Genomic DNA, 71,897 nt, shown 5'->3' on the forward strand with positions numbered 1-71,897 from the left:
TGTGGTATATACATCCAATGGAATACTATGCAGCCACACACACACACACACACACACACACACACAAATCTTGCTGTTTGCAACATGGATGGACTGTGAGAGTATTATGCTAAGTGAAAGAAATCTGAGAGAGAGACAAATACCATACAATCTCACTTATATGTGGAACCAAAAAAACAAAACAAAACAACAACAAGAACAACAACAAAACCAAGCTCATCGGTACAGAGAACAGATTGGTGGTTGGGGAGTCGGGGGCAAAATGAGTGAAAGAAGTCCGAAGGTGTAAACCTCCAGCAATAAAATAAGTTAAGTCCTGGAAATCTGACATACAGCATGCTGAGTGTACTTAATAATACTGTACTGCATATATGAAAGTTGCTGAGAGGAGAATCTTAAAAGTTCCCATCACAAGAAAAAAAAATCTATAACCATGTATAGTAACAGATGTTAATTAGACTTATCACAGTGACCATTTCACAATATATACAAATATCAGATCATTAGACTATACACCTGAAATTAATATAATGTTATATGTCAATTATGCTTCAATTAGAAATAAATAAGCATAAATAAATTTTTAAAAGAATGAGGGGTTCTTGATGTTCTGATGTAGAATGATCTCCAAGATATCACTGTCCCCAGACAATAAGAAGATGATGATTGGTATGAATGGATAGTTTGCTACTCTTTGTGCAAAAAGAGCCGCGGTCGAGGCAGGATTACCTGTATTGTGTGTATTTTTAAAAAGTGAAAGATCCCTATAAAACTAATAGTGCACATGGTTTCCCATGGTGAGGAGTCACCAGGAAGAGAAGGGACAAAGGCAGGAGAGAACTCTCCCACTGAATGCCATTTTTCTTTTTACTACAAATAAAAAACGTAAAAATAGAACATAAAATCCACCATCTTTACCATTTCTAAGTGTACAGTAGTGTTAAGTGTATTCATAATACTGCATGATGCTACTGAATATATTTTAGTGTTTGTTTGAATTTTGGAACCACATAATTGTATTGCTTATGTTTTAAAAATTAACTTTAAAATCATCATGCCCAGATAATAGGAATAAAGATAATCATTGTACTGGAAAAAGAAAAAAGAACATATGCTTTGAAATCAAAACGGACTGAATTCAAATCTTTGTTCTTGCCATTTGCTGGTCTTGGGCAAGTCAAGTAAATTCTTTAAGCCTTAGTCTCTCCCTCCTCTACAATGCACCAAAAAATGGTGAACATCCCCCTACAGTGATGTAATGAGCATTAAGTGAGAATCCTCAGAGAGCACCAAGAACAGTACAAAGCCCAAAGTAAGCTTTCAGTCCACAGTGGTATTTTTCATGGCATCCAGAAGAAGCTGGACAAAAGAGTGCTTTTTAAGCCTGTGCAAGTGCTTTGTTACCTTAGGAGGACCAGAATCACCCAGAAATATATGTTAGAAATATACCCCTTCCAAACCCCCTCCACCACACACCCACCAGACAGTTCTCTTTCAACACTACCGTCCCTTTAATTCAGATAGACCAAAACTAGAGAACAACTAAGGTGAAAAGCTTCTGTGCACCCAGACGGCACCCCTGGCCTCCAACTGAAAACTCAGGTGGACTTTGAGAATCTTGGCTCAAAGTTGCATGATGGAGGAGTGGGGTCCTGGGGAGTGGCATCCCCGTTAGACTGGCACTCAGATGCTGCATTCTGAACACAGAGGAGTTCCAGTCCCATCACTGAGACTGCTAAGAGAGAGAGCTTTGGGTGGGTGGGTGGGTGGGGGCCTGGGTGGCTCAGTGGGTTAAGCCTCTGCCTTCTGCTCAGGTCATGATCTCAGGGTCCTGGGATCAGCCCCTCATCTGGCTCTCTGCTCAGCAGGGAGCCTGCTTCCTCCTCTCTCTCTGTCTGCCTCTCTGCCTACTTGTGATCTCTACCTGTCAAATAAATAAATAAAATCTTCAAAAAAAAAAAAAGAAAGAAAGAAAGAGCGAGCCAGCTTTGGGAAGCAATTTCCCCACATGTGGGAGTGGAGCATGCCCTCTGTGCGCTGACACCTTGCATCACCTTCCTTTCCACTTAAAGTAAAAACAGAATGAAAGGTCCCAAACAAATTAATTCATCATCCATTTATTGAACCTCTGGTGCAGCTCCCTAGCTGCTCTCTCCACACCCAGAACTGCGGTGGGGAACAGACCCAGTCCCTTTTCGTTGCCTCGAGGTGCCTGTTTTAAGCCTTTATGTCCGTGAAAAGCATGGCCAAGCAGGGCTGTCACTGCTTGCCTGTTTCTTTTGGTTCCCTCTGAGGCCCTTGCATACACGGGACGCTTTTCTGCCAATCACACAGATCCATTTAACTGTATCCCCATTCGGCCTCGACCCTCTGTTCCCAAAAGAACTGCCTTCCCTGTTACCCCAGGGGATTGTCCGGAGCGTGCGTGCGCTCCCTGCGAAGGAAGGCTTGAAATCAAGCCTGCTCTGTCACTGTCGGAAGCTGCACTGGCGCCGCTGGGACAGCAGGTGGCGCCCCGGACGGCCTTCGGTGGCCTAGACCAGGAGCCAGTGAGAAGCAAGTTTTCTTAGGGCAGAGGTGTCTGGGTGGCGAGGGGCGCAGTAAATACTTGATAAGGGAGCGGGTGTGCGCGTGAAACGTGGAATCGCTTCCCGTGACACTGTCCCTTGGTCCAAGCTCCAACGCTAGCAGGAGGGGATAGGAATGAGAATGTGTCAGCTGGAAGGGCCACAACCTCATCATTGCAGAAATGGGGAACTCAGCCCACAGCAGGGGAGGCTCGCCCAGGCACCCACGGAAAAGGGGCGGAGCCAAGACTCCTGCCTTGCGGTCCTTTGGCCGGCCTAGAGCCCGCCCTTAGACCCTCAGACGGGGGTCTTCCGAAAGATTTGCCACTATTAGCACATGCCCTTGCATAAGGGACAAGGGACAGGGTCCCGAAGCACCAACTACCATAAGTATTTCCCACACTTGAGTTCTTTATGTCCCCTTGCGTGATTCTGGCCTTTTCCACACACCACCCCAGTTATTATTCCGTTAACACATTTTCTTGAATCAACTCACATTTTAAAGTTAAATATAATTATAAGGGAAATACTTCATTGCTACAGCTGGAAGTTCAGTATTTCTGCCAAAAACAGGACTGTAAAAAATAAATATATAACAATTACTACTTCTTCGAAGTCTGGCTGTTTACCAATGAAACTCATCTGCCGTTCCATCAGTGGTGTTTTCCACGCTTTAGGAAAAACTGGGCTTCTAGAACTACCTCTCCTGGGAGTTCTGAAGATGAAGCAAGAGGCGGTGAGGGGGAGCCAGAAAGCGAGCTGGCCACAATGTTGACTTTGTTGTGAACAAGGGGAACCCTGACATATTCCATGGCCTTCCTGCAGCACACACTAACTTCTGAAAACTGCAAGTTCTTTTTTAGTCTGGAGAGCTGGAGGGGAAGGGTGGAGACCTAGTTTCCTGTGAGCCTGCCCCACCCTGGAGCTATTAGGGAATGCATAAAATAGCATCTCAGGATGAGGCGGTCCTAAGAGGTCACCCAGCCAGTCCTCTGTAGCTGGACTGATCTCCTCTCCCTCCCCGTTGGGTGGCAGGGGTGCTCGGGCATCTACACTAGCACGGTGCCTGCTGCCAGCATAGCAGGAAAAGATGCGTGGGACCCAGGGATGGGGGTGGAGAACGATGAGGCCCTCCTCCAGACAAGGGTGAGCCTGGCTGTGAAAAAGGTTTGTCCACTCTGGATTGGGCTGTAGGGAAAGACAGTCATGGGTGTGGATAATCCACTTCTCCTCTCTGAACTTCGGTTTTCTCATCTATACAATCAAGAGGGTAGACTGGAGGGGGGGGGCTTAAGTTAGGGCCAGCCTCAAGTGCCTCTTCCAGAGTACAACTCGGGGGGTTGTCGGGAGGAGATGTCCCCTAGCCAACTCTTGTCTTCCAGAGCATTCAGGAGTTTTATAACAGGACGTCCAGACCTGTCTTGCACATTTCCAGAGTACAAACAAGAGGTCAAGTAGGAAAAAGACCTTCCTGCTGTCTGGGTCCTACAGTCCTAGAATGTAGAAAAGTCATTTGTGCCCTCCTAGAGATCTTTGGTCAGCAAGACCCAATTATTTGTCCCGGGCAGTCACTGAACAAACCTGGTACATGTTTGGGGCAGGAGAGTTCCAGGGGAACCAAGGCATGCATGCCCCGTTCTGGTTCTGTGGAGAAGTCGTCAATACTGCAGACCTGTTGTGTCAGTTCTGGCTCTGCCCCTTCCTCCCCTTTCTAGTGGTACAGACTTTAGACAAGTTACTTGACCTCCCTAAGTCTCAGTTTCTCCATTTTTAAAATGGGTATAACACCTACTTCATAGAGTTGTTGGTGGGGATGGACAAATGAGATCATTCGTGTGGAGTCAGCCAATCATTAATTTGTGGAACACGTACTGTTCTAAGTGCTGGGCGCACAGCCCAGTTCCTTGTATTGGTCAAGTGTGAAAAGGGGCATCTGGAAAAACAATGTATGTATAGACATATATACATATACTTAGATAGCATGTCTTCCATGCCAGAACAATTCCATCCAATCCCTCCCTCATTCATGGGGAATTTTCCCTTCCTCATTTCCTCTGCATCTTTTGCCTGCCCCTCAACACTTGATTTCTGTCCCTCGTGGTGGTGACAGCATCTTATCTTTCATTATGAAGACATTACTTTCCTTCTCTTGCTCTTCGGGAAAGATAAGCAAAGACCACCTTAGTCACTGTTACCTCTCACCCCCACTGGTGACTTTAGCATATTCTGCACATTACAGGCACTCATATGAACTTTGTCTGAAATTCCACAGCCCAGGTAGCTCAGACCAAAGGTTTCACAAAGCGGACCCCCTTGTTTGGCCACGTTATCCTAGAAGCTACTGTGTCCACCTGGACAGGATTGCAACACATGCCACTGAGCACCTGGAGCCTCAGGCCCAGAGTGGTGGCCTCCCCCACGTGCAGGAACCCAACAGCTCCTCCACTCTGGCTGCAACACAGTTGCACAAACAGGAAACTTGACGACAAGACTGCTGAAGCCCTCGCAGCTCTGTGATTTGCAGAATCTATCGATCAAGGAGCATGGATCACTTTCTAATGCCTTCCCATCACATGTAAAATAAAGTCCAAACTTTCCCAGGCCCACAAGGCCCCATGCTCTGGCCGCTGCCCATGTCTCAACCTCAACCTCTTCTCCTCCTCTCTGTGTTCACCCAGCTCCAGGCACATGGACCTCCTTGCTGCTCTGCAAACACACTAGCCACGCTCAGCCTATAAGCTCTTCTCCAGATATCCCCAGGGCTCCCGACTCCACTCAGATGCCTGCTCAAATGACAGCTCCTCAGAGAGGTTTTCCTTATCCAGCCCATCTAAAGGATCACAAATGCATCTTCTCCATTTCAGAATCCCCATCATTGCTGGTGCACCCTTTTTCTCTGTTCTTCATGTTTCCTGGGAAGGAGACCAGCCAGACCATCTCTCTTGGCCTAGGTCCCTACCGATCTCTCCCTCCTCTCTATGGGAAGATTGAATTGCCTGATTGATGAGTTTGGGAGAAGAAGCTGAGCATGCGCAGCTCAGCCCTCTTCTCTAGGGGAGCCAGCCTCGCTGCAGAGAGCACACCCTTGACTGCTCTCTGACTTGTAGAAAGGGGACTTCCCACGTGCTCAGAGGGTAGGGAAAGAAGAAAAGACCAGCAGTGCCTGTCACCAGACTCGTCTAGTTCATGAGTAGGGCAGTAACTAGTCACAACCTCCACTCAACACCATCGGTTATAAGTTTCAGTACCTGGCTTCTATGTTGCCTATCAGTTGGTTATGAATTTCAAGGTTTCTTTTATCTGGTGCTGCATAACACATCACCCAAAACTCAGTAGCTGAATTAACAATTTACCATTTCATATAAGTCTGTGGGTTGACTAGATGGTTCCTTTGTTTCACAAGTTGTCTCTCAGCTGGAACCCTGGACCAGCTGGAAGTCCAAAACGGCCTCACTCACATGACTGGTACTTGGTTATCGGTCACTAGCTGAGAGCTCATCTGGGGGCTGTCAGCTGGGAAAACGAGGACCTTGGCCCTTCTCCACATAGTTTTTTGGGCTTCCTCTTGGCATGGTAACTAGGTTCCAGTCAGGACTGTTCCACAAGCAAGTATTCCAAAAGGAAGGAAGTAGAAGCTAACAGTCTTCTTAAGAATTGGTCTTGGATATCCTGGAATATCATTTCTCTAGAAGCTATCGGTCAATTGCAATCACAGAGCAGCCCAGATTCCTGATATAAAGAGCAGTACGACCACACAGAGAGGAAAAGCATTGTTGAGGGCCATCTCTGGAGACCAGCTACCACAGATGCGGGAATGAATATTGAGCTCCTAAATTCCCACAGCCCCTTCCCGGCACTATACCATTCATTCATTCATTGTCCCTTCCCTTCTAGTGAGTTCATGAAAGCAGATACTTTGCTTGGTTCATTGTTCACTTGTTCTTTAACTAGTTGTTAAATGAATAAATGAATTAAACAACCAGTCATTCAATTGCCCATGAAAGCAGATACTTTGCTTTGTCCCTTGCTATGTGTTCGGGCAGTGCCTGGTACATAGTAGGTATTCTGTAACTATTTGTTGAATGAACAAATGAATTAAAGAACCAGTTATTCAATTGCCCTAGTCAGCTAAACGGGCCAGCATGTTTTCTCAGAAGTGAGGCTTAAGCTGGGCTTTAAAGACAGGCGGGCCTGGCAAGAACGTGCCCTATAGGTAAGCTGATGAGAAGCAGTGATGGGTAATGGGCAGCCATTGCCGGGTCACTAGCTTGGTGGCCACACACAAGACCAGGCCCCTCTTAATCCATGGTGTTCCATACTCAGTCTACCCAGGACAATATATCAGAGGGAACTCAGAGAGCTTTCATTAGATTTGGGGTGTGTGGGTATCCCCTAGAGAGAATGCAGAAGAGAGGAGGGGAGGAGACAGAATCCTGACTGGCTCAGTCCCAGGGACAAGGCTTTCTCTGAACTGCTGTGTAGACTAGCAATTCTTAATAGGGACAGGGCCATTACACACTGTCTGGAGACATTTTTGGTGTTGTCATAACTAGGCTGGAAGGATGCTACGGCATTATCTGGCCCCAAATGTCAATTGTGCCATTATTGATAAACCCTGCTGTAAAAGGTGACAGGAAAACACTGTAGATCCAGGGCATCTCAGGGCTGGGAGGTTGCAGGCAATCATGGAGTAACACCGGGCATAGAAACTGCGTTCCCACCTGAGATGACTGAGATTTATAAACGACTTCCCATGCTGTAGCAGGTCAGCAGTTTGAATTAAGGTCAGACGAGTTCCAATGATGTGGGTAATAACAACACAGAGGAATTATAAAGGGAAAGAAGCATAAGACCGAAGCGGCAGAAACACTAGGACTTTTCTTCAGCTAAGGAGAAACAAGCCCCCTGTACTTTCCTGTTGAGGTTTTGCCACCAAAACACCTCTCAGATTCCTCCTCTCTGTCTCCACTCTGGCTTCCCTGATCCAAACCACCACTATCCCTCTACTGGATCAACCCCAACTAAGTGCTATTCCCAGGTCCACTCTGGTCCTCCATGCTTCCTCTCCCAGCGCAGGCAGGGGATCTCAGAGCACACACTGAATGGAGCACTTGCTGCTTAAAACCCAGGAAGGCTTCCCAGTGTGCGTAAAACACAAAATCTGTGGCCCACCAGGTTGGTTCTGGAAGCTCCAACCTCATCCTACCTATGGGTGTCCCCCTGCCTCAGCACTCTCTAGCCATAAAGGGCTACATGCTGCCCTGCTTTCATTCCTGAAATACTTCAAGCTCATTCCAGCCTCCGGGACAGCCCCATGGAGCTGATGGTCTGATGACATCTGGAGATGGATGTGAATCAATCAGATCACACAAGCATATGTAAGATTGATCAGTGATATGAGCAAGAGGGCCACAGTGCCCCCAAGAGCCTGTGACAAGGCAATTTGATCAATCAGAAAAGCCAGTGAATGAATTGTGGGTGGTTTTGTTTTGTTTTGTTTTAGATTCTACTTATTTGACAGAGAGAGAGAGAGAGAGAGAGAGCGCGCGCGCGCAAGCACGTGCGTGTGCGCACGTGTGCAAGCACACCACAAGCAGGGGGAGCAACAGAGGGAAAGAGGGAAGCAGGCTTTCTGTGGAGCTGAGAGCCTGGGTTCATGACCTGAGCTGAAGGCAGACGTTTAACCAGCTGAGCCACCCAGGGACCCCCAGTGATTGAATTCTTAAAAGAAGTGGCTCTTGAGCTGAAATATGATGGAGAAGCAGGCATCAACTAAGTAAAAAGAAGACGGGGGGGGGGGGGGGAAGCCAGCCTGTGCAAATGCCCTCAGGCAGTGTAAGTACGGCTAGATGGAGAGAAGAGTACAGGAGGAATAAGCAGGAGACAGTTCTTGCAAAAGCTGAAACCTACAGTAAGAAGTTTGGATTTGGAGGCGCCTGGATGGCTCAGTGGGTTAAGCCTCTGCCTTCTGCTCAGGTCACAATCTCGGGGTCTTGGGATCCAGCCCTGCATCAGGCTCTCTACTCAGCAGGGAGCCTGCTTCCCCCTCTCTCTCTGCCTGCTTCTCTGCCTACCTGTGATCTCTCTCATTGTCAAATAAATAAATATAATCTTAAAAAAAAAAAAAGAAGTTTGGATTTTATTCTGAGCATAAGGGAAAGCCCTTGAGGGGTCTTAAGAGATTGACTGATGAAATCTGCAATTTGAGAAGACACTCTGGCTGCAGCATCGATATTTGTAAATAATTTCTCCCAAACGGATGGCAGTTGTAGCTCTTGAAATTTGGAGAGAGGGGAGGAAGAATGTGGGGGCTGGACGCCACAGTTGTCAAAGGGAGAAATGATAGTGGCTTGGACTAGTGACAAGGGAGATGAGAAAAACTGAACAGTTTGTAAATATATTAAAATGTGTGTGGCTAAGACACAATCATATTCCTGTTTCCTACTCTAAAGCTGTAGGTGTCATTATACAAAAAAAGAAAGAAAGAAAGAAAAGAACAGAACCCAGGAGGACTCACCACCCTAGAGACTGATGGCTGGAGGGCATGTTGAATGAGTTTATCAGATTGGTTGGTTGTGCCAAGAAATGTTACTTGTTCAAATCTGTCTATTTTTGACAGCATTCCAAGGCAAGCAGAGCCTAAGAGTTAGTGGTGCCCCAGCACAGAGGGCCTGGATTCAAATTCCTATTCCTATCACTTAACTTCCCAGATCTGTGAAACATTCCCAAACCTCTCCATGCCTCTATTTCCTCACCTTTAAAATAGAAATGATAATAATAGCAATCATTGTTGGCATTTTAGAAGACCAATACACACTTTCTGCCCCTCCTGCATTCAGAACTGAGAAATAAAAGCAGGGGTCAGACAGGTGGAGGTCAAAAGGTCTTTTTTTGTACGGAGTAAGCTGGCCTGGAGGATGTGCCTGAAGTGACCCAGTGAACAACTGCAGACAGCACACAATAACATATCTTCTCTGGGGGCAGGATGGTCCAACTTAGTCCTCTCAGAAAGCCACTGGTCTGTTGGATCCAGTAAGTCTTCCTCCTGCCCCGGGGAAGAGTGAGGGAGAAGTAGATGGAAGCTGGGATCTGCTTCTCCATACTTGGCTCTGCTAGGGGTAAAGTAGGAATCCACCCCCACCTCCATGATAATATGAGAAGGGGAAATAAGAGATTCTCTTAATACTGTTTCATGGGATATTAGAGAAAAAAAAGTAGGTAAAGGATTTGGAATATAGACTCCATAAAGGTCTCATCCTTGGCATCAACTGTCCTGGGATGGTGAGACTAGCCAAGATAGGCTAGACTGGTCAACTGAGGAAAATTGTGGTTCAGAAATTGCAGGAATCAAGGGAGTTTCTTAAAAAGGGGATTTCTCTTTCTCCCTCTCTCCTAGTTCCCTACACTCAGGAAACCTTGAGAGTTCCCTAAAAGGAAATGCTGACCAGATATGAGTTGACAAGTCTTTTAAATAGGAGGGAAAACCCCCCAACAGCTCTATGTCCGGTGATCCACCCATCCAGTGACTTATGAACACAATATACATTATACATGTAATGTATCAGCTATCTTTTATGGGTGTGTGTGTATGCACTACTTTTGTTGGCATAGGGCGGGTTTTTGTTGGGGGACGGGAAGGAGCTGTTGTGTGTTTTTCAAGGCAACCTCTCCTCACCCTTTACAATTAAGCAATTAAGAATCACTGGCCAGGAAGTCACTGGGAGCAAACAGGAAAGCCCGGGGGAAAACCTTGTCCAATCACTGAACAATAGCAATTCCTTTTAAGGTGAGTCCAGCAAGAAGACAGGAAATAACATGTGTTGACTCTAGCTCTGAGTGCAATCTATCAGCAAGGCCATGCTCACCACCTGCCTTGTCTCAGCCAGTCTCAGGTCACCTACCTGAGGAGGTGGAGGAAGATTGGAGGAAGACTTCTAGTTGTGTGGACACCAAGGGAAAAGCCCAGAGGAACAGGAAGTCGTTGGTCTGTGAGCCTAAGGTTCTCTTCCCTGTGTTGAGTCATCTCTCACTGGGGCACCAGGGAACCACACCTGCCTAAATTTCTGATACAAATGGGAAACCCCAGCAGCCAGGATCCCTGAGAGGTTTTACCTTGGGTAATCCCTCTTACCAAGACCGTTTACCTCTGGCATTTCCAACTGTAACATCTTTAGATCCCCTTCTTTCTCCTTAAGGGGAAATCTACATAGATGGAGGGGGCTCCCAGGCCCACAAGTTCAGCACGGTTGTATAATCCATACAAAGCTTTTCCATGAAAATAGAACCTTAAATGCATTGCTAATTCAGCAATAGTAATAGCTAAGACTTAGTGATCACTTACCGTGTACAGGAAGTGCAGTAATTTTCACAACAGTAGGCACTATTGTTGCCCTCATTTCACAAATCAGGAATTAAGACACAGAGAAGTTAAGTAATATTCCCATGATCCTCGTCTGTCTATCTACTATATCCATGACATTTAGCCCAGGGAAAAGAAACCAACATTTTATCTTCCACAATCTCTTGTTATGGACTCAGAGAATGTAAGATCTGGAAAAGTCTTTAAAGATAACTGAGTAAACTCATGATTTTATAGATGAGAAAACAAAGTTGGAGTGGGGTTAGGACATACTTATTCAAGTACCACAGAAAAACAGATGCATCCTTAGTCCCCCGCTTTTTGTACCTCTATTATGATACATTTCCCTTCTTCCCTCCCAAAAGAAATCACTCTTCTGAATTTTTTAATCATTCCTTTGCTCGTCAATTCTCCATATTTATTATTCCCATTTTTTTCTCTTCTTCTTACCATTTTTACCGAAAAAGCAATAGGAAAGAAAAGAAGAAAGAGAATGTAAAGGAAGAAGATGGGTGTGGAGAGAGAGAGAGGGTAAGAGAGAGGGAGGGAGGGAGAGAAGGTGGGAGGAGAGGAGAGGAGAGCAGAGCAGAGGAGGAAGGAAAGTAGGAGGAAGGTGGGAAGGGAGAGAGGAAGGGATGGAGAGAGACCATCTGCCTATCAATTACTGAGAAGCTAGAAAACTTCAATTGCTAGAGCCCTAATTTGGGCTTCAAGATGTAGGAAGGCAAGCCAAATCCCTTGTGATACTGGGTCAGTCCTGTCAGCTGATTCAGAGCTTCAATTTCCCCAACTTTCAAACCAGAGATTCACCATCCATCAAGACGCCCCAAAGCGTTCTGCCATCACCAAAGAAGGCCGCCCAGGGCCCTCTCCGCAGCCGTCGCCTTGCCCTCAACAAACATGGCTACGCGCGTGACGTCGAGTTCCGTCGCCTCCGCCCTCCCTCCTTCCCTCGGAGGCGGCGAGCATCAATGACGGCGGCAGGCTGGGCGCATGCGCGGCGGCGGGGCTCGGCCCGCGGCAGCGGCGGCGAAGGGGCGGAGGGGTTCTCTGCCCTCAGTTGCCAAGCTGCGGCGGCCGTGCCGGGATGGTGTAGCTAGGCCTGCGGGAAGGCGGCGGGGCGCGGGCGGGGGCGAGGCGGCCGCGAGGGCCGACGCCTCCTGACGGGCTCCGGTGTAGCGGCAGCACGCTGAGGGGGCGTCGCCGCCGCCGGCCCCCGGCACCGCCGCGGGAGGCCGCGCCCGCCATGGCGGCCCGGGCGGTGCTGGACGAATTCACGGCGCCCGCGGAGAAGGCGGCGCTGCTGGAGCGGAGCCGCGGCCGCATCGAGGGCCTGTTCGGCGTGAGCCTGGCGGTGCTTGGCGCGCTCGGGGCCGAAGAACCGCTGCCTGCGCGCATCTGGCTGCAGCTCCGCGGAGCGCAGGAGGCGGTGCACAGCGCCAAGGTGAGTCCCGCCGCCGCCCCCGCGCGCCAGCCTTCCGCGGCCCGGCCCCCGTGGCCTCGGCTCAGCCGGGCTCCTAGGGCGCCCCCCCCCCTTCCTCCCTGCTCTTCGTACTGGGACGCAGCGAAGCGCCGTGGTTAAGAGCGCAGTCTCCAGAGCCCACGGACCTGCGTTCTCAGCTTTTCGAGCCATCTGACCTTGGGCTAGCGGTTCAGTCCTGGGGCGCCTCAGTTTCCCCATTTGTAAAGTGGCGCTGACGAAAACACCTCCCTCGGAGGGCTATCGCGAGGATTGGAGTAGATGCTGTTGTAAAGCGCAGAGCTCAGTGACTGGCCTGGGGTGAGCGCGCTGCGAATGTTGCCTGTTATCTTTCCCCTCCCGACCCTCAGAATGGTGCGCAGGGCTTGATACCAGGGCCCACAGCCTCCTTAACCACCACATCAGCCACCTTTCTCTTCCCAGGTCTCCAGTACAGTGGTTCTGAACCTTTTTGGGATTTCAGTCCCTTTTGAGAATCTGACAAAACCGTTCTAGTGGTAAAATGCACAGAATATCAAGAAGAGATAGGGATGTTTAATAATAGTGTTAAAAAGAGCATTATTCATTGTATCGATATTATGTTCAATTAACATTTATTTAATGGTTATAGCACATCAGACGTTATGCTTAACACTTCATAAGGATTATCTAGTGCAGCTCTTAAAAAATCCAGTGAGGTGGATTATCTTCCTCTCTGTAAATTAACAGCTGGGGAAACTGAAACTCTGCAAGTGGTGACTCACCTTCTCTCAGAATCAGCATTTCAGGCTTATACCTACGCAACACCTTCAACTATTCCTCTTCCTTCCCGAGCCAAGAAACAGTAACAAAGCACATACCCCCCTTTCCCAGGTATGCAAGTTTCTCTAGGTTTTCCCGTCCATTACGTGGAGGCGCCAGGATTCAGACTTGGAGCCCTTGTTCTTGATACGTGGCTCCCAAATGATGAGCCCTCTGGCTGGGAAGAAAATGATCTTTTTTTGGCATCCGACTTCAGAAATTTCACAGTGTCCTTGGAGAATTGGATAAGCTGTAATTCCTGACTCCCTTTGATTAAAAAAAAAGCCTGGGTGCTGTTTGTTTAAATATCTTCAGAAGAGATAGGACTCTGTGATTCTTCTCCACAGCATAACTTAAAACATTGTAGATGTTCCATCAGTTTTACTTTCCTGTAGTTAATTTTTCTTAACTTTAAATTTTCTAAGTTTTTTTTTTTTAAATCTTTAATTTCTTAAGGTGGTCTCCATGCCCTAAGTGGGCTTGAACTCAAGATCCTGAGATCAAGAGCCACACGTTCTATGGATTGAGCCAGACAGGCACCCCCTAACTTTTAATTTTTAACTTCTTAGGCCCCTCGTTCTTTTCTCCCTGGCGACTGAATTTCTTCCTACTCTCCAGAGCTAAAAGGTTTGACGTAACTAAGTCCTCTCAATGCTTCTGAAAATCTCTTAGATGCAGTCATTCCTCTCCTTCTATTGCCTCTGCTGCAATTAAGACCTGCATTCTTGGTATGTGCCCCTCCCTTAGTTCGTTGCCCTCACTCCATTCCTCCCTCTTTTCCTCCCTCCCTAGTACAACTTGCATTTAACTGATCCTCCCACAGAAAATCATTTTCCTTCCCTGGGAACTACTAGGACATCCTGCTGGCTATCTCATTCATTCTGAACGCCTCCTCTGGAGATTAACGAAACATTTACTAATCCAGTCCCACCTTATTTTCCCAACTCTCAAGCTTAAACTTCTGCTGTCTTCTGCCTAGTCTCACTCCTTTTACTTCTGCTTCACCTGTTCCCAGTTCAGTTTTACTCAATATTCATTCCAAGTGTGGAAAGTGCTTCTTTGCTCTACAGAGAAACCTGGCATATTCTGCCAGACCCTCCCAAGGGCTGTTCTCTTGCCTGTCCTGCCCCTCATTTTAGCATAAGCTATCTGGAAAAGGTGTGTCTTACAGTATCTTGGAAGTAGGTGTCACTTGCCCATATATCTTTGTGATGTGTATTACTCATAATCCAATCCTCCCACTTGTAAGCAATTCTTTTCTTTTCCCTTGAGACTCATGGGTAGGCATTGAATGCCATAGTTGTTACTTGGTTTTGGAGTTTGTTTTACGATCTTTTGAGGAAGAGAAAACCATTAACTTAAAAATTAAGAACAGGAAGCAAACTTAAGCATGTACAATATTTTAAGTTAAGTTGTGGAGGAGGAGGAGGTTTTCGGGAAGGAAGATTTAGAGTAAATAAGTGTTTAAGCTAACTAGTAAGTAAGTCTGATTAAGATAAGATGCAGGTTACTGTTTTGGGTCCCTTCAGGTGGTTTACTTTGTTTTCCTGCTTTTAAATGTTAAGTCACTACATTTAGCTAATGCTAGGGAAGAGGAGAATGTGGAGATTTAGTTAGTTAGGGCTCCATTGGCTAGAGAGAATGGGGCCTAAAGGTAGAAAGTGATAATGCCCTAGGAGGTTAGAAAAAAAACAAAATGGCACACTCTAGAAGAGTGGCTACTTTTGTCAAAGGGGAAATGTATTGGGGGAAACCGTATTTGAGCTGGGCTTTGAAGAGCCAGTAAGATTGAAGAGTCAGAAAGTGTCAGACCCTCAAGGGACCCTAATGCCAGGTTAAGCCGTTGGGCCTTAGTAAGGAGTCAGGATTTTTGAGAGAAGGAGAGCTTGTCTTCTTTTTACTTGGAAAGCGGGAAGATCCAACTATGGAAGAGACATGTTTTAAGCTGGACATGGGTTGGTGACAAAGTTTTCACTGGAATTTGGCAACTGAGTGGATGTAGGGATTAAGGGGAGGGGTTTTAAACCTTAGTGTCAGGAAGATTGGTGGGTATGTTGTTTGACCTGTTGGTAGGCCCAGGTAGCCAACATTTAAAGAAAATGTATGTGCCAGGAAGTTCACTAATGGTTGCCTCTGGGCCTCAGGTAATCCACAGCCTAGTAGGGGAGACAAACTTGAAAACAAATAGTACAGTATGACACATGTTAACAATTTGAAGTATGTGCAAGGTGTTTACGTTCATACAGGAGAGAAAGGGTTGTTCTGCCTAATTGGGTGTTAAAGGATGAACAAGAGTTTTCCTGAGGGAAGAGCATGTGTAAAGTCACAGGGATGTGAAATAGTGCCAGTTTATCACTGATTTCTCAAGTCTAGAAGTAGATTGGTAGAAAGGGGCCAAGTCACAGACACTTGGGGCCTGCAGAAGAACATGGATTTTTACTAAGCAGGCAGGTAGTAGGGAGTCAGGGAAGGGTTGTGAGACCAAGAGTAATGCCATCAGATTTACATTTCTAAGAAATCTCTCCATGTCAGTTTTATATACCTATGCTTGTTTTTCTCAGGGTGGTCCATTGCTGGTTTGTGTTGATGTAAGGGCAAAAATTGGAGACAAGTGTTTAGTGGCTTTTATAGCAATGTGACATTACCACGAGGGCTGAAGAGGCAGTGTCTCAAAGAGCAGAATACCAGTAGAGATCATTCTACATGGGGACCAAGCAGAAGGGGGTTGAAGTCACGGGTGGCTGAAGTGGAATCAAAGGAGGATGAGGACTGAATTTCTGTGAGGAAGTGTAGGTACTGACTCAGTGCTGCCTCATTCATAGAGAGATCAAAGATGCAGTGCCTCGGAGGGATCCTTGGAGTCAGACAGTGATGGGGAGGGGTGAGGCTGAAAAGATCTCAGCCCTGGGAGCAAGAAAATAGAACTCTTCCTTTAGCTCTAGGAGGCACGAATTCCATGCTCCCTGGGCCCGTGTAGGGAGACTAAGCAGCTGGTTGATAGGGAGGACCTGGTGAATAAGGAAGGTGCTTATGCTCCGTGTGAGAAGGTGACTGCCAATGCTTAGTATTAGCCAATGACATAGTAGGGGCCCAGTGATACCTCATTTCATTATCTGAGAAAAGTCAGGGGTTTAGCTTTCATAATGTGAAATCTATTTTGTTTTTTAAGAGGCAACTCATTTATGCTTTAAAAACCATTCATGCTGTGAATAATACCTCAGTAAAATTTGCATTAATGTTTCCTTGTTAAAAGTGTATATCCTGTGGGGCGCCTGGGTGGTTCAGTGGGTTAAAACCTCTGCCTTCAGCTCAGGTCATGATCCTGGGGTCCTGGGATTGAGCCCCGCATCAGGCTCTCTGTTCAGCAGGGAGCCTGCTTTCCCTTCTCTCTCTGCCTGCCTCCTGCCTACTTGTGATCTCTGTCAAATAAATAAATAAAATCTTTAAAAAAAAAAGTGTATATTCTGAAAAAAAAAAAAAAAGCAACTATGCATGCTAAATCAAACATGTCAGAGGACCAGGTTCAGTTTTTAGGACCTCTTCTAGATAAAGGAGACAGGATGAGTCAAGATATGCTCCTCCCTCTCTCCCATTTGGTGAAGAGGGCAGTTGAACATCTTAATGGCCTATAGTATTGTCTCAGTAAAGTAGGAAACCAGTTCATGCCTGCAGAGGGAGGGTGAGAGCTGGAAGATGGTGGAGTATGTTAGGGTGGATGCAGTGGAACTTTTGGAAGTACATTGGAAAAGAACAAAAGGGGATTGGAACTGAAGTAAGGACCAGGGGAAATTAAATGGCCTGAATTTATAATATCACTTGATCCAGAAATTCTCCAGTAGGTGATGATTTCCCCCACTTTGGGTATTGGTAAAGCTAACACACAAAGGTCTAAAGGAATCCAAGATGTAATCGAACGAGGCAGAATGGGGCCCAGGAAATGCTTCTGAGTGGTCAGCATTATTTGGGTTAGAATAATCCAAAAATGTGTAAGACTTACCTTCTACTTTTAGTGACCTGACAGCGATAAAGGTTCAGACTGGAGAGGAGAAGGCAGAAAGGGGCATAATGAACTGTGAGAACAAGGGAAGGAGTAAGACCTTAGACCCTGTCCCCTCCTAGACTCTTGGAATCATAGATAGGGCAAGTTCAGTGAGTATTGGGGAATTGTAGAAGTTGAAGTGAGGGAGGAATTTCAGATTAGAATCTTGGATATGGAGGAATTCTGAGAACCAAGGAGTGGTGCCTCAGTAGTATGGGTATGAATGGAAGTGTGAGGCATCTGGAGATAGTACAGTGCTGAGTTCAGCAAGGTTCATAGCAGTGATTTGGGTGCTAACGTTAGTTTAGTTGGTTGATCCTGGAGCCTGTCCTGCAGGTTAACAAACAAGAGGAAGTAATGGGAAACAAATGGCTTGGCTGCTTGTACAAAACTGTCCATCAGCTTTTTGGGAGCTTAGATTTGTTAACCACAGTTGTCTGTCAGTTGGTGTTTCAGGCATTACCTCGTGACGTGACAGTGAGGAGCCACCATGAGCCATAGCCGGAACACCAGTCTGGAGGACTTAAAGAATAATTTGGAAGACTGGGAAGCCTTGGTGGCTCAGTTGGTTAAGCATCTGCCTTTGGCTCTGGTCGTGATCCTTAGGTCTTGGGATCGAATCCCGCATTGGGCTCCTTGTTCTGCTTCTCCCTCTGCCTGCTGCTCCCTCTGCTTGTGCGTGCTCGCTCTCTCACAAGTGAATAAATAAAATCTTTAAAAAGTGGGGGGGGGGGGGATTTGGAGGACTGATTAGTCTTAAACATTGAAATTACAGTATACTCAAGAAGCTATGCTAAGGTAAACCAAACATCTGGTCCATTTTAATTTGTGAAGAAGAGAGAAAGGGAGAAAGCGTCATACGAAGAGTTGGCAATCATCCTTAGGGTTTTTACTTAAATGTTTATAGAGTAAGAGAGGAGAAAGATAAGGATAAAAAAAAAAGGAATTCGAGTGGAAGTGGCTATTACTGCATTGACTTTAGAGAGTTAAAATGGACACTGTATTGTTTCATTTCCTTTTCTGTTAGGAGAGCTTGGTACCTGGTTTCATGAATGAATTCTTGAACAGTTGATTTGTTCATGGAGGAAATAATTTGTAGATGTAATACTGGGTAGTGACATGGAGTTTTTGTTTTGATTTTACCAGAAAGGAGGTTGGTGGCCTCTTTGCATTTCCTAGAATGATTTTTTTTAACTCACTATGGTTGTGAAAATCATCTTCTTAAGAAATGGTGGTTTGTTCAGTTTCTTTTTATGGTTAATATTTTGGGGATATACCAGAATGTTGAAATAAGGGATACTCAGACTGGTTATACTGGGGTCAAAGTGATTGCTCATGACCGTAGTTTCCTCTTCCTTATTTACCAGCTAGTATTGTAGGGTTTTAATTAAATCAAGGGCAACATTCTTGTTCTGTGTTGGCTTTTTACTAAATTAATATAACTGTATTAAGTTAGAAGTCTTGCATTTCAAAACCAAAGATGGGGGGGAGGGCAATACTTAGAGTAATTAATTAGAGAACTGTTTTTTTTTTTTTTAAATAAGTTATGTCCAATGGAAACAACATAGGAAACTTCTTTGTTTAAAGAAACTGAATTATTATTTGTTATTTTATGAGGTTCCTTCCAAATTGGAGGGTTTTGTTAAGTTTAGTACTGAGAGGATTAGTAGTTTGTTAGTTGATAAATAAAGAGCCACATAATAAATATTTTAGATTCTGTGGACTGTACCCAGTGTTTGTCTCATACTGTTTTTGTTTTTTGCTTTTTTACAACCTTTCTGAAGGTAAAAACGATTCTTATCCTGGGGGCTATACAGAAATTGTCCAGAGGCTGTATTTGCACTGTCCAGTATGTAGCCCGTACAACATGTGGCTATTTAAGTTAGCCAGAGTTCAATGAAATTAAATATTTACTTCTTCAGTTGCATTTCAGGTGCTCTGTGGCCACATGTAACTAGTGTCTACCAGTGTGGGCAGTGTAGTTATAGAACATTTGTGCTGTTTTGTCCAGAAGTTCTGTCAGACAGTGCCACCCTAGGTAGGAACTAATCCTTGGTCGGGCCTCCCTGACAATTCTCTGGTATGACATTGAAAGGACATGCAGCCATCCTTTTACCTTTTTCCTGAATTTCTGTAATTTTTGTTAATTGTGTCCCTTGTAATCATAAATAACTTCCAAGGAGGACTCTTGATCATAGAGACACATGAATACAGACTAGCTTCATTGTATTTGGAATATGGTTGGAGATAGTAGCAATTAGTAAACCTGGAGAATTATCCTCTGAGAAAATTTCATAAGGAACCTTCTGTTGCGTTTTTAATAGCCAGGTGGTTTTTGTTCTTAATTGCCTTTTATGGCTCTTTTATTCTAAAGTGAGAAAGCCGACCTCCAAAAAAATCAAGAAAGTCATGTCTCCATATTTCACCTATAGTATTTGTACATTTGCATGAATTCTTCTCTTCCCAAGGTTCCCAAAATATGCTAACATTTCTGGCCTGTCAGGAAGTGACTTTCTTTATATTATATGTAAGGCTGGGACCCTGTATGCCACAGAACAGGTACCACAGCAGTTTCCTAAGCATTGGTTCTATGCATGAACTACAGTCCTTGTTTTGTAATAGTGATGTTGCCATATATGATTCAGCGGGATTTGTAAATATGACATTCTAGTTATGGCCTGGGTTGCACATTGAATTTGTCTAATTTTATCCTAGTCAAACTGAGACAGATTGTCACTGATCCCTACGCAAATAACTACATTGCCGTGAAAAAGTAAAAGAAACCAGACTTTCCTTTTGATTTGACACAAATTAATGGTGTTACCCCACGTAAGAAATAGTTTTAGCATCCTTCTTGTTGGAAGGTAAAAGACAAATCTTTGTGACTGACTGCTGGGGACCTTTGGGAAACCCCAGAGATAATTTAGGAGTTAATGCTTTCAGAGTGGTATACTGCACAGCACTAATGTAGATGAATTCCAGAGATAAGTCGAGTGAAAGAAGATTTACATAACGTAATTCTATATATATGAAATACTAGATAGGGCAAAAAATTGTGTAATTATGGTGAAAAAATAGAATAATTAGAGCAGAACAGCTGGAAAAGGACATTAAACATAGACTGAGTATTACCAATACTAGGGAATCACTGTTCATTTTGTTGGGTGCTGTAATGACATTGTGGCTATATTAGAAAGCCTGTATATGTATGTGCTTACACTGCATTTGGTGTGTGACTCATTTGGAAATTAAGGATGTATCTGAAAAGGACCTTAGTTAACCATTTACTATTAGTCTAATCAAGATTTTAAAGGTAACTGAGGATATTGTAAATTATGCTTATGCTGCTAACTGAACGGCATATAACTTCTGATACTACAAAAGTTGTCAGTGTTCTAATTCAATTTAGTTGAACATATAAGCTTGTGTTTTTTGTAATTATAAATGTGAGTAATCATGAGTAATATAGCTTATCTGACCAGCAAGCCAGCAAAGTCTAGAAAGTTCAGATGTGTCTCTTCATAGGAAAAAAAATATATTAAAAAAAAATATGTGAGTGCATTGTGTTCTATACTGATGAAATCAGGAAAAGGATATCTGTTTTTAAATTAGCATTAGAACTATCAAATCAAACTGACCTAAGTTTTATTTTCATTGCGTGAATGGGATTCTTTTTTATTTATTTATTTATTTATTTATTTGTTAGAGAGAGCGAGCGAGCACAGGCAGAGAGTGGGAGGCAGAGGCAGACGGAGAAGCAGGCTCCCTGCAGAGCAAGGAGCCCGATGTGGGACTCGATCCCAGGACACTGGGATCATGACCTGAGCCGAAGGCAGCCGCTTAACCAACTGAGCCACCCAGGCGTCCCGTGAATGGGATTCTTAAATAAAAATTCGTTTGAAGTGTCAGTTTCTGTGAGTTTGTGGGATTTTTTTCTTTTGGTCCTTAAAAAGACTAACTAACATATTAGATGTTTAGTTCCTTTATTTTCTAGGAATTCTAGGTATATGAATTTAAGTAAAAGCTTGTTACTCTGTATAAACCAATTAGAACAGTGGTTCTTAAAAAACACTTCTTAAGAACAGTGGTTTCTTAAAAAAGAAAATTTTTAATCTAATTTATTAATACCCCTGGAGGTAGGAATATATTTCATACTCACACCGTGAGAAATAAAGGCTTTCCTCATTTTATAGATACAAGCATTCAGAGAGCTTTCAGTTCTGATTGCACAGTGTTAGACATACGTCAGAAGTAATCCAAAAACACGAAACTGGTACAGATTTCAAAAAGGCTGTTCTCTCAGTGGTGCTGAGACATGTTTTACACAAACAGAAAAACAGAAAAGACGAAAAACAGATTTTCTTGTAGTCTCTCATCCAACAGAAAATAGATCCATTATCCACTAACAGATCCCTTGGTCAGACACTGTAAAATCAGTTTCCTGTAGTCTAGGTTTGTGTATACCAAGGATGTAGTTGAGGCTGACCTGGTAGTATGTAACCAACGGTATAGGTGTAGAAAGGGACATGTGGCCAAGAACTCTAAAGCGAAAGCAAAATCAGAAGAATAAAAAACAAGGAAAGAGCACCAGTAAAAATCTCTTCCTGCTTGGGATTCACTCTGGGACCCAAAATGAGACATGGTTGGGCTTACACAACCATGCAGTCTTCTTTGTGGGCCATTCAGTTTAATAGCTCCAGGAGTCCACTTGGACATCTCCATGAGTCCTATAAACTGCCAAAGTGTAAATTTAAAAAAAAAAAAAAGCTTGAAACATGACTTTCAGGTAGATAACTTATGAATGAGGGAACCAGCAGGAATGTAAAACTGTTTCAGAAGGCATTTGAGGATCTGAGTATTGATCTACACTAAAAGAATAGTGGAGTAAAATTACTTGATGAGATACAGATTGCTTTATATCTCTCAGAGCAGTATAATCATAATATTTTTTTCAGTCAAATGGAGATACTGACATCTCTGCTGGACAAAAAAAATCTACATTTTAATATGTAGCATCCCGGTTTAGGCCCAAATGAGTAATGAATGGTGTGTCAGACAAAACTAAATTTCCCAGAGAATTAAATACTCTGTGGGTGGGCCAAAGACAGTGCTCCATTATGATTGAAAAGACAGTGCTCCATTATGATTGAAAGGCCATCCTTTTGCCTTATTTAGGAGTATCTAGAACTTTTCTTAACATTATACAAACTATTAAAATGGGACACCCCACCCCCCACCTCCTTTTGGTCATCTTGGCCATTTTCTCTTTGACAGCGTTACCCAGTCATTGGTACTAGGCTGGATGTCAACCTGTGTTCTTAAACTTCCTAATTTCTGTTTGAGCGCATATTTGTTCAATGTTTATTGTTCAGTTCAGGGTTTCTCAGTAGTGGCACTATTGACATTTTGGTTGAGAATATTTTGTTGTTCGGTTGTATTGTGCTTTCTAGGATGTTTAACAGCATCCCTGACCTCTACCCCCTAGATGCCAGGAGCACCCCATCAGTGTGACAGTCAGAAGTGTCTCCTGACATTGTCAGTGCCCCCAGGAAGAGCAAAATTATCCATGGTTGAGAACCACTGTGTTAAATAACCAAGGCCAGGCCCCACACTGTCTCGTTGAGTTGTGTAAATGCTGTAGTTCAAATAATGAGATAACTGGTGTGCGTAGAAAACATTAGCATCTCCCTTACCCAGTTCTTGGAAAATGTTTTTGGATGAATATAAGGAAGGAAAGGTTAAATTAGGCTGCAGAAATAAGAAAATAGACTAAAATCCAAACTACAGAGGACTTTGAATATGGGTCTGAGGATCTTGAACATTAATGCTCTGTAGTGAGGATCTTTAGAAAGTTTTTGAGTAGGGAAGTGAAACAGGTAGGTTTTCACATGTCACCGATGCTGTTAATCGGGGGTGAAGTCTGACAAGACCCAGAAAGAAAGGTTTAGAGTTGGTTGCAGTAATATTCACGTGAGACAGGATTTGTGAAAAATTGCAGGTGATGAGAAGGAAAGAAAGCTTTCAGTCCAGGCAACTGTGTTTCATTTTCAAGGGAACTTGGACCAAAGACAAGTGGAGAGAGCTCTGAGCTCTGATGCAGATCATTAAATTTGAGGCACTTGTGGGACAGTCTGGTAAAAGTGTCCAGTGGATGGATAGTTTGCAGCCTGATAGTATTAAGGGCTAGAGATGGAGATTTGGAGTTGACATCATAGAAATAAAAGTTATGGTAGGAACCTGAAGAGTCTCTGAGAGTATAATTGAGGGAGAGGATCAGAAAGGCACCTTGGGGAAGGCATACATTTAAGGTGCAGTAGGAAGTGGCAGCAGAGGATTTTGGGAAGTAGTCAGAAAGATAGGAAGTGGACAGCTAGCGGTATTTCCAAAGTATGGAGAGGAAATAACTTGTCAAGGAGAAGTTGGGCAACCACATTGTGCTACAGAGAGCCTGAGTGAGTAGGAGAGTACAGAAAATGGGCCTTTGCATTTGACAATAGTTGTCATTTCTGGCATTCAGGAAAGTGGTTTCAGTTTGAATGGGGGCAGAATCCAGATTTCAAAGGGTTGGCAGTGAAATGGAGTTTAGGCTACTTTTTTCAAAAAAATGTGGCAATAAAGACAGGGGTGGAGCAATCCTATACCAAGGCAGTAACGCTGAAGAAAGTGTTCTGTAGGATCAGGGAAACCCACACAGGTTTGTATGTGGGCAGGGGTGAGTAAAAAGAGAGTGATGAATCAAGACCTGGGAAAGGGGCTTGGCTTTGAAGCAGAAGGAAGGAGAAAACAAAGTCATGAAAGGTAGAATTTTTTAGATGAAAAAGGAGAGGCAGTTGAAGACGTTCACAGTGTTGGCTTTTGGACTGTGATAAAATAATTTATTTTACTAAGAGTGAGAAGAGTAACAAATGAAGTTCAGTATCTGAAGATATTATTTGGGTAAGAACGAAGAATAAATTGACCAGGGGAGCTGAGGGTTTTGGAAGCTGTAGAAATTTCAGAGATTTACAGAATGGGGATCAAGTCAAGGGTAAATACTGAGTATGGTCCCTGGTCCTGAGTCAAGAAGTAACTCAAGAGTGAGTACGAAGGAAGTTCTTCCCTGTGGAGCCGTTAAGGCACCCCTCTTGGGAGAGCACTTGGTAGACATTTTAGAATGAGATTGAAGAGAAAGATGGAACAGAAAGCAGATGTTGGAAATGCACTGGAAAAATGGCTAATGTGGTTATTTATTTTATAGCAGTATTATTAATATAGATAACCAGATAGAGACCTAAAATGGATCTGTTACAGATTTGTAGATTAATGATGTTAAAAATCTTTTTTTTCCTAAGTCTTATATGGTGCTTCGAACTTAGACCTATTCTGTGTGATGCGTGTCAATGTCTAAAAATCATATTACTCCTCCTTTCTTTTCTCTTAGAGATAATATACAGCACCGTTTATGTAAGAGTCTCCTAAGTATAAGAAATCTTTAGAATTCTAAAGTGTGCAGCCAGAGATGGGAAGTGTTTCAAAACATTTTAGGAATCTCTCTGTAATGTATTAAGAGCTTCCTTGACTGCATAGTTTCTTTTTCCTCGATGATTTGTGGTCCACTTGAGTGTCTTCTGTTAGCACAGTTATGCTCCTGGCAGCTGCCAAAATGTGTTAGAACTGTACTCACGCCACCTGATCTTGAGTTGCTATGGCTTTTAACCATTATGTCTTCCTTAAATTTGTTTTTGCACCTGTGCTGTCAGTTGGCATTTGCTGTTACGGGCTCTGAAAGTAGTACTCTATGTTGTTCCTTCTATACTTTGAACCAGCTGCTTCAAACCATATGTGACCTGCGAGACAAGCTGACAGAGCCCCTCACGTGTGCGCCCGTAGTCAGCGATGGTAGATGGTGATGGTAGATGGTGCAGAGAAACCTTTCCCCGGTCAAACCTGTGGACTCTTGAGTAGCCACTCTGATCTTTTCTGGTTATAGATATGTTCTGAATGGCACACATTGCCAGGAACTTCTGTTTGGATTTGTGAAATGTTAGAATAGAGAGAAGAGCTGGTTTGTAGAGGGTAGAATAATAGAAAGTCACTTTACTATATGAAAGGGAAGTTATTATTATATATATCAGATGCCCCCTCCCCTCCTTTTTTATACTAAAAAGCCTGAGTAAACAGCATATGAATATTGCAAGATGGGGGAGACAGTTTTTGACTAACACTCAAATGTTGAGATAACCAGTTACAGCCAAGTGCAAATAATGGATACTTGGGTCCACAGATGCTTATCCATGCAACTGATGGCTAGACATCTAGACTGCAGTAATACTGTATACTTGTATACTTTATTATTCACTTCTGAATTTGAACATAAAAATCAATTGTTGCTACTTAGTAATTCACAAGAGTAAATTATTAATGAAAAACTGGGAGTCTGAATCTCAAGGGATAATTACTCCTTTCTTTTGGGAGTACACACAGATTTATGCATGTGAAGCTGTAACAAGCTCTTAGTACAACGGTCCCTCAAAACTATGCATTTAATCTTGTAGTAATAGTTTTAGTTTCTTAGCGAATAATGTCAGATACTCTGCTTGTATTGGGCATTTCTCTGCCAGTCCTCCTGGTGCTTACACACTGAGAGCCACCGGAGCTCTCCTGAGGCCTTCTATGATCTTTTCAGAGGATCTAACTTTTACTTAATTTTTTTCTCTGAAAGATGGTAATCTAAATAGTAGCTGGATACCTCCCCAAGAATACTTCCTGCTATGAAATGATTGCATAAGCAATGAAAAGTAAATTGATTTGTTTGTAAATAACACATCATATTTATAATTTTAGAGTGTGTATTTTCTGTAAGTTCAAATGTATAAAAATGAATTTGATAAAAACATACAGACTTCTGTGATCATCATTAAACAAATTATATGGGAAATCTGTATACCTTCTCAATTTTGCTGTGAACCTGTAATTGCTTGAAAAAATAAAGTCTTTTTAAAAAAAATCAAAGTCAGGATTATCACTCATCTTTGCAGTTACCTGTCCTGTGTCAGCATCCAGTTTAATTTTACTTTTTTTTTTTTGGTTGCATAGCATTGAGAACATCCTAAATCAGTCAGTACAATTACAATTAATTAGTTATAGCTCTTCTTGAAGATTATACCACTCCAGAAAAGTAACATGTTTGTTTCAGAGATGTTTGTTTCAGAGATGAATCACTCACAATATTTCAAAACTGCTAACATTTCTTAAATGTCAGATGAGAATCAAGCAAAACAAAACACCAAAGCTATCACTAATGTAGCATCGCAGTATGTTATGTATCCATTTTAAACATTTTTTATTTAAATTAGGAAATAAGGAGAATACCAAAATAATATATGCACATGGTTAAAACAAAAAAGTAGTACTGAGGGTTTTTGTAAGAAACAGTAACAGTCCCTTACTTCATAAAGGCAACTACTTTTTACTGTTTTTAGCTGTTTGTTTTGATGGTTACCCAAAGAATTATAAATAATATACTGCTGCTGTTATAAATTTTTGGCATTATCTACTTTCTTTAATAGATGAGGTGGGGCACCTGGGTGGCTCAGTCAGTTAAGTATCCAGCTCTTGGTTTCAGCTCGGGTCATGATCTCATGGTCCTGGATCAGAGCTCCTCACTGGGCTCTCCACTCAGTGTAGAGTCTGCTTCAGATTCTCTCTCCTTCACCCTCAAACGTACTCTCTCAGTCTGACTCAAATGAATAAATAGAATCTTCCAAAAAAAAAAAAAATCAATGAAGCAAAAACTACCCTTCATTTTCCCATTTGCTACAGTCTGAATCTTTGTGTTCTGTCACAGTTCATACAGTGAGATCCCAGTGCCTGATAAGATAGTATTAGGAGGTGGGGCCTTTGGGAGGTGATTAAGCCATGAGGGGCTTCAATGAACTTAATACCCTTATAAAAGAGGCCCAGGAGAACTCCTTTGCTTCTTCTACCACATGGAAATACAACCAGAGGTCTGTACCCAGAAAGAAAGCCCTCACCCAAGCACACTGGCACTGTGATCTTAGGTTTCCAGCTGCCAGAACTGTCAGAAGTTTCTGTTGTTTCTACGCCACCCGGTCTGGTATTTTGTTACAGCAGTATGAATGGACTAAGACACCTATATAGTTATTTTGTTTTTAGCTAAAGTAGGAAGCAAGGTTTATATAGTTATATGACTTATGTAAATATTACTGCAAAGCCCAGTATTGTATTACATTATGTATTCCTTCTGATACAGCTTTTAATTTTTACTGTAATTTATCTGCCCTGTTTTCATTTACTTGTGAAATATGATTTAAACACATCCTTAATTTTGTACAGATACTCATTGAGCTTCCTTTTCCAGGAGAACAGTCCTTGAGCCTCCTTCCCTCCTCCACTCAGCTAGTTCCTCAGCTTGTTTGCTGCACAGCTATAGTCTTTGGACTTCTATTTGCCAATCTTGGATTGGATTTACTAATTACTTCATCTCCCTTATTTTTGGTGGCCTTCATCTTCAGATAGTTTCTCAGGAAACTGTGAGAGTGATTTTGTTGGCTTTTAGCATGTCTAGAAATGTCTTTAATATGAATGGTTTAGAATTATAGATTGAAAATCACTTTCCCTTAGAATTTTGAATGCATTGCTATCCTTTTTCCCCCCAGTTGTCCAGATCTACTGTTGAGAATTTCTAATATTCTGATTGGGATTCTTTTATATGTGCCCTGTTCCCATCCTGCCCCCAGGATTTTTTTCTTGTGGGCCTTTAAAAAGTAATCATGCTTGGATATTCTTTGGACCCTTTCAAGATAGTATCTGTGTTCTTTAGTTCCCAAACAGGATTTGATGTAATTTTTTCACTAATCATACATGGGGTCTTATGTATTTTAGTTCTGGGAAATTATTTGTTTTACTTCTTTATTAATTGACATTCTGTTTTTGTTTTTGATTTTGATTTTGTTTTGGAGTGTCACTTATTTGGGTTTTGGATATCCTAGATGGACCCTTAAAGTTTCTTTTCCCTCCTGTTTTTCAGTTTGTTTTTGTGGTACTTTTGGAGAGGTTTCTTCCACTGTGTCTTTGAAATTCTTCTGTTGACTTGTATTTTGGCCATCATATCCTTAATTTACTAGTACTCTTACTTGGATTATTTGTCTTTCTTTAGCATCTTGATTTCTGTTATATGAACTCATTACCAGATTATATGTTTTTGAAAGCACTAATTAAACTTTTGTTGAACTTTTCTTTCCTACCCTGCATTTATTACCTGGTTTCCCTCTAGTTTATGTTCTACTCTGTTGGTTTCTGTCTTTCATATTTGAGATTTTAATCTGGCAGGGGTCCTTTTTATATTTCATATGGAATCTGAAAAACTAGTTGGAAGCCTTGTGTCTGGGCAGGATCTGTTGTTATGTGGGCTTTACAAATTGGATCAATTGGAGAGAGAGCCCTTGTTTGAGAGGATACTTGTTTCAGAAGCTTTTTATCTGGAGAAGAAACCTCTTCTCTTCTCTCTGGCTAATAACTGCTGGCATTCCACTGAGTGGGTGTGATCAGCTTTTTCTCATCTGCACAGTAGTCTCAACAGTATTTGACTCATGAATTCAACCATGCACTTATGCTAAACAGGCAGCATTACTTAAATATTAACAGGTAGCCAGGAGATTCCCATTCTGAGTAAGATAGAACAACCAGACTCTACCCTGTCACTCCTACTGAATATAATTAGAAAACCTGGACAGAATCCATGGAGCAGCTAATACGAGGGCTCTGAAAATTAAATAGTAGGCAGACTGGGTTAGAAAACCAGAATTCAGAGCACCACCAAACCAGTGGTGAGTTTGCCACTTTTTCCTCTTTTTGGTCCCTCATCCTGAATTCAACGTTGCTCAAACTGAAAGTGGAAATGATCACCAGCACATAGAAAGAGCAGTAGGAGAAGCCCTCTGGTTTGGGCTCCAGGGGCAGAATAGGGAGCACCTAATAGAGGGCAAAGGCCATTTTCTTCATTCCAATGCATACCAGCTTCCAGCCAATCCTGTGATGGTGACAGGGGGAGGTTGCAGGAACCAAAGTTCTGAGGGAGGAGAACCTTCCTCTCCAGTTGGTGCAGTTGTGGTCCCAAGAGGATGGGGCCAGCCTCATTACTTTGTCTGTGTCTATCCTCTGGGATGACCCAGGCAGAGCTGCAGAAGTACAAGGCAAAGTGGGGTAACCAAAGCCCCAACTTTCTAACTGGAAGACTGAAGAAAAGAGCCTCAGGGAACCAGAAACCAGAAAGAAACCATAAAAATATGGCAGAGAGGGTAGAGCTCAGAAAAGTGACTCCGTAAAGTTTTGATGATCTCTTGGGTTTATCCCAAAGCTACACATGTGTGGATCTGCTTTTCATCAGCATAACAAAGACTTAAAAACTGAAGTAACAGAAAAACTACCACCTAGGTCCCAGATTGGCCTCTGGTAGCACATATGTGGGACAGATACAGATAACATTGCAGAGACTTTAAAAACTGAATTAGCACTAGAGTCACAGCTTACTGAAGACAGGTTGCAGCTTGCAGCCAGAATCTAACGAGGTCAATTACCTGTTAGAACAGAAGTATCAACATTCATCCTAGGATTTAAATAAGACTCAGAGTCTCATAATATTTAGAATGAATACAATACAAAATCACTTGGCATATGAAGAACAAGGAAAATATCAACTCTCATGAGAAAAGACAGCAGACACCAATGCCAAGATGACACAGATGTTAGAATCATCTAACAAAGACTTTTTTTTTTTTTTTTTTTTTGAGAGCATGCCCACGAGTGGGGGGTGGGCAGCATGAGAGACTCTCCAGCAGACTCCCTGCAAAGTGTAGAGCCCAACCTGTGGCTGGATCTCCTGACCCTGAGATCATGACCTGAGCCAGAATCGAGAGCAGAATCAACCCTCATCCGACTGAGCCACCCAGGCATCCTTGTCTTGTCTGTCTGTCCTATCTCCACACCCATTGTGGAGCCCAATGCCGAGCTCGAACTCATGACCCCAAGATCAAGAGACCTGAGCTGAGATCAGGACTCAGACACTTAACTGACTGAGCCATGCAGGTGCCCCATCTAGCAAAGACTTGAAAAACATCTGTTATAAAAATGCTCCAACAGACAATCACAAATACTCTTAAAAGTAATTAAAAAATAGAAGATTCAAAGAACCAAACGGAAAGGTTAGCAGTGAAAAATACAGTAACCTAAATTAACTCACTCGATAGGCTTGATTTTAAAGTGGACGTGACAGAAGAGTCACTGAGTTTGAAGACAGAAAATAGAAGGTGTCTAGGAGTGTCCGGCTCAAATGGTTAAGCATCTGCCTTTGGCTCAGGGCATGATCCCAGAGTCCTGGGATCAAGCCATCGTTGGGCTCTGTGCTCGGTGGGGAGCCTGCTTCTCCCTCTCCCTTTGCTGTTCCCTCTGCTTGTACAATCTTGCTTCCTGTATCAAATAAATAAATAAAATCTTAAAAAAAAAAGTAAAAGTTATCTAGTCTGAATGAGAGGAGACAGGAGTGTGGCGTTAAAAAAAAAGATGTGGAGGGGCACCTGGGTGGCTCAGTGGGTTAATCCTCTGCCTTCAACTCAGGTCATGATCCCAGGGTCCTGGGATTGAGCCCCACATCCGGCTCTCTGCTCAGCAGGGAGCCTGCTTCCCCACCCCCCTCCCTGCCTGCCTCTCTGCCTACTTGTGATCTGTCTGTCAAATAAATAAATAAAATCTTTATTTAAAAAAAAAAAAAAGATGTGGAGAAATAATGGCTAAAGATTTCCAGAACCTGGCAGAAGATGTAAACATAGTTTAAGCTGCTCAGTGAACACAAATGGAATAAGTTCCAATACTTCCACACCCAGACGTCATAACCACAGTGCTGAAAACTAAAGACAAATGAAAAATTATGAAAGCATTTAGAGAAAAACACATGTAGAATAACAGCAACTAGAATGAGTACAGGTTTCTCATCAGAAACTACAGAGGCCAGAGAAATGACACAGTATTTTTGAAGTGGTAAAAAATAAAACAAACAAAAAAATGTTACCCCAAAATTCCCTATCCAGTGAAGTTATCCTTCAAGAATGAAAGTGAAATAAAAATGATAAAAATTCTCATTTTAACAAAAACTAAAATGAAATCATTGCCAGTAGCCAGTTCCAAAAGAATTGGTAAGGGAAGTTCTTCAGACAGAAATGATAAATACATGGATAACTGTAATAGATTACTTTAGCTTCTTGAGTTCTTTAAAATGAGTTAATTGTTGAAAATAAAATTTATAATGTAGTCTGATGGGGTTTCAAATGTGTATACATGTAGTTTATGTGATAACTGTAACGTGCAAGGGAGGGCAGAGAAAATAGAGACCAAGGTAAAGGATGATAGTGATGTTCTAAAATTTATACCCAGGGGCTTTAAGTTAGGGAAGTGACTGAATGATGGCCCAGAGAAGTCAGTGCCACTGAAGGAAGATTTTGATTATATCTCCCGGGAGAAGGGTGCATACTTCGCTATGCTGGGCTGTAGGTGAAACATTGGGCTTTGGTCAGGAGGCAGAAGCAGGAGCAAGGGGGAGGGCAAGGCAGGATAGAATAAACCATTTGGAATTGGCTAGTTTGGGTAATTTCAGTGGCCTTGGGGCATAAAGGCTGGTTTTAGTTGTCTGATTCCTGGCCCAGGCTTGATACAAGGTAAGGGAAATACTGGCTTAGTGTGTGAGTTTGATAAAGAGATGGTTGTGGGGGCATAGCACTGGATCAGTCAATCTGGACACATGTTCACCCCTGCTAGAAATGAGAGGTAAGTCTCTCCTCAGGTCTGAAAGGCCCCCTAAGATGTCAGAGTATCATAAGATAGAGAAAAGCATGACTAGTGCCGATGATAAGGTTTATACATTCTTGAAATGATAAAATATTGACTTTGAAGTGGGTCAGGTATGTTATAATTGATAGCATGACTGCTTTAAAAACTATACAAAGAGATATAGTAAAAAATAGAATAAATTATAATACTAAAAAATATTTGTATAGTGCAAAAGAAGGCCATGTAGGGAAAAAAAGAATTAAAAGTCAGGAACAAGCAGAAAATAAATAAATGGTGGACTTAAATCCAAACATTTTTTTAAAAAGTAAATAGTATAAACACACCAATTAAAAGAGATTGTCAGAGTGGATTTAAAAAAACATAACCAGGGACACCTGGGTGGCTCAGTTGGTTGGACGACTGCCTTCGGCTCAGGTCATGATCCTGGAGTCCTGGGATCGAGTCCCGCATCAGGCTCCCAGCTCCATGGGGAGTCTGCTTCTCCCTCTGACCTTCTCCTTGCTCATGCTCTCTCTCATTGCCTCTCTCTCAAATAAATAAATAAAATCTTAAAAAAAAATAAAAAACACAACCAAACTATATGGTGTCTTCATGAAAGTTATTTCAAATATAATGATACAGATTAAGTTCAAATGAGGATAAAACATACTGTGCAGCCATTAATCAGAACAGAGCTGGAGTGGCAATATTACTGTCAGACAAAGCCTTCAGAGCAAAGAGGAATATTTCCATAATGGTAAGAGGGTCCATTCACCAAGAAGACGTAACAGTGCTTAAATGTGTATATTCCTAATAGTACAGCTACAAAATATATGAAGCAAAACCTGGGAGAACTGACAGGAGAAATGGATACAATTATAATTGGAAATTTCCGCATCCTCTCAACAAATGACAGAACCATCAGAAGATCAGCAAGAATGAGAACTCAACATCATTAGCCAGCCAGATCCAAATGGTTGTTTTTTGAACATTGCCCATCAATAGCAGAATGCACATTCTTTCCAAGTATCCACAGAACATCTGTCAAGATAGACCATATCCATAAAACAAATCTCAACAAATTTAAAAGAACAGAAGTTATTTAAAATGTGTTCTCTAATTACCAAGGAATCAAACTAGAAATCAATAACAAAGATAACCAGAAAAATCTTCAAATATTTGTAAACTAAGCAACACTCCTCTGAATACTGAATAATTTCTAGAGAAATTTAAAAAATACATAGAACTAAATAAATGAAAATACAGCATATCAAAATGTATGGGATGTAGCTTAAAGTATTAGTGCTGAAAGAGAAATTTATAACTACTTTAGAAAAGAAGAAAGTCTCAAATCAGTAATTGAAGCTCCCACTTACAGGAATGAGAAAAAAATAAAAAGAGCAAAATAAGTGCAAAGCAAGCAACAGGAGGGAGTAGCAGAAGTCAATGAATTTGAAAACTGAAACAATAGAGAAAAATCAGTGAAATAATAAGCTTGTTCTTTGAAAAAAAATCAATAAAATTGACCTCTTAGCAACCCTTAAGAAAGCAGACAGAAATTACTAATGTCAGGAATGAAACAGGGTATCAACTGTAGAGTAGACCCTGCAGACATCAAAAAGATAAGGAAACACTACAAACAACTCTGCACGCATAAAGTTGACAGCTTAGTAAAAATGGGCCAATTCCTCAAAAAGTACAAACTACCATAACTTACCCAAGATGAGATAGATCATTTGAATAGATTTAAAGCTATTAAGGAAGTTGAGTTAATAATTTGATAATTCTTATAAAGGAAATCTCCAGGCCCAGATTGTTTCACGGGAGAAGTCTACAAAATGTTTTGGAAAGAATTAATGTCAATTCTACACAATCTTTTCTAGAAAATACAAGAGGAGAGAATACCTTTTTCACTCACTCATTATTATCCTGATGCTAAAACCCGACAAAGATGGTACAAATGGAAACTACAGACTAAAGTTCTTCATGAATATAGTTGCAAAAAATGTAAAAATTCTTAACAAAATATTAGCAGGTAGCATTCATCGATATATTTATATATCAGGACCAAGTGGCAGTTATTCTAGGGATACAAGGCTGGTTCAGTATTCAAAAAATCAGTCAGTGCAACCTACCATATTAACAGGCTAAAGAAGTGAAGCCACTTGAGAACATTTGATACAGTAAATAAAGCATTTAACAAGTTTCAATACCTATTCATATTCCTGTTCCTGGATAAGTAGGAATACAGGATGACCTCCTCAACATGATTTTTTTTAACATATAAAAATCTAACATCATAGGGCTGCTTGGGTGGCTTAGTTGAATGTCTGCCTTCAGCTTGGGTTGTAATCTCAGGGTCCCCCCCGACTTGTGTGTGCTCACTCTTTCTTTCTCAAATAAGTAAAATCTTAAAAAAAGAAAAGAAAATCACAAGGAGTCTATAAGAAAAAAATCCTAGAACTAGAAATAGGTTTAGCAAGGTCACAGGATACATGATCAAAATCTATTTCTATTTATTAGGAATGAACACAGAAATCAAAATAGAGTGTCATGTTCTGTCACTCCAAAAATCAAGTATTTGGGTGTACAGGGTTTGTATGCTCAAAACCATAAAACACTGATGAAAGAAAGCAAAGATCTAGAGAAATAGACTTTATCCTTACAGCAGGAGACTCAGCAAGTATCTGTTATCCTCAGGTCAGTCTCCTAGTTTAACAAAACTAAATGATAGCTAAACAAGATTATTCTAAAATTATATGGAAAGGCAAAGGAACTAGAATAGCTAAGAACAATTTTATAATGAATAAAATAGCAATTACTATTACCATCCAGTTTCAAGACATTTTGCAATTACAGTAATCAATTGTGTTGATTGTGTTGCATTGGGGCACCTGGGTGGCTCAGAAGGTTGGGCCTCTGCCTTTGGCTCAAGTCATGGTACCGGGGTCTTGGGATCGAGGCCTGCGTCGGGCTTGCTGCTCGGCAGGGGGGGCCTGCTTCTCCCTCTCCCTCTGCTGCTCACCCTGCTCGTGTTCTCTCTCTCTGTCAAATGAATAAATAAAATGTTTTTTTAAAAAAAAAGATTCTGTTCTGTTGCATTGATGAAGGAGTAGATACCTAAGCCAGTGGAACAGAATAGGGAACCCAGAAATAGCCCCACAAAAGTATGACCAACTGATTTTTGACACCTGCAAAAGTAATTAGAGAAAGGATATTCTTTTCCAGAAATGGTGCTGGAGCAATTAGATATCCATAAGCAAAAATATGAACCTCACCCTTAATCTCATGTCTTATACAAAAGCCAACTCAAAATGGGTTGTAAATTTAAATGTAAGACTTTTGGAAGATTAACATAGGAGAACTGTCTGGGATCTGGGGCTTGGTGAAGAAAAAGCCAATGAACTAAACTTCCCTAAAATTAAAAACTGTCTCCTGTCACAAAAGACCCTGTTAAGAGGATGAAAAAGCAAACTAGAGAACAAAATATTTGTAAGCTGTGCATCTGGGAAAGGACTCCTACCTTTCTAGAATAACAACAACTCCCAAAACCCCACATAAAACCCAAATATTCCAGTTAGAAAATGGACCAAAAACTTGAGCGGACAGTTCGCAAAGGAGGGATATAGATGGCAAATAACACATGCAAAGATACTCAGTATCACTTGCCATTAGGGAAATACAAACTAAGACCATGAGGAGATACACTATACTTTTAATAGAACAGCTAAAATAAAAAATAGTAGCACTATCAACTGCTGGTGAGAATGAGGAAAAACTGGATCTCTTGATCTCATACATTGTTGTGAGAATGGAAAATGTTAACAGTTATTCTGGAGCTCAGTTTGGCAGTTCCTTGAAATCTAACCATGCACCTACCATATGGCGCAGCATTTATCCCAGAGAAATGAAGAGTTAAATTCACATGAAAACCTGTTCATGAAAATTGTTCATAGTAGCTTCATTTGTAATGGCTCCAAACAGGAACAACCAAAATGCCACTTAGTAGATAGTGGTTAAAAACCTGTAGTTCATCTGTATCATGGAATAGTACTCAGCAATAAAAAGGAATGAGCTTGATACATGTAATAGCTTGGGTGGGTTTCAAGAGCATCATGTTGAGTGAAAAAGGCCAATCTGGAGGGGCCTGGGTGACTCAGTCAGTTAAGCGTCTGCCTTTGGCTAAGGTCATGATCCTAAGGTCTTGGGATTGAGCCCCGCATCAAGCTACCTGCTCAATGAGGAACCTGCTTCTCCTTTTCCCACTGCTGCTCTGCTCTCCCAGCTTGTGCTTTCTCTCACTCTCTATCAAATAAGATCTTAAGAAAAAGGCCAATCTCAAAAGGCAGAAACTGTATAATTCTATTTATGTAACATTCTTGAAGTCACAATATGATAGAGACAAAAACAGATGAGCAGTTGTTGGGGGTAGGGATGGTGCGGGTAGAAGTAGGGGTAAATAGGACTAACAGGTGGCATGAAGGTAATCTTTGTGGTGATGGAGTCATTATGCTGATTGAAGTGGTATTTGCTTGAATGTGATAAAATGGCACAGAACTGTGTACACACTATCAGTGTGAGTGCCCTGGTTTTGATACTGTGTTGTAATTAGGTAAGATACAAGTAGTGATTGGAAAGGACTGGGCGAAGAGTACACAGAACCTTTATGTCCTGTCTTTGCAGCCTCCTGGAAACCCATGATTATTTCAAAATAAAAATGTTTTTAAAGAGAAATAACTTCAAAACACAACCTAAATGCAGCATAGTTTCAAACAATTGGTAGCAAGATGTCCATTTGGACGTGTTCAGGGAGGCTGACATCAGTATTTAGCACTCTGCTCACACATTCAGGAAAAAAAGGATGTTCAGTTACTATACTTTGTGTTTAACGCAGTTACCGTGTTGCAAAATTAGCAGACCGCTCTAATAAACAACCAGCACACCTCTGTCCTGCACCAGTCATCTCCCATCTTTACCAAGCCCACCTACATGCCAGGTTTATCCAGAGGACCTAAGGAAGCAAAGATCTTGTGATTGAACATGATACAGCTTAGATCAGATGTTTCCTCTCCGACATTTTCCTCCTGTTTCTACTCACAGGGATATGTACCCATTGGTATATGAATTCTCCCTGAAGCCGTGTGACCCCTGTGACAACAAGCAGGCAGCAGGGGCAGGGCTGCAGAACCTCACCGGAGCCCTTCAGTAGCAACATTTGGGGGAGCGCTGTTCTGATTTTCGTGTCAAGTATGGGTCATGTGTTTCCAGGTTCATTTCTTATAAATGTCCTTCCAGAAAATTTGCACTAATAATTTAGGAGTGTTATTATTTAGGAAGCACTTACTAGATACAAGACACTGTCGTCAGAATTTTACTACCTCGTCGAATTTCCTCAAAACACCTGGGATCGCACCATCTTCTCACTCCTATACGTGGGGACATGAGGTTAGAGGGGCTGTGGAACTGCACCAAGGCCTCCAGACCCCCAGAGCTGGGGTTTGAGCCCAGGAAACAGACTCCAGCGCCCACATTGCTCAGTGTATACCACCATGCCTGAGTGTGTGCATGCATGCGTGTTCATTGTTCACATCATTCACACTTTGGCCTCTGGGAGCAACCTAATTGGCTGGAAACCTGTTCCCTTTCTTACCTCACTGAGGCCTTGTTTAATACCAGATTTACTAGAAACTCTGGTTTTCTATCTGAGAGGGGGCAGTACTGTCCAGCACTCTTTGGTTCTTTCTATTTAGATCTACATTTAAACAGTCTGCCCTTTCTATTAAAAAAAAAAAAAGACATAAAATTATATAGACTATGCATTGTTCTAGCCAGCTGGGGAATTTATTTTATTTTTTAAAGCTTTCAGAATCTCTGTTTTATCTGGAAACTAAGGGCAATAGTAGCAAAGCAAAAGTCAAGGTTTATTCTGGAGTAAACTCTTTGACTTGATTATCTTATCTCTTAATTATGTCATTGTATCAATAAATACCTGGTGACAAGCAAAATGTTTGTTCTTTATAGATGTAAATAAATCCAGTCTTGTCCTTACCCACTGTGCAGTTGGGCACACCCCAAAGATCACATTGCAGGATACATTATTGAAAATGTTAACACAGGCTTTTTAGGCAAAATTTTCAAGTCCAACAGAAATGATTAAGCAACTTAAATCTGTTATCTTGAATCTTTTATTTAGAATGTGGGATTTTTTTCCCCCAAGTTATTAGCATGCTTTTGATTTGTGTACAGCTTGACACTTGTCATTATGTGTAACATAATAGGTGCTATAAAGAGCTTTTGTAAATTGATCTAATTTCTTAACTCCTCTTTACAGGAATATATTAAAGGAATCTGTGAACCTGAACTAGAAGAAAGAGAATGTTACCCCAAGGCCATGCACTGCATTTTTGTTGGGGCCCAGAGCCTGTTTCTGAAAAGCTTGATTCAGGACACCTGTGCCGATCTCTGCATTCTGGACATTGGTCTTCTTGGCATCAGAGGAAGTGCCGAAGCTGTAGTCATGGCTAGGAGTCACATTCAGCAGTTTGTAAAGCTCTTTGAGAATAATGAGAACCTACCTAACAGTCAGAAAGAATCCGAGGTGAAAAGGGAATTTAAACAATTTGTTGAAGCTCGGGCTGACAACTATACAATGGACTTGTTGATTTTGCCCACTTCCTTGAAAAAAGAGCTTTTGACACTCACACAAGGTGAGGAGAATTTCTTTGAAACGGGAGATAATGATGTTATTGAAATTGGAGATTCTAAACAAACAGAGTTTCCACAGAATGCTGCCACAGGGCTGAATATTTCCAGAGATGAAATTGTTTTACAGGAAGATGCAAGAAATAAAGCTGGCACTCCTGTTTCTGAGCTTACAAAACAAATGGACACGATCTTTTCTAGTTCACAAGATGTACTTTTTGTTCCAATAAATGGTCTAAGCCCAGATGAAGAGACATTATCCAAAGACAGAATTTGTCACAAAAGGAGATTTTCTGATTCTGAAGAGAGGCATACCAAGAAACAGTTTTCTTTGGAAAATGTTCAAGAGGGGGAGCTTCTAGATGATGATAAGACATTAGCTGGAAGTGTAATCATTGACTTATCCGATTCTTCTGCTGATCCTGAAAATTTAAGTCCAGATGTAAAGGACACTACTGAGGAAATGGAATACAACATCCTCGTAAACTTTTTTAAAACCATGGGCTATTCCCAAGAAATTGTTGAAAAGGTCATTAGGGAGTATGGGCCAACTACTGAACCATTATTGCTCTTAGAAGAAATTGAAAAAGAAAATAAAAGATTCCAAGAAGACAGAGAATTTTCACCTGGTACTGTGTATCCAGAGACTAACAGAACCAAAAACAAAGGTGTTTGTAGCAGCGTAAATGAGCTTACAACGGATTCCACTCCAAAGAAAACACAAACTCACACACAGCAAAATATGGTGGAAAAATTTTCTCAGTTACCGTTCAAAGAGTCAAAACCATGTACCTCAAATTGCAAAATTAATACTTTCAGAACAGTGCCAATAGAACAGAAACAAGAACTCTGGAGTTCAAACCAGAATTACATTTGTAACATGGACCTTGAAACTGATGGCCTTTCACCCTCTGTTGTTCCTTCAAGTCCCAAAGAAATTGTCAGTTTTGTTTCAAGAGGAGCTTCAGGTCACCAACCCAGAATTCCAGTTTTTCCTGAAAATGGTTTGCAGCAGCAAGCAGAGCCCTTACTTCCAAGTAGTATGAAGTCTCCCTGTGAAAACCGTTCACGGTGTTGTAGCTCTCCCCAGTCTAAGCCAAATTGTCCACCCCTTTCTCCACCGATGCCACTGCCCCAGCTGTTACCTTCAGTTACTGATGCAAGGTTGGCAGGACCGTCTGATCATATTGATTCCTCCGTCACTGGCGTTCAAAGGTTCCGAGATACTCTGAAAGTACCCTACAAGCTGGAATTAAAAAATGAGCCAGGGAGAACGGATTTGAAGCACATTGTGATAGATGGGAGCAATGTCGCAATTACGTAAGTCCACTATTTGCAAGTTATATTATAGTTGTAAATAGGGCCCTAAGCAGTGTCTCAGAATTACATGCAGTTGAAGAAACTTATGCTATGCATCTGTCTAGCTGGTCGATTTTCTTACCCGGAAAAAAAAAAAAAAAAAAAAAGCAGCTGTTTGGAAAGTTGTGTTATTCCATCTTCTGGAGTTGTAAACTTTGCTTTTCATGAACCTAAATTTCTGAGGGTGAGAGATAATAGAAAATTTGTCTTCACTTCTGCATTGCCTAGTCAGTGATAACAGTATAGAGATTTTTACAGCATTAGCTGCTGTTTTTTTTTTTTTTTAAATCGTTAGGTTCTTAATACCATGAATTCCATTAGGTTCTGAATATGAGGATGGAGCTTAAAGACGAAAAGATTTTTCTGTCTCTTTATGCTACAGTATGTTAGGCTTCTAGGCAAGAGTGCAGTGATAATGGATGTGCTGTACTTCTGTTGTTCTTTGTTGATAGAGTGATAGCAGTTTCCTTTCTAAGGAAGTTCATCAGTTCGAGCTTCTTCATGGTCCTCTGCTGCTATGAAAAGCTTGTATATTTGCTTTAAGCAAAAAGAGTTAAATGATCATTTCTATTTAACCTGTCTTAGAACCCTCTGAAGAGTCTGTGTTTTATACATCTGGTACAAGGTTGGGTTTCTTCTCTAAGGGGAGGTTTAATACAATGACTTAAGAGGAGGGGGGATCAAGTGGGGGTCTCTGCCCTGCTGTGGACCAGCTGTTTGACCTCATGTAGGTTCCTGTCTCCTGGGTTTCACTTGCTGTAATCTGTTGCCTTTGCCCTGTCCTAAAGGGCACCTTTATCATGCCATTTCAAACTGGTAGGTAAAATCTCTCTCCAGTTTTCAAAATCAGTCACTCCGTTGATTTTGAAGAAGTCTGCAAGGTTTGGCATTTTAAGTGGCTGTCATTTAAGAAAAGGGGCATCTGGACGCCAGATGAAGACGATGAAACTCTTCTAAATTTTAGCGAATGTGTATGTGACCTCTCTCCTAGGAATTCTCTAAGTGCTATATATTTATTTTTTGGTTTTGTTAGTTTTTTACTGAGTTTTCAAACAAATACATAAAAAGGTAATAGAATGAATCTGTTTTTGGATTTGGGATTTCCACGTGCCCATCCCCCACCTTCAGTAGTTCTCAGCTCATGGCCAGTCTTGCTGAGCCTATACCCCCACCTACTGCCTTTCACCCAAGTTATTTTAAAGAAAAGCTCAGATATGTCATTTTATCATTAAATACTTCAATGTCTGTTTTTTAAAATAAGGATTCTTTTTATTTTTTGACTGAATTGTTGATGCTGTGTTTTGCTGTCAAAAGAAAGAAAAGAAAGAAAGAAAAGTCCCAGCATTCCCCATGTTAATGTTTGAAGATAGGCTGGAAAAATACGTAATATACTTGTCTTCATTTCTAAATAATACTGTTTGTTGTCATTTCACTTTGCTTTTTGGCAGTTCTTTTCGGGGAAACCCAGCAAATGGCCCACAGCCGCATAGCATTATCTAAGTAAAAATGTAAAGTGCAGTTTCAGTCACCCACAGTTCAAGCGCAGCACCAGTTCCTCATTGTTACGATTTCTTTAGCCAAGTGGTGATAATAAAATTTAGGTCATGATTGTGAGTAATAGTAATCCTTTTTCAATTTTTATAACTGGAAAGATTTCCTGAATTGGTGTTCAAGGACTAAGAAATGTAAATTAACATAGAACGAGCAGTGATGATGCCACTATTTAAAAACGTTTGAGAGTAGTAACTAATGTATTTCTCAGAGGGGTCACTATTGGAATTTAGAGTGGTACTGCTAGAGTGGTACTGCCTTTCATGACAGGATTTTTTGCATATCTAGTCCCTCCTACTTTGCCCATAGTGTGACACCCGAGAACACTCGCACATATTTCCTAACACCCATGGGTGCAGTGCCATTTCTTTTGAAAACCACTGAATTAGTGCACTAAGGGAAACCACGAGCAGACTTTCATTACTTTTCCTTTTAAAAGCTGATTATTTGGGGAGGATTCCAGTTTTCTTTGAATTCACAGATGTCTGTGTTTAAAAGCAACTACATATTTATAAGGATGTATTATCCAAAAAAGACAGACTTATACTTAATTTGATAAAGATTGATCTGAAAATATCAGTAACTAAAATTAACTCTTATCCTGGGGGGAACTGCTTAATAGGACAGGGTCTTATTTTGGAGTGATGAAATGTTTTAGAACAAGATCTAAGTGGTGATTGTACAATACTATGAATGTACTAAATGCCACTGAATTGTTACTTCAAAATGATTATATTATGTGAATTTCAACTCAACATTTTTTAAATTTGGGAAAAAATTGACCTTTATTTGAGATCACTTTGATAGTAAATGTGGATTCTAGATTGTACATTCTGTGGAAGAAGTAATTTGTATGTGTCCTGTTAACTGAAATACCCCCAGGGTCCATGGTGCTGGCACATGGTGGGCACTCAGTAACATTCTGTTGAATGAATGAACTAAAGACTTAAATATTAGGATTTTTAAAATGACTTTTCCCCACTCTTTTATAACTTCCTATTCCAGTGATCAATTTAGATTAAAGTTTAACAGAGACATTTTTCAGCAAATATTTGAAATCTTAAAACTGAAACATTTATTATGTTTTAGGTACTTTTCTCTTTTAAAATGTAATCTTCACACTGATTTTGTGAGATAAAAATGATCTATACTTTTATAACATAAAATGGCTTAAAAATCTTATCCAAGATTTCACAGATAGGAGATATGGGCCCATAGGCTCCCAGAGCCATCATACATCCTGCCTCCTCCCATTGAAAACGAGGTTGGAATTTTCAGGCCTTGGCAATATAGAGTACTTAAGTCTTGAGTTCCTTAAGCATTGCAGAGTAAACTTCACTTATTTGACCCAACTGGTGCGAAAGTAGTTAAAAAGGAAATTTGAACTCTTAAACAATAGGATTTGTTGGTTTGATCCTACTCTGGAGCAGCTCAGACCTACCCATCTCTGGGTGTCTGCCAGTCCTTTATTATATTAGCCTATCCAGCATGCTGTCTGCAATTCATATACACTGTGAGAAATTCCAAAATACCCACTTCATGCTGCTAATTATGCGTATCTCTACTTGGTTTTTCCCCTTGTCACCATGAATGAGTCAAATGATGAGTAAATGGAAATTGTTTGTGGTGCAAGGCTAGACATCACAGTGGTGGCTAGATAACACTCAGACTCGGTCACTTTGAAACTTCAGCATTAGGACACCTGACTTATCTGGGTAGATAATTTTCCGTGTAGATGAGGTTTGCCCCTTCACTTGCCAGTGCTATGTATTTTCAGCATTTTTTTCATGCTAGTCTTCTATACCAGGGTCCCATGGCTTTTTTTATTAGTGGAAACTATAGACGGAAATGACTCTTTTTCCCAGGGTAACTCCAAAAGAGTTTTTTCACCATTTCCCCTACATTGCATGGTCTGGTTCTATCACTACTGTGAGTTTTTATCAAGCATCTGTTGCCCATCTCCTCTCTGCTTGGGACATTCTTCCTTCCAGTTTAATGCCTGCTATAATATGGAAAACAACCAGATGATGTAACTTGTTTCCAACTACATGGAATAGGAGTTTAAATCTCCCTTGAGAGCCCACACACCTGGCCCCTCGGGCCTATTAATCTGTTCATTCTGCATTTGGAGCTGGAAGCCCCAGACCTTTGGCCCTCCCAGAAGTAGGGGAGAAGTTACGGTATGTAAACCCTTTGTCTCAGAGTCTAAATAGACAGTTGATCTGGGTCTACCTGTCAACAGGTTCCTCTTACTTGACTGCAGGGAGGTGAGGAGGCACATTTCTGCCTAGCCAGGATGTTGGGGAGTTGAAGTAGGAAGCAACAGGGACCTTCTGTATTACTTGGAGGACACGAATTTAGCTCCACTTGATTTTCTTGTATAGTTCCATTTTTTGGCTGAATCTATGTGTTTTCCACCATAATTTTGAACTGCTGTTTTTATTCCTAAAACAGCTCTCAAGATTTTTCAAGGTATCCACAGTGATTTAATCTTATCACTGAGGATAACATTGGAAATTAGTACAGAGCTAATGTTTCCGGAAATGCCATTACTTCCACTGTAAGTTTGAGTGTGTTATAGCGCAGCAGGATTCCGTCTACTTGCATTTCCCTTCATTTTCCCCCGGGACCCAGTGGGACAGAGCTGGATTCCACCCACTTTCTACTGTTGCACTCAAAAGAAGCTTTAGAGGGAGGGAAAAAGTTAGTACACATTTGTAGCTGATGAATAAGCCAAACTTTACAAGCCTTTTTAGTGCATTTCTCTCAAGGATTGTTCTTTTCAGGACTTAAATAACATACATATCCCTTGGTTTTTCTAAGAACCAGTAGGCTGTTTTTTTTTTTTTATTTTTTTTATTTTCATGTTCAGGCTGTGGTTGACATTAACTCTGGGTGTGTTCTTGCTGTTAAGCAATTAGAATGATTTTTAAAGTTTTTTTGTTTTTTTTTTTTTTAAGATGACGCCTACAAAATCTACCTTCAGCCTTTCTCCAGTAGCAGATGTCCTGTTGCTACATTCTTGTCGTGTTTTGAATGCTTTTAGATAAACAGATCACTGCTGAGTTACTTCATCAAGAAGGTTTACTTGCATGTGTTTTCTGGGGCAGAGTTGATGCCGGTGCAGTCTCTTATTTGTGGCTCACAGAGAAGAGAGAGTGGGCTTTAGCCTCTTGAAGGAGAAGTTTCTGAGCTGCTCTTCTGAGTGTCAGACGTTTATTGAATGTCCAGCCCATTTCTCCTTCGTGAGAATGTAGATTTAGGTGGGGACAGTCCCAGTGTAGGGTGGTAGGAGGGGCACTGGCTTAGGAGTAAGGAAGCCCGAGTAATCCCAGCACAACCACCCTGTGGCAGTGCAGCCTGGGAAAGTTGCTCAGCCTCTCAGGGCTTTCATTCTTTTTATCTAATAGGAACCTAACTTCGTTCCTTCTCCTAAATTCTGTCATTCCGGTAGACCATACAGGATAGCAAGACAGGAAAGAGGAGAGATGATTGAGGACCTGTTTCTAGAAATGGCTTCATAGAAGAAGGTCTGGAATTGTGTGCCTAGGGCATTGGAGGAAGGTATAAGAGAAGGTCTACAAAGATAGCAGCAAAAAGAAAGCTGTTGAGGAACAGGGTGATGGCAAGCCCACCTGGCCAGAAACGGGTGTGATAATGCGTGGTGATAGCTAGATCCCTCCTGACTAGAGAGGTATGGAAGGGACCTTGAAGCCATGCCCTGAGTTTGTTGAAAGGAATGCTGCCACTGATGACCCTGAGCAGGATCGAAGGCCTGATAGCTGTATTTCAGGGTCTCACTGGAGTTGGAGGAGGAATGGGAACTTGAGACACGTTGTGCCTGAGGTGGCAGGACTTCTAAGTGATAGAATTCTCCACCAGGTAATTTTGATATGGAGACACTAGATATAAAGAGAAGACAGGACTGAAGATGCAGGATTTCCTGTCACTAGAACCTAAGTGATTATTGAAATAGTGAAGATAGATTATGCTCATTTCATAAACTGTAGCTTCACAGTTTGGGGGTTTGAGGTTTTTTTTTTTTTTTTTTTTTTCTCTTTCTAATATTCGTGGTTAGAAAATGGATCACCACCAACAAAATGTCAAACTTTGAAAACCCTTTTTTTTTTTTTAAATCTCCATTTTTACTTAACTATGGGAAAATACAGTTTAAATATTTTTTCTCGTTTCTTTTGCAATTTGTTACCACATTTTTGGGTGGGGTCAGTTTTTAATCCACTATACCAGGGGTTGCAAACTGTGAGCCAAATCTGGCTACCACCTGTTTTTGTAAATAAAGAACACAGCCACACTCATTCATTTCCAGTTGGCAGACTTGAGTGGAGCAGCAGAGACCATATGGCCTGCAAGGCCTATCTGGTCCTTTACAGAAAATCGTATCCTGACTTACATTCTATACAGTTCATTGTTTGTTTGCATCTGCTCCCCACACTTTCTGTTTCCTTCAGTTAAAGCATCTGCCATGGCCTCCAGTTAGTTCCACTGGAATTGTGTCCTCAACTTATCTCTGGGAAGCTGTAAAACTGAGTAGGTTTCACAGTTCCCTAGAAAGGGTATGGAGCCCTGGAGCTGGAGGCATCTGCAGCCTTTGGAAGTTGTGAGGACCATGGGAAGAGTCATGTCTACTTCTGCTTCAGCAGCAGGTTTCTTTTTTTCTTTAAGATTTTATTTATTAGAGAGAGAGGGAGGGAGCATAAGCAGGGGGAGCAGCAGAGGGAGAGAGAGAAGCAATCCCAGAACCTTGGGATCATGACCTAAACTGAAGGCAGATGCCTAACCGACTGAGCCACTCCAGTGCCCCCAGCAACAAGTTCCTTAATAAAATGTGTAAAATGTTCTTAGAGGTCTAATGACCAGGCAGGACTTTTTGGAATGGGCTCTCTAAAAAAAAGCAAAAACAGAATAAAAAGTGCAGTAAACAAGTATTACAATGAAGCTCAAACTGCCTTCTCTCCCAATAGCATGTTCAATTAGATTGAACAAAGTACAAGAAAAATCATAAAGCTATTAAGAATCACATCTCATGCAAAGTCTTTTGTCTTGGCTTTGTAAAGTCATAAACTCTGCATTTTGGTGCCAAAGAATATAAAAGAGTATTACAGGGAATTTTGTTGCAATTGTTTTTGTTATATATGGAGTTCACCTTTTCACTTTTTCATAGTGAAACTTAACATACTTTAAGCTGAAATGAATTTTGTTTTCTTCTAGCCACGGTCTGAAAAAGTTCTTTTCTTGTCGTGGAATTGCAATTGCAGTTGAATATTTTTGGAAGCTTGGCAACAGAAACATCACTGTATTTGTCCCACAGTGGAGAACAAGGCGTGATCCTAATGTCACAGGTAAGGCAAACTGATCCTTCCAGATTTCTCCTTTTCTGGATGTTTAATGAGTTGGCTTATATTTGCAACACATGCTACTTAGAGCAGAGCCATGTGCCTTGGACAGCAGCTTTAAAAGCAAAATGGTAAATCTGTTGCACCCAGTAGAACAGCATAAGAAGTACTTGGGGGAAGGATGGAAAGTTAACATAGTTGTTTATATGGAAAGTTATGTTAGAGTTCTTTATACATACAAAAATTTTCCCAACTTTCTGAAAACTAGGTTAAATCTATCTTTCCATTAGTCTGGGCTTCTGCCTCATTTAACAGTCTTTTTTAAAATGGTCACTTGATAAATTTGGGAACCCGCATAGAGAGTGTTTTTTGAGCAGTCTGTTTAATAGCTTAACATAAATTACGTCTGTCAATCGTGTGGTACTGTTGACTGCAGGCCGCATACAGACCTTTGAACTTAGTGAATCATGCAGCAGCCCAGAGAAACCTAAGGTTGTTTCTTAGGTCACAGTAGGAGGAGTGTCCAGACTGTGTCAGACAGCTTAACACAGCAGCGGGCCTAGACACAAAAGGTAGATTGGGAAGAGAAAGGGTGAGTACAGAGCTCACCCAGCATTTGAACAGGAAGTGAAACTTAGTCACTGTTGAGGTGGAAATCGTAAGACCACACATTTCTCAAGTATCCCAACTTCTCTCATTTTGGAGAGCATATTTGTCTTAACTGAGGGTGCTTGAGGACTAAGGCAGAGCCACTAATTTTTGCAGTAGGACCTGTGAGAGCATGTTGTGAGCCCTCCCGTGAGCTCTCCATGCTGTGCGTCTCTAGGACAGTAAAACACTGGCCAGGGTTGGGGAGGGGGACAGTATTTTAGTCTAAGCCAGTAGTGAGTACTGTTGCAGGGGATACTCTCTCACCCCGAGCTAAGTTTAGCTGCTTTTTGCCCATTGACTGGTTTTCTACAGTTTGGCTTTGGCCCTCTTTTCTTCTGTATCATGAAAGTCAGTAAAGGTTCATGCAGATAACTGAGAGCAGTTGGATACAATGCCAGCCAGAGGGATATTTTGACAGACTCTTGGAATGGGGTCCACACAGGCCTTCTTTGGGATGGGGCAGAGCCTCGTGTCCCTGCCACACCCTCTGCTTCCAACCCTCTCTTTGGAACTTGTGTCGCCAGTCTCTCTGTCCTACTGATTATGATATGAGTGTGAAAAATTCCTGGATGGTAGGATACATTAAATACAGGTTTATGGCCTACTCTTAATTTCAGGAGCAAATGAGTTGAACTTTTTTATATTTAAAAAATAGCTAAGGTCAGTTTTTACATTGTATTTGCCTTAGTTATGTATGTTCCTTGTTTTTTATTTTTATTTTTATTTTTTTTTTTCCTACCCAGTGAGTCAGTACATTAAGTCTTCTTGAGTCAGTAAAGGTTCTCCTAACTCTCCAAGTGAAACATTTGGGGGTAGTTTCATTTATTTGAACATCTGGGAAGATAGCCTTTTTCTGAATGTGTATTCCACTTATTCCATGAACAGAACAGCACTTCTTAACTCAGCTCCAGGAGCTTGGAATATTATCTTTAACTCCTGCCCGGATGGTCTTTGGAGAAAGAATTGCTTCTCATGATGACAGGTACGAAAGGCTGTTTTCCTTCCTGAGATGGGTGAGGGGTGCTGAGGAGCCCACCACCTGCTCCATTGGACAGTTCATGGTGCTCTTGGACCCCTATGCATAAAGGGCTTAAAAGATACAGGGGTTTGAGAATTTTAATGTTTATGGTCATTAAGGTTATATACTCACTCAGTGGATTATTATTTTTTTTTGCTATATGGGTTTAGGAACATCACCTTAAGTCTGTTTGGTTAGAATGTTTGTTTATATGCTTGTTTGTATTCTTAATAAAACATAATTGAGAATCCATAAGTAAAAGCAGACATTGAGTTCTCTTTTTTGATGCATACTAAAAGTAATGTTTGAGTAAAGTTTGTCTTGTCTTAGGGTGTCAGCCTCAAGAATGTTTTTCAAACATCTCCTCCTGGATTCATCTCCTCCTGGTTGATTTTGGCCAGTGACTTAGTTTGTCATTGCCATACCTGAGCCCTCAGTACTTCTTCCATGTAATAAAAGATGGTCTCAGCTGACGCAAAGTGTGATAAGAGTAAGCTGCATTTCTTAGGTTGGTGGGTCACTCAGAAAGCAGGTGTTAGTGCATTGGAGACAATAGGCTTTAATCTGCACTTTTACATTTTTTTCTAGCAGCCTTACTGAGCACCAAACCAAGTACAATGCACAGAGCTAGGCTCTGGGGACACGTGATTCAGACACATGTTCTGCTGTAAGGAGCTTGTGATTTAAAGAAGGCACACAAATATATAAGGTGGGGTGGGTTGTTGTGGTTGAATAAGAGAAGGTCCCAAACATGACCAGTGGCGTGACAGCCAGTTTTTCAAACCCTCCTCTTTGGAGTGAATTCAGTAGTAGCAACCTTTACCAGTATCTGGGAACCTAAGTAGTGGCCTCTTGTTCTTTCCACTCCCGCATTCACCCCCTTTATGGTATTCTGGCCTGAAGCACTTAGAATGTGCTGGTGGTTTTGCCTCAGTATTCCATCAGAATGGTCCCCCCACATTGAAGACAGTGTTTAGCTTGTAACCCAACTTAGTGAATGATAGTCAGATGGGTGAGAGATGAAAAGAGGAGAGCCCAGCAGTAGGGAGTTGGGGGAGAGACTAGGGATGACAGCAGACGTTCCTTAAGCAAAAGGTTCGGAGGGCCTTCTCACTGACAGCCCCTTGTCCTTCTCCAGGCTGGAATGAGAGGCCAAATCAGATGGGAAGAATCAGAGTTGATGTGAGAGAATAGCATGAGAGGAAGTGGAAAGAGAACAGCACTTCGGGTGGGGCAGGGGTGAGGAAGTACTGGGAGACCAGGTCCCACTCCAGTTCCGTGATACTGGCCTCAGACCCTGCAGTGCTCGGGTGGAGGGTCAGGTGGACTGCAGGGCTTGTGAAGAGCCTTCAGATCTCTAACACTGTAGCTGCACACCTGCAGAATTTGAAGTCCTGTGCAAGTATGCAGACTACATAAGCTTGTGCTTAATTTATTATGACTCTGGGTTTTTAGCAGACGTGGATCTATGTCTTGATTCATGCACTCAGAAGCCTTAACTACTTTTGTTAATACCTATGAGTGAACCTCATCACTTACAACTCATGCCAGCTAGGAATAGTTTATAAAATATTCAGTAATAAATCAAAATGTATATTCATACTTTCCAAGGCATCCTAAGACTTCTGAAACTAATGAGGCTGGTTTTTTAATTCCTTTGAAGTTTTCACTCTCACTAATAAAAGCAGTTGTTCGCACCTTCAATTCTAGTGATTCTTTTAATGTATTGTTTGTTGTCTTTGTCTGCATTGCCTTAGACAGATGCGGTCACCCTGACTGAGGGATAAAACTCAACATTATTATCCTCACAAATCTCTCATTAAGAGGGTTTGAGCATGAGTAATCTGCCGCAGTGAACTAGAATTCTCAATATTGAATTCGTACCCTTCCTTATCACCAGTGCAGCTTCTCGTAAATGGCATTTGAGTGAATCTGTAACTTGGGCTAAACACAATAATAGTTGTAGACATCAGAAGTCCGAGCAGAAGATGTGAACCTGTGGGTTTTTGTTTTTGTTTTTTTAATGCAAGGCTGATTGTACCAAGCAGCTGACCTCAGAACCAGAGTACTGTAGCTTAGCAACCAAAACTTGAATAGTGATTTCATAGGTTTGTCACTCGAATTTATTCTCAACTTTAGTCCTCATGGATCATCTGATGACCACTATCAGTTGAAACAGATAGAAACAACTTTTCTAGAAAAATGTGTGAATCATGGTTGAGATCATTTTTAAAAAGACAATAATATTGTATGAAAACCAAACCTTCATTATGATCACACTAATAATTTCAGAGGTATTCAGTATTTCAGATTGATCTTCAGCTGACAAGGACTTAACTTTTCTACCTCCTAGCCATAGTTAAATTCTTTGGTGATTTTCCTATGAAGAGGAAATCCTTCTGTTTTCTTATAACATAGCTTCTGTAAGCCAGGAATGCCTGCTTGCCCATTTTAACCTCTTATATTACTATAGGTTTCTACTACACTTAGCGGACAAAACTGGTGGCATAATTGTAACAAATGATAACTTCAGAGAATTTGTGACTGAGTCACTCTCTTGGAGAGAAATTATTACAAAAAGGTAATATTTTCTTCTTTGTCTTTGGTAAAGTGTTTTTTGTTGTTCATTGTTCGGTTTTGTTTCGTGTCCACCTTGGCCCTGCAGAAAGCAGTATAGGGAAATAAGAATAATCCCCATCCCGTACTATGGCTGGTCCCTCTAGGTAAGTGGGGGTCCCAGTACAAAGCTACAAAACCAGCAGGGGATGTATAGGCACGCTGTGGTGGCTGCAGGGTGTCTTTGAGAGATCGGTGTTCCCTGACAGGAGGCAAGAGGCCCATGTTTATGGTGTGGTTAACTCTTGTTAACAGTGTAGTGAAGCAGAAGTGGCCCCTACCTTGGCCTTGCCCTGGATGCTAGGGGAGACTTTGGCAACTCACTGGGCATCCGTACTTGACCAACCATGAAATACAAAGGTTGGATTTAATGACAGCTGTGATTCCAGCAAGACATCAGGACCAAAATCAATCTGCTGGTTGAGTTTTTATTTCTTGGGAGTGGGAAGCATATTTGTGCTTTTTAATCTGTGATGCTTTTCTTGACCTTTTACCACAATAGTTAAATCACATACATTGAAACTATGTTTGATTATCATCCAGAATAAAGTCAAGAGTAGAGCATTCACAGACGTGTTTTATTTGTGATGATACTCTGAATGTGTCCGCCTGCCTAAAGATCAGTGAACACTGGGTTCCAGGACTTCTCGTTAACAGGCATCATCTGATCGAGTTACCTAACAGCACCAGTCTGTGATGGTGCCACGGAGGAGGCCCGTATGCCACAAATCTAAAAACGTAAATCAGCATACCTCAAGCTGTGTGTTAGTAGTAGTGTGTAACAGCTACAACTGGCTATTTACCTCTGTTGGGGTTTCACAGTTGCCCCTTGTCTGATATTTGTATTTTGCTAAATCATTAGAGGATTTTGGAAAAAAATTCTTTACTGTAAAATGCCCAGGTGTGAGTTAACTACTCTCTGCATTTTGACTCACATGCTGTTAATAAGCTGTTCATGAGAGCTGAACTGAGAATTGGTCTTTGACCTTCTGGGCACACTTAACAAGCCATCAATCTTCGAGGACATGTTTCTGTTGGATCTTTGCCCTGGACTCATTGTCAGTATTTATTGGACACTCCTCTGTGTGTGAAAGGTCTAAATGCAGTCAGGACTCATGTTTGTACACCAACCCATTGCCTTCAGAACTCACAAAACAAGGCAGAAACTGAGGGCTAGACAACCAACGCAAGCACTTGGCCTTCTTTTCTTTCTTATATCTTGCCCAGACTTACTAAATCATACTGAACTGATCTCAGATTTTCTTTCCTCATAGATCATATTGTTTTGTTGTTTTAAGAGGTTATCTTCAGTGGGTTTGCCTGTAGACACAACTATTCAAAACAAAAGTAAAACCTTTGTTGTGCACCTGCTGTGTCCTAAGCTGACAGTCTTTAAATCTTGTTTTCAAAGTTGTATTAGGAGAAGAAGCTGCTTCCAAAAGCCCAGATAAAAAAAGTCTGCAAGTCTCATTAAGAAATGTGAGGGCCAACTGATTAAAGTTTCTTACTTTATTGAATTTGTATCCAAGAGAGCAATTCAGATGGTTTAACTTGGTTATTTTTTTCCGTTAGGCAATTAAGCAGCCTTATAATTTTATAGGTGACTGTTGCCTTGGAATTAGGTGGCCACTGCTACTTTCTTCTCAGTTCCTGCAGCAGTAAAAACTTCATGTTTTCTCCAGCATTGTAATCACACTCTGTTGTAGATTGCTTCAATATACCTTCGTTGGGGATATATTTATGGTTCCTGATGACCCTCTGGGAAGAAGTGGACCTCGATTAGAAGACTTTCTTCGGAAGGAAGTCTTCCTTAGGTATTTGCTTTTTTCACACTGTTTTGTATTTACAGACTTGTTTCACTTCTTTGTGCTTTAGTGTAAGTGATGTCTCTGAAGGACTGAAGATGGCACTTTTAAAATTTTTATTAGCCTTATACTTGGTGCTGGTGTAGTATTTTTGAAAAGCTAATCAAACACGCACCTTAAAGACCAGTTCTTCTTTTGTGATCCTTTAGGCTTTAATCCTAGGACAGGATTTAATTTAATTTAATCCTAGGACAGGTCTAAAAAGACCACAGATTTTGCTGGCAGTCACTTATTAGCAAATGCCACTTAGGTTCGTTTTGACGTGTGAATATTCTTTTATATTCATTTTCGAAAATCATTTGCTTTTTTAAGTTGTTATGCTGCTGTTAATTTATTTACTATTCAGGAATCACTACCTGGGGAACTCTTTATCTCAAAGGAGAAGCTGGTATTTCATATTCTTCTGAAATTGATTTGATAGTGTGGGTTTTCTTTATTGTAGTTTGGGTTTTTGTTTTGTTTTTTTAAAGATATGTTGCTAGTGGTTGTTTCTGTTTTCAGAATTCTCAGGTAATGGACATTGTTAACTAAAGTATTCTGTGTGCCCAGCTGGCAGATAGTATGACCCAGTGACAGCTGATCTTTTTTATTTATAACCAGATCCCTTTGGAGTTCTAGGTTTGGATTTGGGAGTAGTTCACAGAGAGGTACTTCTACAGAGGAGACCAATGTAATTTCAGCTCCCTGGTCTGAGAAATCATTTCTCCTTTGAGCCTTTGGGTTTTATTACACAGATGAGGGCTTACTTCCCAAGGTTCTGCTTCTCTCCTTACACCAAGGGAATAGCAGCCATTTTAACATCCGCTGAGTGTTGTTGCATCGCTGCTGGGCTTTTAAGACCTGGTGCCTGTGTGCAGGCATCGGGGCCCATGGATCAGACTTCACGGGAAGACAGTTCTCTGACTCCTTCCACACCTCAGCAGCTTGGCAGCAGGGTCTGTACTGCCTGTACACTTTAATCGTTCTTTATAGTGTGTTAACTAATTGAGTAAGAAGTTAATAATAATAACCCCTCACAGAGGGTCTAGTTTTTGAAGTTGGGAAAAGTGTTCAGCCAGCCTCATTTCTTGGCTGCAAGTCCGAGTCACCTGGGAAGCTGCTTAATGAGACAAATGCCCTTTTCACACACACACATACCCAGAGAACATGTAGGTGTGGGCCCCAACACCTCGCCCAGACTGGTGATGGGGGAGGGGGTGGAGACTACAGGAATCGGAAGTGGCTGCCTCTCCCCAAAGGAGTCCCTTTTTCTAAGCCCTTTCATCCAGGGCCCCACACAGAATTAGAGTCCCCAGAAGAAACTCAGGCTTAGAGCCAACAGTTGGCTGGGGTCAGTTCTCATAGCTGCAGATCTGGGATGGCGGGGTAGCTCATGAAGAGCTATCACTCACCGTCATGACCAGTTGGGGGTGGTACAGGCGTCATCCCCGTGGACCCGTCTGTGGGCAGGTTGCCTTCAAAGGTCATGGAGCAGCACAGCCTCAAGGTCAGCAGCAGGTCATTTTTGACAGCTTTCTCATCTTTTCTAACCCAACTCACCACACTCATTCTGTTCACAGAGATATGCAGCCCCTACTCAATGCCTTGCCAAATGTGGGCATGTTTGACCCCAACTTCAGAGTCCCCGGCACCCAGGCAGCCAGCACCAGTCACCAGCCTCCCGCCCGGATTCAGGGCACCCCGCCCAGCCACTGGCTTCCTCAGCAGCCCCGCTTTCCAGTTCTGCCGAACCTTCCCAGTATGCAGCAGAGTGTGCCCATGCCGGCACAGAGGTCTCCTGCGGAAACCAGCGAGCTGAGGGAAGCCCTTCTGAAGATCTTCCCTGACTCAGAGCAAAGACTGAAAATTGACCAGATACTGGCGGCCCATCCGTACATGAAAGACCTGAACGCACTGTCTGCCATGGTATTGGACTGAAGGTCACACTCTAGCTCATGTCTGCACGTGGCAGCAGGAAGCGACATAATGTGAAGAGACCGATTTCCCAGTGGAAATGCTGTTGTAGTATATAGAAAACAGATGTTTTGTGTATTAAAAAATCTGGGTTTTCAAAACCAGCTTTTTCTATATATAAATTATGCTGCTATTACAGATTTAACATTTTCTGTAAAAGGAAAGTACATTTTCTGCCTGTTCAGAACTGTTTAATAGCAGTTACTCTTGAGTGTATTTACATTTTTATGTTTTTTAAACTATTTTCCTTAAAGCTGAAAATATTGACAAATGGATATGATTAGCCTTTCTAAATAAAAAAAAAAAAAAGAGTTGCTTTCTTAGGGAAAGCAAGACCTCTTAAAGTATATTTTCTTGAGATGACTATGTAACGTCCACTAACATGAAGTGTGCTCACCACACCCAGCCTCCTCTGCCCTCACCCCTGAATTAGAGTCATACGAGTAGCTTTTGCTCCTGTGAGTCTTTTGTTGGAGCCATTTGTGAGAGGGGGCAGGTAGTGCCACTAGATGGCACCTGTGCCTAGCCGTTGTTAATGACCAGGGCACAGTTAGACTCCCAGAATGTCAGGGCAAGAAGAGATTCTAGAACTCATGTAGTCCCACCCTACTTCCCCCGCCCCCAACAGAAGAGGGAACTGAGGCTCAGCATGCTTGCGTCCACACAGCCCAGGTCCACAGCTGTGGAGCAGCTGGGCAGGGACCAGACTCTTTGTCCAGTGCTCTGACTCGCTCACCAGGCTGAGGCCTCACTATTGAGTAGAAGTCATGTCTTAGCCTCTGAAAATAATATGATGGGATGTGAGGAAATTCCATGAAGAACCCCATTGTTACACATAATTTTGTGTCCACAACCTCTATGCGAAGTTCGTTCAGCTTTGCCAAAAAGTGGTTTTCTATTCTCAAGAATGACCCAAGCCAATAAATAGCATTAGTAGCTGCCGTGGGGGCTCAGCCCCTTATTTATTTCTCCTGGATTTGTCTTTTTAGTGTTCTCAGCCGTCTTTCCAGTGAGTCTGTCTCGGCATTGGTATCTTAGTATTGTGTTTTCAGTGCTCAGATTCTGTGTCAGTGAAGTTCTTTTCCTGGGTAATTATACGTAACATCTCTACTGTTCTCTGGACTTCCAAAGGGCTTTGTATTTTCTACCTTTCTCTTCCCCGGCTGCTCACGGTCAATTTTGTGTCTGCCCTGTGGGTCGTGCCCCTCCCAGCCCCCAGAAACAGCTGCTGTGGACCTGGGGCCAGTCTGTTCTTCATGGTGAAGGGACTTTGTTGGCCACGAGCAGAGCTGGTGCCTCCCCAGGAGCCTCCCTCCCGGTGTGTACGACCCTTGCTTCCCTCAGGGGATGAATCCAGAGTCCTCCAGGTGGCTGGACTTGTATTTTTCAATCATGTTTTCTCTCTAGATGCCTTTAAGATGCCTCCTAATGGGGAACTGGTTGTCAGCTGCCGCTTGGGGGCAGGTGGCCAGAGTCACCCACCAGCTGTAGGTTTGGAGGTAGGAGACGTGGGGTGGGCAGGAAGTGATGCAGTCACAGCCCCGTGCCTCAGCTTCAGAACTGGTGGTTTATAAAAGTGTGGCAGACGTGTGAGGGTGAGGCTGTCTCACACAGACTCTGATCTGGCTTGAGGTTTGGTCTGACAGCCTTCCCAATCCAGTATTTCTCCTATTTGCAGAGAAGGACTCAGCAGTAAACCTTACTGGCCCAGGCTTAGCCACACAGGTCTTCCTGGAAGGGGACTAGGCCTCAAGTGACACCAGGTGGGGCTGGCTAGACTGGGGGTTGCAGAGTTTCCTAGGCTCCAGAAGTGACTTGACCCTTGACCTTTGGGTTATCTAAGCCTCTGTACTTTTAGTATTGTTTCTGAGGGCTGTACCTACCCCTTTCCTCTTTCTAGGGTACAGGAAGGAAGGATGCAGGAAATTAAGTGGGTCAGTTACTTGCCTTGATAAATTACAACATAACACAAAAGTCACAGTTCTTTCTGAAACCTGAAAATTAAAAAACCCAATTTTCAAACAAAAAAAAGTCCATCCTTGTTCTCAGCCTTCTCTTATACTAGGCTGAGTGTTGACGCTCCTCAAATGCTGCTTGGCGGTCTGCCCCCAGTGGTTGATTTCTGAACTGCCGCGGTGGTGTCGGCAGCAGTGCTTCCTCGCTCGGCAGCTCCTTAGGCATCCTGTGTCGTGGCTCTGCATCCTGTACTTCCTGGCCTTCCTAGAAGGAGGTGGCAGGGCAGGGGATGCCACTCATTCAGGAGACAGGCGTCTGCTCCTCTGAGAGTGGTTGTCCAGGGTTCGAGAATTAAGTAAATGGTGATATGGGATGATTCCCAGACTTACCTTCTGCCCCAGGCCCCCGCTGCCTTCTTTGGGAGAAAAAAACCTTGTTTGACCCTTCTGTACGGTAGCCTGTGTTTGAGACCTTGTAGGCTAAGGGCTAGAAGACAGTGGGAAGGCATCTCAGCTATCCTGGATGACGAGTCAGCTTTGTCTGGCAGGCTCAGCTGTGGCTTGGCAGAGTTGCCAGGGACTCAGGCCTGTTGCAACGTTTGGTCTCTGAGAGGAGGGCTAGGGTCGGTCTTGCTTCCTTAGGTTTGTTGTGGCACTTGCGGAATAGGATTCACGGAGAAAGCCATGCTCCCAAGTACCCTTCTCCATCACAGGAAATGCCCCAGGCACTGGGCCTCCTGAGTTTGGGCCTGGGCACCCTTCTCCCTCAGCTCCAGCCTGCCCTCTCCAGGCACCTCCCAGATGTGGCCTTCCTACTTGCAGCTCTCCACCAGCACTGCCATGTCCTCCCCTGTCCTCCTTCCTGTGTCCCTCTCCTCTCCTAACCGTGGTCTGTTCCATCAGCCACTCTGCTTCATGCCATTTGTTTCTTCATGATCTACCTCCCCATTATTCCCCATTATTACAGTTCAGACCCTATAAGAACATCACCTGATCTAAGAATCCTCTCCATGCATTGCTGCTCTCCCTCACCTTCCCGCTCTCCACTTCCTGTTTTGCAAACTTGGCCTTCATCCCAGCACATGGAAATAGTCTAGGAAAAGTCACAGGGACCACGTAATTGCCAAATTCAGAGGCCTTTTCTTAATCTTCAGTCTTTGTGTCCATATCAGTGACCAGAATATTTGATATTATTGCCCTTATTTTCCCCATTTTCCGAAATTTCCCTCCCAAATGTTCTTCATTCTTTTCTCTTCTTTTACTGAAAGGCCAGTCCTTGAAACCCTTCTTTCTTGACAGGTGGTTCTCAAATTTTGGACCAGCCATGGAATTCATGGTGGGGTGGGGAGGGCAGCTCTTACTAAAATTTGTGATTACCGGGCAAAGCCAGCCCCCAGAGCTGTTTATTCGGTGGCCCTGGAGTAAAGTGTGGAAATTGGAGACTTCATCAGGCTCTCTGGGTGTTTTCCACGCAGGCTATCCAGGGACCACATGGCAAGAAAGTGCACTCACCCTTAGGGCTCACTAACTTCAGCCTTCCTCCTCCCTAACTTCTCTAGCTCAACGTATTCCCCCCCACCCAGGGCATCGACTTCTAGTCCCACCTCTAGGCCTCCCCTGCAGGAGCATGTTTCTAGCTCACCTGGAAGCCCTGTGCCGTCCTCATACTCCGCCCCCAGACGCCCTGCCCACATCTGTCCCTCACTCTCCGTCCCCACTCCACCCTGCCACAAAGTCCCCTCCATCCACCCTTGTCCATGGCCTGACAGTGCCCACCAGTCATGCTCTCATGGTCTCCCTGTGGGTGACCATCCCTGACCAGTCAGCTCACCTCTCCCTCCCAGACTCCACAGTGCTTGCAGATTTATCCTGCAGAACCACACCACTGGTCACACCCTCATCTCTGTTCAGTGCTTCAGTGCCTCGTGACCAGAGCACCAAGCTCAGCGCTCCTGAGTGTAGTATCTGTGCCATCCACCTCGTGGCCACGTGTGACTGCCCCACTTGGAATAGCCCTTCCCCGGACGCTTGCTGCAGCCCACACACATTTCCTCAGTCACCTGTGGGCTCCTGCTTCCGCGTGCACCTTTTGCTCTGCTCAAGATGCCCTTTCTCCCAAATGGCTTCCCCCTCAGAGGCCCAGCCTGCATCCTCTTTGTACCCTTGCCCAAGCTTCTGACCAGAAGCAACGCCATGGCGCTCTGTGACCCACAGCACTTGTGTCTGGCTTTTGGCACTTGCCGCCCTGGCTGGTGTCACCGCAGCTGATTGTGTACTGTGTCTCACCTCCGTTTCTAGACTGTGAGCTCCTCGCGGGCAGGGACCGTCTGTGTTCACTCTTTGTATTTCCCATGGCACCTAGCACAGTGCCTTGCACTTAATAGGTGCTCAATAAACGTCTGCTCAATTGAACTAGACAATAGTGCCTTCTTGATGCGATACGTGGCAGCCGTAAGACCTCCAGAAGTCACACTGTCGGCATTTGCACCAGGGAATCCATACTCCGCTGTGGTAGACCGCAAGGATAGGGGGAGGTGTCTGCCTGGCTTTCCGCTTCTCTCCAAGGCTCCCAACACACCTTGCGGCCCAGGGGTCAGCACCGGACAGTCTGAGCCCAGCCGCGTGCTCTCACTTCTGCCCACAGATGGGCCAGGGGCAGATACCTAGCCCAAGCTAGGCCAGTCAGAGCCACTCCTTGGGTTCTCCCCCTGCTGGTGGGACTGAGGAATGTCCTGCCCAGGTCTGTTGGAGGCCATTTCCTGCCATGGGGGAAGCTAACTATGGGTAGAGAAGCAGGAGCAGAACAGCGAGATTCCCAGGCGGGAAGGCCAGGCTGCTGTTGTCACGGGATCCTGATGGCACCCATGCCTTTCCACAGATGTCGAGAAACACACTTCCTTTTGCTTAAGCTGGTTCAAGTTGGGCTTAACAACCCTTGAAATTAAGTCGAGTAAAATGGGAATCACGGTTCCCAAACTTAGCAGATTAAATGGGAGAGGCCCATCATATGTTTAGAAAGATCCCAAAGACGGGTGCAAACAGAACTTAGGAGTGTTCACCCCAGTCAGAAAATGGTAAGAGGCTGACAGTTTCTGATTTATTTGAAACTTTACCTCGAGGAGAGCTCCACCCCCACCTTCAAGCAGGCTGTTTCCTGGTGCTGCTTTTCCTTCTCAACATCCCCACTTCCTCTTGAGGCTGTCCGGAAAAATTCCCTGATGTGAATTTCTTTGTTCACTTCGCCGGCTGGGCAGACACCAGGCCTGTCCGGAGCCCGACTTTCCCGTAGCCTTCCACATCCCCATCTGTAAAACACACGTAATGGAATCCCACGTCCTACGCCAGGGGCATTGTGAAGAGTAGGTGTGTTCATACCCGTGAAGCATACACGACAGTGCCTGACACTGGGCCCCGTTCAGTGACATTCAGAGCCATCACTGTGGCTCTGATCAGCGCAATCCTTCTAAGACACCCATACTGATCACACCTTTACAGTTCGCTCCACATCTAAGCAGGGGTTCGAGAGCTTGTCTCCAAATGCTCAGCTTATCTTCCAGATTCCTGATGCTCTTCCATGGCTGCCAACTCACTAGGAGTGTGGACCAGACCTCCTTTAGAGCCTCAACAGGGCCATGAAGTCCAGCCGTCACCTCTCTAGGACACTGCTCCTAAAAGCTAGGCATCCAGGGAGGGGAGAGAGGGAAGTGGGCAGAGCCACCGCCTGGCCACAGGATGCATGAGAAGACAGACCCTGACAGCTGGTGCCAAGCACTCACTGTGCCTAATTCTGTTTGTGATCCTTGCCACACTCCTCTGGGGTCTCTGGGAGGAGCTGGAACACAGGGCTACAAAGAGATTTGCAGTTCTCCAAGCCAGCGTGTCCCGGATTCGTCACCTTCCCCAGAGGTGACGTGGCAGCCAGAATGGCACCTGAGATGGACCCCCTGCCCCCACCCAGTGAACAGAAAGGGGGCCCACGGGAAGCTGCCTCTTGCCTCCCCTCTCCCTGCGCAGCGAAGCCCATGTCCAGCGCTGTTCCTGTACCAGGAGCACAGTTCCAGAAAGAAAAAGTTGACCAGCATCGTCCAGAGTAAGCCCACATGTGCATCATACCACCTTCCATTTCACTTAGGGCGACGCAGATCAGTAGGAGGAACTTCGAGGGGTTTTGAAACCTGAAAGAAGTCTTTTTCACAGCTCCAGTCCTCCAACATCATGGTTCCGGGGCAGGTGGCCGTGACTGGCCAGCAGGGATTTGCCAGAAACAAGGCAGGAGTGCCCACAGCCAGTGCTGGAGATGGAAGCCCAGGGGCCTTGGGACTTTTTGACTCAGCCCCTCCCACTAGACTAGGCACAGGCCTCAGACTCCAGCTTGGGGGCTTTCCTTCCCACCCCCACCGTGGCCCCAGGGAGCCCTGCTGGGCCCCACAGCCTGAAACCCAGTCTGGGGTCAGCCTGGGCAGGCCCTGCCCTTCCCCATCCTATTCCCAGAGAGGAGGAGGCCGCCCCGAAGAGAATGCGCTTGTCTGCCCGCCTGTCTGGCTCCAGCTTCCGTCTAGAGTTTCACACCAGAGCGGACTGCAGGAGGGAGAGGGCCTCCCACAGCCCGCAGCAAGCTGCTGCTGGGCCCCCATGCCTTCCCCGGACCAGCGTGCTCCGCAGCAGCAGGGCCCTCTCCCCTGGCCAGCCCAGCGCCCCGCTGGTCCCTCCAGGATGGGCAGGGTGCCGTGCTTCCGCCCAGCGTGTGGCTAGGGAGTCTGAGGCCGGGCTCGTGAGGGGTGGAGGTGGGGCGGGGGTCTCGGACACCCGCACCTTCTCTGCCTGCTTCTGCTTCCCACCCCCGTGTGATTCCTGCAGCTCCTCGTCCACCAGCGGTCCTCGAGCGGCTGGTGTGTGCAGGGGACAGTGGGGGAGGAGGGGGAACAGCCAGATGGCCCCTTTTCTAATCCTGGCCTGGCCACGAGGGCTTGGGCCCTGCTCTGGCCCTTCTTGCTGTGTGACCTTGAGAAGGTTACTCAGCCTCAAGGTCTGTTTCCTCATCCGAATGGAGGTGATGCTGTTGCCCTTGGAGATGGAGTCTTGCAGCGTGGCTGCACATTTCAGTCAGCTGTAGGGAGAGCTTCTAAAATACTTGTGGCCAGGCCACGCCCCCAGACTACCAAGATCTGAATTTCTGTACCTCTCCAGGTGACCCCGGGGTGCCCTCAGATTGTGAACCGACCTCCTCCCAGAGAGTTGCTGCAGCCAGGATGAAACCCCACAAAGCGGGCCTGGCCCCCAGGCGAGTGCTGCTCTTTCCCGATCCCCACTGGTAGGAATGCACCTTGAAGGCCTGTCAGTGCCCCTCACGATGCACACAGCTCCGGCTCCAGTAAGGCTTCCTCCTCGAGGCCTCGTCTTACCTTCGGGGATTTTCAAACCCAAGACGCTCCTGAGGCAGGATGCCATGGGAAGCACTGAGCCAGGGGAGCCCCAGGAGCCCCTGCCAGCATCCTCCTGTTTGCAGGACTGACCTTGATTTCCCCCCACCCTCCGCTCAGCTGTGTATCCGCTTCCTGGCAGAAGCTGGCTCCGATCACATCCCGGGACAGCTTCTGAAGGAGGACGAAGGGAGGGGCACCTGGCCCCCACGAAGCATGCAGGCCGCTCTCCGCCAAACCCGTGCCTTCACGCTGCCCATCACGCACACCCCCGAGGGCCCAGTCACCGTCCAGCAGAGCACAGACGGGGCCTGGGAGTCCCAAGGGGGCAGCACACACTGTCGGGAAGGACAGGCGTCGTCTGGCCTGGGAGGATTCCTATTTCACAGGGTGTACAGAGGCCGGCTGGCTTGGGTTCCCACGACCGTTGGGCATTGGATGAGGCAAGACTTAACTGGTTCTCTCCACTGCCTCCCCGGAAGAGCGTTTTCCAGGGACACGGCCAGGTGCACCCATCACCCAGGAGCATTGGCATGGAGGACCGGCCTGAGCCGAGGTCCCCCTGGGGTGGGGATGTTGGACAGTGACTGCCCAAGTGCCCTGGTTCCTCGGTCCCAGATCCCCGGCCCCGGGAGGACCCCCTGGGATGGCTGCCGGGAAGAGGCCCTCCTGCACACAGAGATGGCCTCAGCAGCGGTGGCAGTCTCCCTCCGCCGTTCCAGCACCCAGGCCTGGGTCCGTCTGCTGCCCTGACAAGCCGAGCCCCCATGCCACTGTTAGAGTAATCACCAGGGAACTCTGCATGATGGGGCCAGGGACTGGGCCTGAGAACCAGCCCCAGCAGCAAGGGACTTGACACAAGTCCCTGCCCAGACTGGAGATCAGGCCCCTCTGTTTGATCCTTCCAGGTGTCCCTCACAGCTACCCCAGTCTCAGCCAGAGCTGCTCACCAGCCTCTTACTGGGACCGACGCCAGTGGGTAGAGTGGTTATCCCACCTTGCACGTCTGGAAACTGAGGCAGAACCATTCTGTGACCTGCAGAGCCAAGACTTGAAGCCGACCCTCTGCACTCAGCCCCTCCCGCGACAGCTCAGGAACCACTGCTGGGTGTCCCAGCTCGGCCACCAGCGTCAGTTTCTAGTCAGACCTGCCCGATTCTGAATTTCTGGTGGGAGGAGGGATGAGGGCCGGAAAGCCAGAGAGCAGAAGTGTGAGTGGGGTGACTGGGAGGCGGCCAGTGGGGACAGGGGAGCTGTGGATGGAGAGGACTGCCCCTGTCAGAGGAAACAGCACATGGAAAGGGAGGCCAGGCAGAGGGACTCAGGAGAAGATCAGGGAGGAGGGTTGGGCTCTGTCCTAAAGGAGGAGTTCTGCCTTCTTTTCTGGTAGTGGCCCATGGGGCCAGCAGGGTAAGTTTCTGCTCTTTGGAGAAGCCCTTCTGGAGCCCATGTCTGAGCCTGGCAGATAACCCTTGGTCCAGCCCTCGCCGGCTCTTGGAACAGGAGGGCAGCCTAAGATTCCTGCGAACCCAACTCCATTCCTGTGGGGAACAGAGTGGGTGGCAGGATGGCGACTGGGGACCTCCTGTGCCTGAGGGATCACCACTGGGCCCCCAAGTGCCTGTCTGGGGAGGCCCGGCCTGTCAGTGGCACGTGGCGGCGTGTTACTAAATGGTCAAGACTAAATCCTCCCCGAGACCCCTAGACTGGGATATTCCCTCTGCAGCAACGCCTTTGGCCCTCCATTTCCAGCCTCCTTGAAGGGCCAGCACCAAGGGGCCAGTCAGTCCTGTCACTTGGGACCAAAATTCCATGCCCTTCCTGGTATCAAGAAAACATGCCCCCCCCCCATCTCTTTCCCCCAGTGGATTTGTTTCTCGGCAGCAGACCCGGCTTCCCTGCTTCTCTGTGCCTGCAGCAAAAATGGCCATGCCAAGCCTCTCTGGCCTCTCAGCTCCAAACTCTGCACCAGGACCAACTCCAATCACGAGGCTCCACTTCCACGCTACAGGAGGTAGACTCTGCTGAACCGGCTTGTGTCAGGCGGCCCACTCCTGGCCAACCGGCTGTGGCCCAGGGGTGCAGGGGCAGGCCGCAAAACAACGGCAATCACAGCTCACCTGTATTGATCGCCCAGTGCATGCCCAGTGGTGTGGGAAACACAGTACACACGAGGGGACTCTCCCTGAACCGACGTAACAACACGTGGCAAGGGTTACCCTCGCTCCGAGTCCAGAACCGCCAAGTACCCGACCTGGGCAGGGCCGCCCAAAACCGGGGCTGTTCCAGCTTTCAGCAACACAGGTGCACCACAAGCAAGGGACGAGGCTCCAGGGAGGTGAGACACTGAGATGGTGAGGGGTGACAGCTGGGGTGCTCCAGGAGCAAGGAGCTGAGGACCCAACAGTCAGGTGAGGCCAAGAGAACCCAAACTGGTGCCTAAGAGCAGGGCTTCGCAGGGATATTTGGGGAAGTGGTTCACCAAAGGAGGTTCTCAGGAGGAGAAGGAGGGACGACGCAGCAGGAGCCAGGGACAAAGTCTCAGCGGAGGCGGCTTTCCCTGACCCCACAGGAGGCTGTGGGGCATGAGATGTCCTCAAACTAGTCCCTCCTTGCCACAGCTCTGCACTGAGATGGTGGGTCACAGAGTATAGTCGTCCACACAGGCAGCCCCGCTGCAGGCATCAGCCAGCATGCGCGGCCACAGGTGGACACACTAGCCCAGTCACGGAGTGTGGCTGTGGCGCCACCGCATCCCCTTGAACATAGCCCCGGCAGCTCTCAGCACCCATGTGGTCATGACGTCTGGGAGGGCGTTCCCAGGAAGGTCAGTGGGACGAACTCCTACAGCTGGTCCAGGGGCCGTACCTGCTTCTCATCATCTCCCTTTTGCATGACACATGCTGAATTCCCATCCCCCTGTTGGCCTTGATGGCTTGTCTGCTGTGGACACCCAGACCCTCACCCCTGTAGAGACTCATGCCCTTCCCGTTGCTGTACTTGCACACTCCCAGTTGAAACTGGGTCTGGCAGGTCGAAGTGGAGCTCCAGCAGATCTGGGCACTAAACATATGCCTCCCTACCCCTATGATGTGGCAGACGTCCCCTCTGCCCTTGATGGGCAGGGTCGCCCGTCACCATGCTAACTCCTTTCTGTGCCTGCGGGCCCCTGGGTACATAGGGCCCTAAGTGACCAGACGGTGGCCACAACTTGAAGTCAGTAGGGCTCTCACTGTGTCTGATGGAAGCACCACCCGCCATGGGAGCCAGGACCTCCAGATTCAAGAGTGGAAAGTCACGAGGACAGGAAGCCTGAGCCCTGAAGTAGCTCACTGGAAGGGACGGGGCCATGACGACTTCCATCCCTTGGCTCCCAGACCCATCTCCTCTACCTTTAGAGCAGCTGTTGCTTTAAGGAGTACACCACAGCCCAAGGAAAGCGCCCCATCTGGACGAGGTGGTGTCACCAAGCTTACCTGTACTTTTAAGGGACCATTCCACTACATTGTCAGGATGAAGCTTCTGGTGGAGCAGGTGGGCAGGATAGTGGCTGCCATGGTCACGTGCCCACTGCTGCTCCTTCTTTGTGCCACATGAGTCCCTTGGCCTGCAGGAGATCTTTGTTGAGGGATCTCAGAGCCTGGGACAGTGGAGCTGGCTGAGGCCCTGCGGGCAGGGAAGGCAGACCCTCACCTCCCCCAGCGTGGTCCGCGTGGGAGCGGACACCCAAGACAGTCTAACTCTCCCAAGTCTAATCTCTCTTACACCCCCGGAAGAGGGTCTCTTTGATGTCTTAAATGGGGGAAAGAAAGAGTAAAACCGGGTTTAATCTCTGACAGGGCACTCTGCTACACATGATATTTGGGAATACGATTTAAACCAACCAGGCCAGAGTTAGGGTTTATTTCCAGTAATTGGGGAAACTTTCATCTTGGAAAGACATGATACCTCTGTCTCCCAAGCACTGGGACAGAATCTAGACACCAGTCCTGGTTCTGGCTCTGTCCAGGTTTCACAGAGGTTCCTTGGAGGAACACTGCCCCTTCCTGGATCTGTGTCTCTATCTCAGGATGAGGGGTGGAGGGCTGACCTCTGAAAGCTCTTCCAGCTCCAACCTCTCCTGTCTCTTGGAAACTCTTTTTCTTATCCAGAGCAGAGGAGACCAAGAGTAGGAAGAACAGCTGAGGCTTCCTTAGAAAACAAACCAGAAGTTTCTTACAAAGTGAGATGCATATCTACCCTATGACCCAGGAATCCCACTCCTCGGTAATGACCAAAGAAGATGAACACATATGTGCACAAAAGGACTTGCACAGCAATATTAACAGCAGCCTTATTCCTAAGAGCAAACTGGAAGTAATCCAAGTACCCAAGAGGTGAATGGATAAACTAATCGTGGAACATTCATGTGATGGAATTATTCAATAGGTACTTGGACCACATTATCCCAACTGTACAGACAGACACAACAGCAGGGACAGATAAGTGAAGAAAGCCAGACATCAGTATACACTGTATGATTCCATTTATATGAAATTCTAGAAATGACAAAAGTGCTCTATGGGAATGGCAATCAGAAAGCAGTGGATAAGGGAAGAAGACAGAGGGAACTTCCTGGGCTGATGGCAATGTCCTATATCTTCTTTGAGTGCTGGTTATATAGGTGCATACAATTGTCAGAACATTGACTGAAAAATAAGGATCTGTGCATTTTTTTAAAGATTTTATTTATTTATTTGACAGAGAGACCACAAGCAGGCAGAGAGGCAGGCATAGAGAGAGAGGAGGAAGCAGGCTCCCCGCTGAGCAGAGAGCCCGATGTGGGGCTCGATCCGAGGACCCTGAGATCATGACCTGAGCCGAAGGCAGAGGCTTTAACCCACTGAGCCACCCAGGCGCCCCAGGATCTGTGTATTTTAATACATGTAAATAATGCCTTAATTTTAAAAAGTTAATTAAAACTTTAAAAAAGGAAGAGAGAAAACTAGCCACACAGGGAAGCTGGTCCTGGGTTGCTAGCTGAGGCCTGCCCCAACCTCTAAGGAACCTGTTTGTCTTGTTAATGTTTAGCCATTTCCAGGCCATGGACCAAGAGTCCTACCTGGCCACTTTCATAGGCATTTCATTAAGGGAAGAGACCATAGATGGTAGAGATGAGCAGGAGGAAGGACATGAGGAGCAGCTTATAAGATCATTAGCTACAGCCTGGAAAAAGGGCTCATTTATTCTTTGAGCATTCATTGAGCATCTACTGTATGCCAGACACTGTGGTAGGCACTGGAGATACAGCAATTACCAAGGTCCGTGAGTTACTCTCATGGAGATCACTGGCAGACAGATACATTGAACAATTAATCACACCAAAAAGCACCTCACCCCTGGGCCATGGTCTGAGAAGAAGCACAGGGAGCTCCAAGTTCACATGCTTGGGGATCCCCCATCACTTGTGTCCAGGAAGGCCTCTCACAGGCCATAAGTACAGAACTGAGTTCTGAATGATCAGAAGATGTTAACCAGGTGAAAAGTCCAAGTGAGAGCATCCTGCCCCGAAAGCCAGAACATAGAGAACCTGAAACAGTAATCACAAAATAAGGAGTCTAGGAGAGGCCAGGTGAGCAACAGCAATGGTGGAAGGTAGAGCGTTGGACACCCAAGTCACTGTAGTGGTGGGGACCTCAGGTTCACTGAGCATAGAAGGCCCAACTGCATGGAGAGGAATTGATTGCTGCCCTGCAGGACTGCAGGCCTAAAGTTACCCCAACATCCTGCGTTTTTTGTGTTTGTTTGTTTGTTTTTTAGTTTAAAAAGATTTATTTATTTATTTGAGAGAGGGAGAGAGAGAGGGAGAGAGCATGAGTGGGGGAAGTAGCAGAGGGAGGGAATCTCAAGCAGACTTCATACTGAGCATGGAGTCCAACATGGGCCTCAATCTCATAACCCTGAGGTCATGACCTGATCATCCAGCTTTCCAAGAAAACCTAGAAATCTGGAGTTTTTAAAATGCAAACTCAAATCAATTTTTAAATCATGACTCAATTTTTAAAATAATTTCTATAAATTCAAAACCATCCCAATCAAAATTCCATCGGATTTTTTATAAACTTTGCAAGCTTGTTATAATATTTATACAGAAAAGCAAAGGATCTAGAATATCCGAAAACAATTTTGAAAAAGAACAACAGAGAAGACTCACACTACCTGATTTCCAGATTTAGTATAAAGATTAGAATTAGGACATTATAGTTTGACAAAAGGACAGATGCATAGATCAATGAAATGGAAGAGAGCATGCAGAAATAGGCTCACATATAAATAATCCCCCCCCTTTTTTTTTTCAAAACTGCAAAGATATTCAATGAAGAAAGGATATTCTTTTCAGAAATGGTATGTCCATATACCCTCACTTCCTGGTCATGTAACTGTCTCCCGTTGAGTGTGGGTGAGACCTAGGACTTCCTTCTAACCAAGAGGTTATGGTAAAGTGGTGGGATGTTGTTCCCATGACTGTTACATTGTATAAGACTCCATCCTGCTAGCCACTTGCTCCACACTCTCCTTGCTGGTTTAATGGAATAAGCCGTTGTGTTTGGAAAGTCCATGTGACAAGGATCTTTGGGCTTTGTAGTTGCTGAAGGTGGCCAGCAAGAAGCCAGGGCAGACAGTCCCACAACTGCAAGGGAATCCTGCCAACAACTTGAATGAATTTGGAAGCGGATTCTTTCTAGTCAAGCTTCCAGATGAGAACGCAGCCCAACCAACACCCAGATTGCAGCCTAATAAAACCCTAAAAAGACAGCCCAACTGAGCTGTGCCCAGACTTCTGACAGAAAATATGAGATAATAAAATGTGTATTGTTTTAAGTCACTAAGTTTGTGGCAATTTATGATGCAACATAGAAAAGTAATAAAATCCATAAGCCAAAAATGATTCACCATCTATACATCATACCATACACAAAATTCAGCTTAAAATAGATCATAGGTCTAAATGTGAAACCATAAACCTAATAGAGGGTGAAAAGCAACCCTGAATTTGGGTATATTTGGACAGGCACTGACCATGATGGGAGCCATGGAGTGGATGGGAACAGTGATGGAGAAAGAGCACAATTGTGGTCCACTAGGACCTGAGGTCAGAGCAGCTTAAAGTAGCATGGAGACAGCCACAGCTCAGCTCTGGGATATCTGGTGGCCTCTCTCCTCTCTTGCTCCCAACAGCCCAGTTGCTCTGTATTCTCTAGTCTGGTCCAAACCTGATTGTCTTAGCTAATGCCACCCCCATGGGTCAGACTATTTTGCCTCAAGCCCTTCTGTAAGTGGCTGAGCAGCTTATGGGTGCCCAGTCCTGGGTCAGTGCTCACTCCAGTTCTAATTCATTCCCACCTCTGTGCACAGTCGCCCACGGCCACCTCCTGGTAGGGCCACGGGAGGGAGGGGGCACTGTATAGGTGTAGGGATGGACACATCTGAAAGTTGTCTGCTCCCTCTGCCTCGAAAGTCTGCTCTTTCTGCCTCAACCTCCTCTGCTGCCCACAAGGCCCAGTCCCTTCCATGCCCACATTTCATGGTTCCCTGTGGCCCTCCAGTGCCTCCTAGGTCATCACTGCTTCGACCACCAGCTCCTGCCAGGCTGCTGGGACTGCAAGCCCAGTGGAGCTGCAGCCACCCAGAAGCCCCAGCTGTGGAGGCTGGAAAGCAACTCTGCAAGGACAGGTGTGGGGTGAGTGCAGAAGGCTACCTGGGAAGTGCATGGCCCATCCCTCTCTAAGAAGAGCCTCCAGGGAAATAGGCAACAGAGCCCTCAGTCACCACTGACAACTGGCACCAGTAGACCTCAGGGTGGCGTAAATTCACAGGCACCTTTGTGTGCCAGAGCTGTCCAGAGACCAGGAGATGGGAAAACTTTCAAGTAAATGAGCAGGGTGGCTCATGATCCAAGCAAGTGTCAGCAAGGACCCCTAGCAACCTCTGTACAGGGAAGTGCAAAGGGGTACTTTTCAAAACCAGAGCTCAGTGGAGGGTGTTGGGCACCCAGATTAAAGGAGGGCTTAGTTCTACGCTGCCTTGGTTGACCCCCAGATCAGTCCCTGACACAGTCCCCAGCAAGACCCTCCTTCGTTCTTTCATCTGTGGACAGAGCCACCATGGACTGTGGGTAGGGACAGCGTGGGGTGGGGACCATGACTCCTGGAATGTCCAAAGAACACCAAAACTGTTTCAAGAATTGCAAAATGTAAATCTCAGTTCCTTTTTGCCCTGCGGTGCCATAAACGTGCCAACGTCTTCAGCAAGCTAGCAAAGTAGAATAAAGGAGACTGGGACAGTGCAGGAGAAGGAGGGCTACGCCGGGCAGCTGACCAGTTTATGCCCAGAAGAGGAGGTGAAAACCTCTGAGGGCAGATGGAGGTCTGATGTCCCCCTACAGCGCCTCTGTGGCTTGTCACCAGATGTAGGTTGCTACGGTGTTGGGGAGAGAAGGTCCAACAGAGCAGACCATGAAAATGTCTCCTGGGGAAGAAGTTGGGGAGGCACTATTTGCTTGTTCTGTTGTGCACCCAACAAGTTTTTGTCAACTTACATTCATTTGAGGTGGTTTAAGGATGTCACACAGCCTCACCGGCCAGGGGCCCCCAGGTGCTTAAGTCCTAACGTGACAGGTGAGAAGGTGACCCAAGATATAGGGGGCTCCATCCTGGGAGGCTTCCTAGCAGAGAAACACGTGGGAGTGGGTCTGAAAAGCGGCAGTGACTGTGGGTGGTGGAGGCCTTGGCACCTCTGCAGGAATTAGCAAGCTGTGCCCGATGGAATGGGAAGAAACCAAGGGCACCCCAGCGAGCAGGAAGAGCTCCCAAGTGGACCAGCATCTGACAGAGAACCCGAGTCTGAAGTTTATCCCGGTCCAGTGGCTACTGGTATCTGCCCTCACCTGCCACCCACTGCATCCCCTGACATCTGGAAGCTCACTGACATCCATGGGGTCTAGCTGGGACTGTCACCCAAGGCAGTCTCCTGTGGCCTCGCTATGTGACCTGGGAGTCCTCACAATGCGGTAGCTGAGTTCTAAGAGAGAAAGAGCAAGGAGGAAGCCATATGACTTTGTTTAGGCTTCAGAAGTCACCCAGAGTCCCTTCGGCCATTCCTTATCAACCGGGCCAGTTACAAAGATCTAGTGGAACTATGACATATAGGAAACCTAGATGCTACCTCTTGGAAGAGGAACACCAATGCCATCTTGTAAGAGCATGGGGGATGGCAGCTATCTTTGGAAAATACTGACTACCTCCCAGAAGCAAGCAAAATTTATTTCAGCCTTGAAGGATGAGCTGGAGTTCGTCAGGTTATGGGAAGGAGCATCGCAGGCAGAGAGAACAGCAGGGGAGCCACTCTGAGATGTTCTGCTTATCCGAG

The 71,897-nt window shown here is 44.4% G+C and overlaps 1 protein-coding gene across 1 annotated transcript; it reads left to right on the top strand.

Annotated features, from left to right (window-relative positions):
- Positions 1–11,991: 11,991 nt before the first annotated feature.
- N4BP1 (NEDD4 binding protein 1) lies at positions 11,992–56,055 on the top strand. The gene is made up of 7 exons (XM_080828036.1): positions 11,992–12,370; positions 38,377–40,067; positions 46,887–47,017; positions 48,548–48,644; positions 51,154–51,261; positions 53,003–53,110; positions 54,721–56,055. The coding sequence occupies exons 1-7, from the start codon at positions 12,173–12,175 to the stop codon at positions 55,076–55,078; spliced, it is 2,691 nt and encodes an 896-aa protein (XP_080684162.1). The 5' UTR covers positions 11,992–12,172; the 3' UTR covers positions 55,079–56,055.
- Positions 56,056–71,897: the final 15,842 nt, after the last annotated feature.

The sequence above is a fragment of the Martes martes genome (genome assembly GCF_963455335.1).
Source record: "Martes martes genome assembly, chromosome: 17".
Classification (NCBI taxonomy): domain Eukaryota; kingdom Metazoa; phylum Chordata; class Mammalia; order Carnivora; family Mustelidae; genus Martes; species Martes martes.

Bases quoted from the DNA above. Each gene is read 5' to 3' on its own strand.
- N4BP1 (XM_080828036.1), top strand. From the start codon at position 12,173: ATGGCGGCCCGGGCGGTGCTGGACGAATTCACGGCGCCCGCGGAGAAG. The intron at 12,371-38,376 runs GTGAGTCCCGCC...TCCTCTTTACAG, and splicing joins AGGCGGTGCACAGCGCCAAG to GAATATATTAAAGGAATCTG. The intron at 47,018-48,547 runs GTAAGGCAAACT...TTCCATGAACAG, and splicing joins GCGTGATCCTAATGTCACAG to AACAGCACTTCTTAACTCAG.